Here is a 56691-nt window from a genome sequence, read left to right as displayed (position 1 = left end):
AATGCAAAGACTGAAATTTCTTCTGCCCCCTTCATGCAAATCTATGTATTGGGTTAGCCAAAAAGTCTCTTTGGTTTTTCCCATAAAGTCTTATGGAAAAAAACAGAATGAACTTTTTGGCCAACCCTATTATAATGACATAGGGCCGGGATTCTGTATTTTTAACAGGCAAACTAGGTGATTTTAATGCAGGTAGTTCAGAATCCAGCCTTTGACACCTCATTAAAAGAAGCATTTCTAGAAAGACTTTCTCTTTTATACTCCCTGGTGTGTGTGAGTCCAGAGCCTCTTCAGAGAGTAAACCTATCTTGTGCCAGAATCCAGAGGTGGCCTATATCTGGTGTCTCCAATTCCTGGTCCTTTTCAAATTCTTCACTTCACCTGTTCCCCACGTCCATTCACTGGATCCCTCTGCCTCTGCCTGGTTTTTAGCATCTTTCTTATTTCTCGCCAGTTGGATACTGTGATTCTTCTCTGGTCCAGTATATGACTGCCTTACCCAGTATAGTTAGTGTGCCTTACACACAACCTGCTTCTTCCACTGGCTGTCTTTGAATGTTAATCACCCTGCCTCTTTCTCTTGCTTTAAATATCTGCCCGAACTCCCCTTTCTGAAAGACTTCCCTCACTGGACTCCACCCTGTTCCATCAGTGCACTAAAAATAGGTCTTTGAATGCGCTGCACTTCTCTTTGTACACAATCCTCCCTTGATCCATCCCTTACTGTTTGTGACTTGGCTCAGCTATCACCTCAGGAAGCCTTCAGTGCCCTGCTAGTCAGAGCTCTGCAGTCCCTAATCCCTCCCATAACACCATGGACTCTTCTTCCTTGTCACAGGAAGAGTCCAGGCACCCCATTGTAATGGCCCATTTATTGGTCAATCTTCTCCAGTGTGCGCCCTCCTAGAGGACTAGGATCATCTCTGTATCCCCCACACCTCACAGGGCCTGGCATTTAGCAGGTCCCCAATAGTTGTGAAATGAATATGTGATTAGATTAAAATAGAAAGCCATCAGACATAGAATCAAAGCTCCGTGCTTCTGTGTTTTATGTGTTCTCGTTTCTTTGTGTATATATTGCACAATACCTGGCACATGGTGGTGCAAAGCAAATACTTGTTTTATTAAGTTATTGTTACAAAAACTGAAGACAGGAAATAAAGTGAACCCACTTGGGGAAAACCCCTAAATAAGAAATTGATAGGCTTATTCGATTTTAAATGTTTTCAGGCCCCTAAAATAATTTTCATTCTGTCAAGGATCTCTTACCACTTTCCTACTCTTTCAGAAATCTCTCACATCTTAGGAAAGAACTGAAACACCTCTTAAATCTGCCTTTAAAGCTGATTCAGAAAGAGCACATGAAGTTTATGGAAAATCAAAGCAGTAAAGCTTTTCCTTTGTCTCTTATTGGTTTCCATCCATTTTTCCCCCTAATCACCAAACTCTGGCTTCCAGGATCAATAGCAGTTCAAGAACCAATGTACTCATGAACTCAGATATGCAAGAAATATTTTTCCTGAATTCACTTTTGATTTTGAGTCTGCATACTGCAGGAATAATAAAAACCTAGCCTCAGTAAAGCTGGGGTTTGCACCTTCCCCCTTTCTCCCAGGTTTGCATATAAATTCCAGGGAAGCTTATGTAATACCACAATGTTAGTGTCTGTGCTGACATATGCTTAGATGTGCTGTAAGTTCCCTGGTCTGCAGGCATCAGTCCACACAGTGTGCTTCCAACCTGTCACTTGTTTCTATCAACATGGCGCCTTTGAGCTAGTCTTTCTGCACTAACACCTCAGACACAAGCAAATCATTCTGCTGCTACTGCAGTATGCTGGAGCCTGGGGACCTCTGGAAGATGCTTAGACCTATTTATCTAAAGCAGAAGGTGTCAAAGTGGCAGCCCATAGTCACTCACACCTATATGCATGCTTTTTTTTAACATAATTGTATCAGTTACCTATCACTGCTTAACAAAACACCCCAAAACTTTACTGGCATAAAATATGTCAATCTATTTGCTCACAATTCTGTGTGTCCACAATTTGGGCTGGGTTTAGCTGGTGGTTCCCCTGCTGGTCTCACTTAGGATCACATATGTGTCTGCAGTTATCTGGCAGCCACATTGCTTCATTCACACATCTGGTAACTAGTGCTGGCTGTTGAGTGCCTGGACAACTCAACAAAGGCAACATGGTATAAAATTCTTTAAGAATCTTATTTCCTTATGCCTGTATCTCTCTAATAAGAGACCCAAAGGTTATTTTATCCAGATGGTATCTCATTCTCTTTGTCCAGATGGTATCTCACTCTCAAGGAGGCTAGCCTGCATGGTGGTCTCAAGTAGCAAGAAATGGGAAAATCCTAAAGCACAAGCATTTTTTAAACCTCTGCCTGTGTTGTGTTTGCTATTAGCCAAAGTAAGATTCAAGGAGATAAGTTAAAGACTCCATCTCATGTTGGGAGGAGCAGCAAAGTCACATTGCAAAGGAGCATGTATGCAAGGATGAAAGGAAATTGTGGGCATTTTTTACAATCTGTTACAGTGACTTCATTCATTCATTCATCCATTCACTTATGTAAGTTGCCAGTGTTTAAAAATTGGAACTTCATTTATATATCTTTAAAACTTACTTAGCCTACCTTACCCATTTACATGTTCTGCCTGGTCTGCTGCACTTGAGTTACAATAATAAAGCCTAGTTTACAAGATTGTTTTTGTGCAATTAAATGAGGTAATGTCTGTGGGAAAATCTGGCATGACAAGCACTCAATATATGGTTTCTTCCTTCCTGAATGCCATTAGCATGAAGTTGATACCTGACCATGGCTAAGGAGAGTAGCCAAGATGAAGGACAAGGGAGTCATGGAAAAGTGGCTGGAAAATAACCCTTAGGTCTCTTGTTAGAGGGATACAAGCATAAGGAAATAATATTCTTAAGGAATTTATAAGAACACTAAATATATTTGAGAAATTAAGTTGAACAACAGTAAACATCTAAATTGGCTTTAACTGGAGTGCTTCACTCTGAACTGTTCACCCAGCTCATCCCTGGGAGGCAACTGTGGAGAGCTGTCCAGACCCAGTCCATGTTTCGGGCAGCTATGTGAAAACACCTGTGTCAGGGCACAGCTTGTTTCCTCACTGCTCTCAGAGAGCGAACACTCCGCCGTGTTCCTTCCTGGCCTGCGTCAGGACTGAGTGGAGAAACCTTTGCCTCACACACCAAGCACTAACTGCCACAGTTCCTCTCATAGCTTTAAATTCTCTGCCTTTAGTGATGACCCTCCTTCCTTTACCTGAAACAAATAATTGATCAACCTTTATCTCGGGTGAAGAGGAGACAGGCCTCTGCAAACTCTTTAGAAACAGCCCAGGTTTAATAAAAACCAAAGGCAGTTATGAAAGCAGTTTGGGAACAAGCATGCTGGACTTTCTCCCTAGCGTAGCCCAGTTAGGAAATGCCTGTGATTGAGTTGAGTGACCTGCTGACCAGTGAGCACAGTGAAGAAGTGGAATAACATCCAGAGGGTGGTATGCAGGAGAAGCAGAAGCATCTGGGCCTGGGTTTCCTGAAATCATCACACCTGCAGCAGAAGGAAAATGACTGAGTTGAAGGTAAGAAACTATCTGGCCAGTTTGCTGTGGTTTCTTCAGCCACAATTCATGGAAGCTGCTGAAAATTCCAGAGAGTCAGAGTTAGCACTAACTTAGAGAGGCCCTGGTTCAAGCTACTGTGTTCAAGGCTTTGCCATAAGCATGGCTGGGGCTGGGGGATGACAAAGAAAATGGATGACAGTCTAATTGTCCATCTCTTGTCTTGTTCAGTTCATAGATTGTCTTGGGAATCTGTAGACCTTATAAAGGCTCTACTCCACTATGGACAGACACTTTTCTCCCTGTGACTGTTTGCCAGTCCCTACTCTACACCCTCCTGTCACTGCAGTTTCCTGGACAGGCTCCAGCCCACCAGTTAGATATGTTTAATCTCTTCAGTTATTTTGAGGCTCACAATCAGCCCTTGACCAGCGGAAGTCCTAGCACCTCCTCTAGGAAATAATTCCTTATTATTTAATCTGCAATTGAAAAATATGTATGGGATTCTCCAGGCAAGAATACTGGCAAGGGTAGCCATTCCCTTTTCCAGAGAATTTTCCCAACCCAGGGATCAAACCCAGGTCTCCCACACTGCAAGCAGGTTCTTTAGCACCTAAGTCATCAGGGAAACTCTTCCTGAGCTCAGTCTTAAGAGAGAAGTTGAAACTGAATAACTTAGAAGGGATGGGGGCTAGAAGAAATAGTGAGTGCAAAGGCACAGCACACACAGCCCTGCATGTTCTGAGATCCAAGAGTCAAATTAGAGTTGCTCCAGAGACAACCAAAGATGAGATACCAGGATGTGGTCAGTTGTATGTGTTTGGAACTTAGGGGAGAGGGGAGAGCTAGGATATGTGATTGTGTGTGTGTGTTAGTCACTCAGTCATGTCTAACTATTTGCGACCCCATGGGCTGCAGCCCGCCATGCCCTTCTGTCCATAGAATTTTCCAAGCAAGAATACTGGAGTGGGTTTCCATTTCCTTCTCCAGGGGATCTTCCCAACCCAGGGATTGAACTCTTGTCTCCTGCATTGCAGTCAAATTCTTTATCATCTGAGCTACCAGGGAAGCCCAGGAGACAAGATACAGTAGGTCATCATATCAATGATGGTAGCTGAAGCCTTAGAAGAGGGGGAGTACATAAAAACTTTATTTCCTGATGAAAATCCTATAGGAAGTTCAGCAGGGTGAAAACATCCTTACCATTTATAAATAAATTATATATAAAATCTTATCCTGCCGAAATTTTTAAGAAACTTAATATGCACAGCACCAGTACACCAACGTAAATTGCATGCTGGTCTTTGTTCTCAGTTTCAAAGGCATTCTTCCCAGCCTGCTGTCTAATCTCTGCAAGGAAAGGTTAGCTCTAGAGATCACAGATCCAAACACAGAAAGCCAGATTGTATCATTCTAATCAATACACATTTTAAGTTAAAAAAAATTCCTGCTTTTATTTATTCCTTGTAATGGATATGCCAACCCAAAGCCTCAAATGAAATCACATTTACATAAAAACAGCACAAATGGGGGAAGAAAATTCAAAGGATATAATAATAAAATTTAATTTTAAATGAACCTCACTATGTTCTAAAGTTGTTTCACTTCTACAAGTCTTGATTTCCTCATTTCTATAAGAAGAGATGTTTAACAAGCAGACTTTGGGCCCCAGGACTAAATATTTTGATTTACTAGGTTTGGGTCTGTATTTAACAAGCTTTGGAGGTGATTCTAATGGTTAATTGAAGATGGGACCCCTGCTCTACATAATTATTGTATCACTTTCCTGTTTCTGTTGTAATAAATTCCCACAAATTTAATGGCTTAAAATGACTAAATTTATTTTCTTCTGGAAAATAAATTCTGGAGGTCAGAAGTCTAAAATCCGTTTCCACGGATTAAAGTCAAAGTGTTGGCTGGTTCCTTTTGATGACTCAAGGGAAGAATCCATTTCCCTGCATTTCCAGCTTCTAGAAATTTCTTGATTCATAGTCCCTTTCTTCACCTTCAAAGTGCATCATTCTGATTTCTGTTTCCATCATCATATCACCTTTTCCTCTTCTGTCGTCAAATCCTCTTTTACCACCCTCTTTTATGAATATATATGATTATATTTAAGTGAAGTGAAAAGTCACTCAGTCGTGTCCGACTCTTTTCGACCCTATGGACTATACAATCCATGGAATTCTCTAGGCCAGAATACTGGCGTGGGTAGCCTTTCCTTTCTCCAGGCCATCTTCCAAACCCAGGGATCAAACCTAGGTCTCCCGTATTGCAGGCAGATTCTTTACCAGCTGAGCCACAGGGAAGCCCAAGAATACTGGAGAGGGTAGCCTCTCCCTTATCCAGCAGGTCTTCCTGACCCAGGAATCAAATCGGGGTCTTCTGCATTGCAGGCGGATTCTTTACCAACTGAGCTATTAGGGAAGCCCTGCTTGCATTTAGGGCACACCCAAATAATCCAGGACATTTCCCCATCTCAAGATTCTTAATCACATTTGCCAAGTCTCTTTTGCTATATAAGGCAACACTCACAAATTCAAGGGATTAAGACATAGATATATTTGGGGAGCCACTCACTCTTCAGCCTAATCCACTTGAAATAATTAAACTCTTCAGTTTAATCCACTTGAAATAATCGGCAAGTTCACCTAGCAATCTATAACCTATGTTCCCAACAAGGTTAACTAAAAATACTGGACCCTTTACAAAGGAGGAAAAGGTAGCTATAGTTCCATCTCTGCCCTGACTTCTCTCACTTTTCCTCATGCCCTGTAAAAGGAGGTGAGGTACACCATCTGCTCATCCCATCAGGGTGTTATCCAGAATCAGAGTCAGGCGAGAGCACCTCATAAAACTACTCTGACAAGTAAATCATATCCTGGGGACCAAGTGAGAATTAGAAATCTACACTAGGGAACTGCCAAGGAACTGACGCTACTGAAATTACATGGAGTTCAGTCATTTGTTCTTTAGAAAGGATGTGGAAAGGATGTGTATAATTCTCTTGGAAGGAAACAAAATCATATTTTTATGTTGGATAAAATTATTCAGAATCCAGATTGAAGAAAGCATATAAATACACACACTTAACGTCAGATTTAATTATTTATTTATTTGTATACGATGTATTTGTATAGTCACTGAATCAGCTGGAATTGAAAGCTTGGATTTTCACAGCCAATAGGAGCAGAGTTCAGATTCTGTCCTTGATCTCAAAGCCTTGGGAAAGCAGCTACAGAACACTGCTTCCTCCATTCTGATACATTCAGCAGTGAGGCACAAGGTATTTAAAGCTCTAACAAACTCATCTGTAATTTTTCTCCCAGGAGATTAGGAAAACCAACTGGTCTGAGAATGACTCAGCAGTTTCCACTCTCCTCTTCAGCCAATGCACTGCAGCTAAGAGTGGGAAACCAATTCAGAACTCACACCTCTCTCCAAGCTGGGTGGCTCCCTTCCCAACCACCAGCTGTTCTTTGTACTTTCTTTTCTATTTTTTAAAGCAGTCTGAAGCAAATGCTTTAAAACTACACATAGTAAGTCTGTTTTCCTCTGTTTCCAATGTACAAATAACCCTGGACTCTGCTCTGAGGCCAGCAGTTGCAAAGAATGAAGCAAGTTAATGAGTAAACCTACGCACTCCTGCCAGAGACCTCGGCTGTTGCACTCAGACCTGCCTGCCTCCCTTTGCAGAAGCAGCTCAGCAGTGGAGCACAGTGAAGGCACTGTGGCACCCTGTGGCTTCAGTCAAGACCGGTCTAAAATTCCATTCCACAGAGCTGAAGATAATCTGGGGTCATTACCATTTCTCAGCAGCTCAGATTCAATCCTCTTGATGGTGAGCACGAGGTTCATTTAGAGAGAAGAAAATTGTATTCAGCGGAGAGTCATAATGTTGGATGGTCTCTGCCATTTCCCCAAAGAAATCATTCCAAACTACATGCCACTGCTGTTAACCAATCTGTGTGTAATATAACTCGCTGTTTTTAGTGCTGATAGATTTTCAAATATAAAAAAATACTGTGTCTGGAGGCAAAAAGGAATAATTTCAGTTCCATTGCTTTCTAGGTTCTAACATTTCACATTTGCTATTCCTTCCAAGTACGGGCAGCTGTTGCCCTGCTCGGTGCTCACACTTGCAGGTGAATTCCATCAAGCTCCTTCTGCATGCTGCTGAGAACTCTGGAGGGCTTATCCTCCACCCACTTACATCCTTCTTATATCTCTTAGAGACTGTGCTCAGATGGTGGTATTTCACTCATTGAGTGAGGCTGCACTTTCATTTTCATGGGCTAAAACTAAGTACATTTAAGAAAAAACTATGGGAAAAAAACAGCCGTTTTTGATGTTTAAGTTAAAGAAAAGGGTTTGGGGGATTGGTCCTAACCCTACTTGGGCTTCCCAGGCGGCCCTACTGGTAAAGAACCTGCCTGCAAATGCAGGATAAGCAACAGATGTGGGTTCAATCCCTGGGTCGGGAAGATCCCCTGGAGGAGGGCATGGCTACCCATTCCAGTATCCTTGCCTGGAGAATTCCATGAACAGGGGAGCCTGGCAGGCTGCCGTCCATGGGGTCACAAAGAGTTGGACTTGACTGAAGCAACTTGGCACACGCATGCGCACTCACATGCGCACACACACACACACACAACCCTACTTAGAGCAGGATACATACTCTTGCGTTGGCATAGGCTTCAAAGGAAAACTAAAACAATAGGTATCTATTGAGTACCTTCTATAAATAAGGCACAAAGCATATATAGAGGTAAACAAGATGCCATAGTTCCAGCCTTTATGGAGCTTATAAACTAGCAGAAAAGCCCGAGAGTGAACAAGAACTCACAGGTGTGTTAAGCGTTGTCAGAATCAGTTTCAGGGGACCTGCACACTTTGTTGAGAAACTGTCTTTTCCTCTCTCTGAACATAAAGTAAACAGATGGCAGTCAGAATGCACTCCTTTGTGCCACTGAGGACAGATTCCGGTCTGACCCTTCTCCTGAAGGCCACCCATATCTTCCTATTTTGTTTTCCTGTATCCACATAGATGCAAACATATATACAAGTGCTCCATATGTGAGCCAGATGATATAGGCTTTTGCCTGCAGCCAGGTTGATTGGACAGCTTTTTCTCAAGGGTTTTGCTGTCAGATTGGATCCACACATCTCCTTGTAGCTGCTTGTTTCAGTGTATGGAGGGGGAGTGGAGCACCAACCTCAGGGAGGTTTCTATCTAGGCAAGCAAGATCTTACTAACCTGGAGTTGAGCCTGAGCCATCTCCCCTCTCAGAAACTCCCCGATGGACCCAGAATTAAAGAACCTGTTCTTCAGTTCAGTTCAGTCGCTCAGTCATGTCCGACTCTTTGCAACCCCATGAATCGCAGCATGCCAGGCCTCCCTGTCCATCACCATCTCCCAGAGTTCACTCAGACTCACGTCCATCAAGTCAGTGATGCCATCCAGCCATCTCATCCTCTGTTGTCCCCTTCTCCTCCTGCCCCCAATCCCTCCCAGCATCAGAGTCTTTTCCAATGAGTCAACCCTTCGCATGAGGTGGCCAAAGTACTGGAGTTTCAGCTTTAGCATCATTCCTTCCAAAGAAATCCCAGGGCTGATCTCCTTCAGAATGGACTGGTTGGATGTCCTTGCAGTCCAAGGGACTCTCAAGAGTCTTCTCCAACACCACAGGTCAAAAGCATCAATTCTTTGGCGCTCAGCCTTCTTCACAGTCCAACTCTCACATCCATACATGACCATAGGAAAAACCATAGTCCTGACTAGACGGACCTTTGTTGGCAAAGTAATGTCTCTGCTTTTGAATATGCTATCTAGGTTGGTCATAACGTTCCTTCCAAAGAGTAAGTGTCTTTTAATTTCATGGGTGCAGTCATCATCTGCAGTGATTTTGGAGCCCCCCAAAATAAAGTCTGACACTGTTTCCACTGTTTCCCCATCTATTTCCCATGAAGTGATGGGACTGGATGCCATGATCTGGGACAATTAAGAACAAGCCCATAAATCAATTAAGTAAGTACAGCTAGGGGTGGTGAGTCTATGCAATATCCAGCACTCTTCTCCCAATCAATTGTGGGTCTTTGAAATTCACACAGGGAAATTATGTCCTAAATGGGTCACATGCTAAGACATAGTAAAGATATGATGTATAGAACATGATAAAAACATGTCCATATAGAAATTTCTTACCTTCGTAGACTGTCAAATAGCAGAATACTCTTTAAGTCCCATTAATGGTGGCCTTTGTGTCTTGTCACATGCAGTACATTTCTGGATTCGGGAATGAGTGTGCCTCAGAGGACCCTCGCTGCCCAGGTGCCCTACCAGAAGGACAGGTATGAGTAAATAAAATATTAATTAGAGAACTCTGAATTAAGGGAATGTATGACCAGCCTTCAGGTCAAGTGCCTCTTCCCACCATGGCTATTGTATTAGCCTGTGAACTGTCTAAAAGTTTTACAGATTGTTAAGACAATTGGGATACTGAACAGCAATAATACAAAAGTTAAAGTTGGATGATGGTTACCTATGGCAAAACACTTACCCCCAAGATAAGTAAGACTAACTGTAGGGCTTTCAGGAGGATCCCCCAGGTTCAGGGTTAGGGGACTTTCTTATACTTCTTTGAACCACATAAGATATGACAATGAGGAGAAAATAATCAGCCCTTGTTTTAAAATGTGTGCACAAAGATGTTAACACTAGTATTTGTTACAATAAAAACTATGGCAAACAAAAATTTTTCAAAAAAATTTGAAGACTATTTCATTGCATAAAAAACGCTCATGATATACTGTTTCCTCTTTTTTAATGTGCTATTATTAATAAGACTACACATATCATAGGATCCCCATTTTGGAGGGTAAGAATAGAAAGAAATATACTCATACGTCAGCATTGGGATGTTTCTGAAGGGTGAGATAGGTTATAATTTATAAATTTTATACAATAAGTTACCTAAAACATTATTACAAGAAAGATATATAGGTTGAAGATGGTCATGTGCAGTAAGTGACCCAGAGCATCCCCATCCAAGCCAGAATTCCCCCCACTGAGTTGTTTCATGGGAAGGTGGGATATCTTTCTGATGGAGTGATGTCATTTATTGCCTCCTTTGTTTTAGAATAATCCTCAAGTTTGCCCCTACAATCTATATGCTGAGCAGCTCTCAGGATCAGCTTTCACTTGTCCACGGAGCACCAATAAAAGAAGGTATGGGAACTATAACTAGTATTTAATTCTGCCTCCTATACCTAGGCCACAACCTCCCAGGGCTGCCCAAAATCCTGCTTCTTATAGGCTGTGCCTTGGATCATTGTCAGGGAAAGATGCATCTCATCTCCAGCTAGAATCAAGTGACTGTTGGAAGAAGTGGAGACAACAGCTGCATAGAGCCTAGAAAACAGATATGTCTAGTTACATTTGCAAACTGTTGCTTGTACTCAGAAAAAAATGTTCCTAATAGTCTGGCCTTCCCCTAGGAATTGTCCAATTTTGTTTTACTTTTTTTTTTTTAATACTGATTAACTCAAAGTTACAGAAGATTCAGTGCAATATCTTCCTCAGCTGACTAGAAGTATTATGTTCTTTGGATGAAAATATTGGATAATCCAAGCATGGATTAGATGAAAGGTTATGTATTATGGCCCCTTGTGGTTTGAATTAATAAGGTTTTTTCTCCTTGGAATTTGCCTTTGCTGGAAACCAGCACATTCATTAGCACAATGTGTCATGTTCCCATGTCCTACAAGCCAGGTCAGTGAACACACTCCCTCGGTTAACTCCTATGATGCAGATAAGATGCAGTATATATTGTGATTTGGGGAGGCAGTTAAGTGTTGTGACTTAAACAAGTAGTGTCCAATTGCAAGAATTTCAGACCAGATGAAGGTATCCCCAAAGAGGGCTGCTACTTATATTGGAGGTTAGGGATGGAGGGTAGGCAGTCTTGTACTGCTTAGTGGAAGATGATTGGGTTTATCTCCAGAGAGTCTTCCTGAGAAGTAAATGAGACAGTGAGTACAAGAGCATCATGGACCACACATATGATAGATTGTTCCCCTTACCGGTTAATCATGCCCACACTGCAGTCAGGCCTCCTGAGTTTAAATCCTGGCTCCTTCTCTTTCCAGCTGTGTGACCTCGGGCATGTCATCTACCCTCTTAGAGCCTTCTGGTTTTCCATTTGTAGAAAACATAATAATAGTATTTATTTCATAGTCTTGAAGAGGATTAAAGGAAAGAATGTATGCAAAGTCCTTAGCACATTGCCAGGTACCTGGTGAGTGCTCAATTAACATTAATTACCATAATCATCATTATTGCCACAATAGTAGAGTGTCTGCCTTTAATACATGGTATCCCTAAACGGCTGTCAGAAAATTGAGTGGCAGGTGCTGTTATCACATCGATATCAATATTGCTTCTCTCTCACTAGATTTGCACATGAAGAGGGGAAGAGATAGTTTCCCATACTTGTCAAATCAGGATTTATTCTGTCACTATTTAATCATCTCTCTCTCTCTGCAAGCCCAGATAGCCAAGGTAAGGTAAGCACACAGACAATTCTTGTCCATTCTAATTTATGACAGCCTGGCCTCTGTGGCTATGTTCTTGACTTTATGACCCATTCACTAACGGAACACCTGGACTCTGAATTCTGCTGCCTGCCCCCATTATTCAGCAATATCTTCAGCCAGCAGGAGTAGAGCTCTATTCCAGGAGGCTGAAAAGGAGCTGTTGGCATTTCATTAAGATGCTGGCACCATTCCCTGAATCAGAATTAAATCTCTGTCCAGGGCAATGTAGTGCTGCCCGGGGGAGTTTTACCAACTCGGCTGAAAAACAAAGGACACTAGGCATGGTTCACCCATCTGTCTAGAACTCTTCAAAGGTATCCACAAGTTTTCTGAAAATGCTCAAAATCCCCAGGGGGAAGATGGAGCCAACCCCATCCGTAAGTGAGAAAGCCTGGTATTCCTACATTTAGTCAACAACAGAGTTCAGGGCCCCTCACCCCCACCCAAAAACTGTCAGAGAGTATATCTATCAGGGGTTGGTTTTTATGATTAGTTAGCTGATCCTTTTGGTCCTGAGAAGGTCAAAGCCAGGACAGAGAATGTGGAAAATCTGGACCATCATAACAATGTAGATGATAGGGGTAGACAGATAAACAATTCAACACACATCTAATAAGTGAGCACCTACTCTACCAGGCATTCTTGGTACATAAACTCTGAATCCTGACAACAATCCTAGGAGATAAGGATGAGGAACATAAAGTCAAAAAACTTGCCCAGGATCTCACAGTTGGTTCTAAGACACACAAACGTGTTCTCAATTTTGTATACTACTAGATGCTAGCGAGGCATAGTTATTAATAATTTATGGTCTGAAGTCCAATGTCTGAGATCACTTCACCTAGAGCTCGAGGAAACAGAAGAAAACTGAACAAATCTAGCTTGATCTCCTGAATGACTCAGTTTCAGGCCAGGCCAACTCCACCTCCTGAAGTAGACTGTCCTGGGGCTTAAAGGGCCAGAACCTGTTCAAGCAGGTCTAATCTTCCATTGCCCCAGGTGGTATTCCTTTTCCTGCTGTACTCTGTCAGGGTAACAGCCTCTGAGAGGACTTGGGTCCCTCTTAGTGAGTTTCAGTGTCCCTCTCGACTTCTGGATGGTTCTCCTCCTGGGGTCCTTCAGGGCTCCTTCATTAAAATCACCTCTTACTGAAACAAGGCTATGTATGTGTGTTGGTCGCTCAGTCCTATCCGACTCTTTGCGACCCCATGGTCACAGTCTCCTCTGTCTGCTCACAATCTGCTCGCCAGTCTCCTCTGTCCATAGAATGAATTCTCCAGGCAAGAATACTGGAGTGAGTTGCCATTCCCTTCTCTAGGAGATCTTCCCAACCCAGGGATCAAACCCAGTCTCCCGAATTATAGATGGATTCCTTACTCTCTGAGTCACCAGAGAAGCTTGAAACAAAGTTACAAATGTGCTATAGGAAAATATGGATAGTTTTATAATTTTAGAGTACAGTTGTGTTAATTTCCTAAATCTCTTACAAATTAGCATAAAAAAGACAACCCAATACAAAAACGGTAAAGAACTTGGGCAAGTAATTCACAGAAAAATTACAAGGCGCCCATAAACATATAGATTCTCAACCTTACTCATAAATAAAGGTAATTCAAAATAAAAATTAGATAGCATTTTTCACCTAAGGTCAAAATTATTCATAATACTGCATATTTGTAAAGATGTGGGTTATCAGCCACTTTCATACATTATTGTTGTGAGACTAAAATGGTACAGCAATTTGGCAATTTTGCTTATTATGCATTGGAAACATCTGAAAGAATACACAAGAAAATTGTTAAACAGTTCTAATTAGCCTCTGAGAACTGGCGCTGGAGAAATTAGAGGAGAAAGTCTTTTACCTTTTGGGACTTTTTAAATTGCTTGAATTATTTTTAGCACTGGCATGAATTAATTTTACAATTTTAAGTAAGAAAATTGATTAATATTTCAAAAATGACAAAGAAACCACCTGTATTGTCTCAAACTGTGTGGGCTTCATTTTCCTCACTTACTAGAGCCAGAGCAAAGATTAGGATCCAATGACATATATAAGCTAATGTTTTCCTGTGGGTCTGCCTGCACAGATATCCCTCAAGGTACTTCCCCTTCCTTTATAGTTGTCATTGGGAAAGCCAATTCTTTCTTTGCCAGCATGGAAATAACCGAGGGCTAGAGCCTCCAACTCTCCATTTGATGGGTAGGGTTGAAAGGTGAGAAGAGGCAGGGCTATGGGCAACAGTGGCTATTAAGAAGTGATGCTGTGTCATTGCATCTCACATTAAAGCCCACAGATCATTGTGGACTTGAGTGTCTTCCTGATGGTACTTCCTGAGACAGTCTGGGCATCACCCATAACATCACCCTAAGTTTTGTGTGTCCTTGTTTCCTCCCCACAGCTGGCTGTATAGGATTCTACCTTCAGTTTCTCACAAGCCTTTTGAGTTCATTGACCAAGGCCACATCACTCACAACTGGGACGAAGTTGATCCTGATCCTAACCAGGTAACCTGGTCCTACGAGTTGGAGAGAAGCGTGTATCCAAAGCCTTAAATATAAACATTTAAGCCTAACCTGGGTCTTTGAGAAATTAGATAGATTTTTAAAATAAGTGCTACAGTGTATCTGTTCCTTTGCCCAAACTTGGGTAGGAATTTTGGAAGTGATTGGCTGTGCCTGTGCACGTGTGTGTGTGTATAAGGTTTCATTTTTCTAGCTGCAGGAGTGCCCAGTAAATTAATGGAAATTATATAGGTTGGTGAAAATACATCTACACATCTGTAGACTGGTTGATTTTCACCTAAACTGTCACCTGCAAACCTCAGTTCCTTGTCTGAAAGTTTCCTTCTTTTGGTCTAGTGACAAATGGGCTTTCCCTCTGCATATTGTTTATGTACTCTGCTTTCAGTAACAAGAGACACCCAGGGCTATAATAGACTGAGCTCTTTTTTTTTACCTTCTGAGCACCCGAGTGTATTCTCTTTGCCCCTGAGTTGAGGTACATGTTACCAATAACAAAAGGATAAGGCAGAAAGGAAAACAGACCTAGGTTTGCCTCCCTGGCCTTCTCCTTAACCCGCTGTCTTTGAGCGGTCAAGTCACTGTTCATTCTCTGAGAATCTGCTTGATTTCTCAACGGATTATATCTCAAATTCTCCAATTTCTCCTTTAGAGTTACAATGCTCATACTCATTTGTTTTAGATTAATAAATAGACCCAATGGCTTAATAACAGGACCCCATTATATTAGAAAAAAACAAAAACAAAGGATGGATACCTATACTTCTAAAGGGTTCATGGTCAGGACAGAAATTAAGCATTTATTGGATATTTGTTTTGGAAAGTTGAGAAGGTAATTGAACCACAGTAAATTTTCTAATTCTTTTCTTATTCAACAAAGAGAATCCCGAATTAAGTTTCTGATAGTTCTCTCAAGTGGAGCCAAATCTCATATTATACAAAGGAGCAAGGTGGCTGTTAAATCAGCAAGTTAAACAAGTTCAAACCAAACCATCTCTGAAAAATCCCTTAACTCCCCATAAAGTATAAGATATGTGGTTTTGTGTGTGCTACTCTCTATGGTAATTCTTATGTACATTAAATTTGAGAACCATTGAGCTAAATTTGAAAACCATTGAGCATTAATTAAAAGAAGGATTGCAGGCAAAATCTGTAGGCAGATACTTGGGAATTAAATCATGGGACCCTTAAGATAACTATCACCCTGGTATATGGGGTGAAGAGGGGAGTTCCACTGTGCCTGCTGCTAATATCATTCACACAGTTATCTAAGACTTGATAATCTTAGATGTGATTGTGTGGGCAACAGTGGAGACATACTTATGTCATTTTTTGGGGGTGGAGGGTGAAGTTTTAAACCTAATCTTTAAGGAAAATGTGAGTGTGATGTGTAATATGCTCAGTAATATCCTTTTATTATACCGTATTTTTATCTCTATGACTACTATGATACATTTTATTTGACATGAGTGCAACCCTTCATAATGATTATTTGGAGGTATAAGTGGCTTTTCTATGGAAGCTAACCTCATTCTGATAGAATTTTTCTGATTTTGTCTTATTTTAAGAGTAATATGTATTTATAAAAACTTAAATGATATAGAAATTAGCAAAGTAGAAAATGGAAGTCTCCCACCATAGGTGAGAGTCAAGTACATCAGTTGTGCATGTTAATTCATTATTTCATAAGTAGTTGGCGCACACACGTTCTGAGAGAGAAGTTTGAGGAAACTGCAGTTTTAAAATTTAATTCAAGTACAGTTGATTTATAATGTCTTAGTTTCTATTGTACAGCAAAGTGATTTATTTATAGATATAGAATCTTTTTCATATTCTTTTCCATTATGTTTCTTATAGGATATTGAGTATAGTCCCTGTACTATACAGTGGGACCTTGCTGTTTATCTATTTTATATGTAGTGGTGTGTATCTGCTAATGAGGAAGCTGCATTTAAAAGCCTGAGTTAATCCAGAGGCATCCAAATAGATGCATCAAAAGTTTCTGCTTGTTTCTAGTAGATCCTCAGTACACACTTGTTTCTTCCTCCCCTTCCCCATTTCCTTGCTTTGCATTTCTCCTCGAACTTGTTACCTTCCTCCTGTTCTGAATTTCTTTAAACACTTGCACCATAGTGCATTTCTCCAAATGCATTTCTTCTCCAATATTTCTCCTGCTCATTTTTGACTCTGTGCTCACACAAATGGGGACAGATGTGCCCCAGAACTCAATTGTACTTCAGGTTGGACACCAGTTCCATCAACGTGGTGGTTTATCCTCCTCCGACTCTGTAATCTACACCCTGATTCACACCCTGGCTGTTCTTGAAAAATTTATCCTTTTGTCTTTTTGTTTACACCTTCTTGACAAGTTAATATCTCTTTCCAATTTTATGCTTCGTTAATTAACCACACCAATCTGCATTCATCACTCCTCCTACCCCCCACAACCTCTTCCAAATATGTACTCCAGACTCTCACCGAGAAAGTCTGAGAAAATTATTTTTAGGTATCCATCTGACAGTCTTCTCAGCTGAAACCTGTACAATAGGTATGTCTTCACCTGTCACAGACCCAATCCAATGCTTCATCAGCTTCACCAACTCCCTGTATTAGTCATCTCTGAGTATTTGAAGACATGACAGTTACTTAATGTTTCCTCCAAGGGAGCATTTTGGGATAAGCTATCATCATCGTCATCTGTGATTTTCTCCCAGGAAGATTGGAAATGATGTCCTCCAAGCCTTCATTTTCTTTTAGTGTATATTTAATTAATCACCTAAGAATTAATGCAAACTTTGACTATATTTAGATTCAGCTGTGGACATAAGTCCAAACCATTAATATCTCACATAAGAAATATACCTAATTTTGTGCATCATGCACATTCCTCTAACTTCTGGAATCCCAGAATTTAACAAACAAATATACATCCAATTTAACTGTGAGTTTACAGATTTCAATTAGCATTCCTGAATCAGCATTCCTCTTTACCAGTCAGAGTCCTTTAAAGTTTATCTTTGTTATCCCTATAGCCCTAACCCTACTGTGTTGACTGTTGGAAAATCAGACTATTGACCCAGTTAAGCCTAAACTGAGGAAATTACCTATTAGACCTCAACCAGTATTATTTGGACCAAGTGAGAAATACTTCAAAGATAGTAAAAGATCACATCATAAAACTCCCTCTGCCTCCAGGACACACAAATTATCCTGTTTCAAAACAATACATCCTTACAGAGTGTTTGATGTCTAAGTTGTCATTCTTTAGGTTTCACTATTCTAAAAACCCCCTCCCACCAAAAATGTCTTGGATTTCCTGCCTCTTCAAGCTTTTGCCTGTCATTCCTATTCATAGTGACTCCTTTAGAAAGTAATCTAAGCCCACTTTATCCCCTCGATTCACTCCTAACCCTTTGCGATACAACCTGCCCAGATCACTCTATTGAAAGTACGAATACGTGTACTTTCTTTAAACAACAATAATCGCCCCTTACTATTATGTCATGTTCTATTCAAAACTTACATAAAAGTGTCAGTGCCTAATAATCGCACTAATGCAGAGTTAACTACTTCCAATGTTTTGGTTTCTTTCTTTCCAGTCTTCTTATTTGCACATGTATGTAAATAAATAGGATCTGGGGTCTCATGCAGCCAGAGACCAAAAGTAATAAAAAATAATCCTAATCTTCATTTGCTTCTCCTGAAAACACTAAAGAGCATCCAGTATATGACCCACAGCAACAGTTTTTAAAATCCTCTTTCCCCAGTTTTCCCTGGACTCCAACCCTCCACTTCCCCGAGCTCTTACCTTTCCCAAGCAACTCAGGCCTGGACCACAAGTACCTGGCTTGCCTCTGCCTCCCCCTACCTTGTGCCACTAGAAAATGTCAGAGAGTAGGTCCTCATCCACTTTTCACAGCACATGCACACGCACGCACGCACAAAACATTGATTTACATGGTAAGACTGAAGTTCAAGGATTGAGGGAATGGGAATGAGCAAAGCAGAATTTTCTGTAGGGAGCAGGTAAGGGACAGAAAAGAGGCTATAAATACTCTTAAATTAATGATGTTTTTAAAAAAGTATATGATGTTGTCTTTCTCTGTCTAACTTAACTTAGTAGAGATTATTATACTAATTAAATGTGTAATCTAAACTGTAATACAAATGAACTTATTTACAAAACAGAAACAGGGAATTCTCTGGTGGTCCAGTGGTTAGGACTCCATGCTTTCACTGCCAAGGTTCAGGTTTGATCCCTGGTCAAGGAACTAAGATCCTGGAAAACATGATCACGGCCAAAAAACAGACTCACAGACTTAGCAAACAAGCGGGATGGGGAATAAGTTAGGAATTTGAGATTAACAGATACAAATTACTATATATAAAATACATAAATAATAAGGTCATACTGTAGAGCACAGAAGGGCTTCCCTGGTGGCTCAGTGGTAAAGAATCTGCCTGCAATGCAAGGGACACAGGTTCAATTTCTGGGTTGGGAAGATCCCCTGGAGGAGAGTATGGCAACCCACTCCAGTATTCTTGCCTGGAGAATCCCATGGACAGAGGAGCCTGACAGGCTACAGTCCATGGGGTCTCATAGTCGGACAGGACTTAGTAACTTAGCACGCACATGCAGTCATGCTCTAATACAATTTTACATTCTGTTTTTTTTAATGGAAACATCATATTTTATGCTTTGCCCCATGTCTTTTCAAACTCTTTGAGTGTAGATGGTTTTTCATGTGGCATAATTACCCAGTACATGTTTACAAGATAATTCCTTTATTTTCTGGTATTTAGATTGTTTCCATTTTTATTATTATAAATCATCCCTGGCTAAACACAACCCTTTTCTCCTCAATATCCCCAAACCTGGAGTAGTTGACTTGCCTCTTTTCTTCCTGGATCTCTGTCCTTTCCTGTGTTCTATGACATCATGTAAACCTGCAACAGAAGCCATCTCCAATGTCCTGAAATACTTTCTTGTCTCTGCCTTGTCTCCATCACCCTCTTAGGAGAGAGAGAAGTACTTACTCTCCTGCTGCTCCTTTCCTCTTCCTTCTTGTCTTTCTTATCTTCTTTTCTTCTCTTTCTTATCACCCACATTGGCCCCTTCCCTCTTTATTCGTTTGCTAGGGCTGCCTTTACAAAGTACCACCGACTGGGTGGCTTAACCAATAAAGATTTGTTTTCTCACAGCCGTGGAGGCAAGATATCTGAGATCAAGGTGTCGGCAGCTGGGTTTCTTCTGAGGCCTCTCGATTGGCTTGTAGTTGGCTACCTTCTTCCTCTGTCTTCATGTCGTCTTCCTTCTGAACATCTCTGTGTTTGAACTTCTCTTCTTATAAGGACACAGTAGTTTGGTCAGGGGTCACCCCAACAACCTCATTTTAACTTATTCACTTCCGTAAAGACCCTATCTCCAAATGTGGTTATATTCTAAGGTAGTAGGGGTTTGGACTCATACATAGGAACTTTGAGGAGAAGACAGTTCAACCCAATTCGCCCTGTGCTTCCTCCATTTTTTTTTTCCAATTATCAGTTAGTGATTCCCACTTTATTGGACTCTCTTTGCCTTAGAGGCAAATGGTTACTTGCTATTGATAAGAAATACCCAGCTTTGGTGAACTAAGAGGAGGAATTCCTTGAGCAGCAGAGGGTTTTTTTTAGCCCACTTCATTTCCCACCTATCCCCCAAATTCCCCACAAATATACATCTCTGCAGGCAGAAATCTAACTTCACCCAACATAATTCCAACCCAAAACTTGGTGTAACTTGTAGGCCATATTTCAGGAAGTCCATCCCAATAGTCGTATTTGGAAGCCATTCTGCCTTCACTGTGGAACCTCATTTACACTCTATGATCTACTTTATCTCCCTCTCACTATCTTCCACATCTCCCATATTTTACTTTTTAAAATCTAACAAATATCATTCATTGCTATGACATTAACTATTACATCTCTACAATATGTTTACAAATCTCTCCCCCAACTCCAAACCCCATATGGGACACTGCCATGAGTATGTCCCGCCTCAATAGGATCCATACTGAGGACATCATAGTCTCAGCCAGACTTTCCTTTCTCTCAGGCTTTCTAGATCTGTTAATGACACAACCGCTCTTTCACACTCAACCAGCAATTACACCACCACCACCCACTGAGCAGCAAGTCCTTGGAGTCATCATGAAAATTTCTTTCTCCTGTTACATTGAATTATGTGCCATGTCTATAAGATGATGATTCTCATCTACATAAAAGTTACCAAGGCGACTTGTTGAAGACATAGATTCCCCAGACTCCCCCATCCCAGAGATTCTAATTCAGTAGGTCTGGACATAGATTCCCCAGACTCCCCCATCCCAGAGATTCTAATTCAGTAAGTCTGGGATGATACACAGGATTCTCTCCAGATGATTTCCATTCAGATTGGCTCTAGACCACAGTTTAAGAAACATTGCCGTAGAATTTGCCCCCAAGATGTCTTTGGTATCTATACTCTCCTTTCTTTTCTTAACACCACCTGATTTGGACTTCACTTCCTCTTACCTGGCTGTTATAAGGGCCTCCTAACTGATCCATGTGTCTTCCCATCCCACCCTTTCCTACACCTTACTGCCAGACTCAGCTTACTAAATTATTACTCAGAAATCTTTAAATCCTGCTGTTACCTCTCTCTCACTGCCCAGCCAATCAAATGCAGACTCCCAAGACAAGTGGTTCACTATTATACCTTTCAAACACTTCACTCTTCCATGTCCTCTACCTATCAGCCAACCTGGAACCGTCACCAACCTAGGACAATAGTCTAAATTTTCCTGCCTGGGTGCTTTATGCTTTTTCATCTACCTAGAATTTTCTCTACTTCCCTCACAAGTATCCACCCATCCAAATCTCACCCATAATTTAAAACTCCCTTGTGGTACAGCTGGTAAAGAACCTGCCTGCAATGCAGGAGACCTGGGTTCAATCCCTGGGTTGGGAAGATCCCCTGGAGAAGGGAAAGGCTACCCACTCCAGTATTCTGGCCTGGAGAAGTCCATGGACGGTATAGTCTATGGGGTCGCAAACAGCTGGACACGACTGAGCAACTTTCACTTTCACTTTCATCTTAAATACTACTTTCTTCACTGAACTCTTCCAATATTTTTCTCAGAGTATTTGAGAGTAGGAGCTATGTCTCCCTCATTTTCTTACAACCTGCAGTACCCAGCATATGCCTTCTTCCAGACAGTAGAATCACAAGTATTTGTTGAAGAAACTCTCTGATAGCTCTAATCCCATCCTCCTATAAATAGACTAGATTGCATTTCTCTAAATGCATTCACTGATGTTTGCCAACACCGCAGTGCACATTGCCCTGTTCAACCCTTTTAGGCAGCATGCTGGCTCTTTTTACAGTACATCTCCATCAACTTGCACTTAATTCCTTGGAAAAGACGTTGGAGCTATCTGCAAACCATACTATTCTGTTGTGTGTGTCTTTTATTGTTCATGTGTAAGAATGTTAAATATGCCCTGCACCAGGAATTATTCCTGAGGGAACATTCCTGTTTATATTTCTCTTCCAAAATCATTTCCAGTTACCCATTTCCTTGTTTTCCTATCATAACGTGCCCATATTGCAGGGTCTTCTCTTTGCCCAAGGGCAGAGACTGTCATGGTACCTAGCATAAAACCTGGCATGTGGAGAGGGACAATAAATCATTTGAATAAGTGAATATATAGGGATTGGAATGCTGACCTTGAAGCATTCCAATATATAGTACCTAGCATAAAACCTGGCATGTGGAGAGGGACAATAAATCATTTGAATAAGTGAATATATAGGGAAGGAATGCTGACCTTGAAGGACCTTAGCAGGATTTGGGTCCCAGGAGTTAGATTAGGTCAAGGCAACTCAGTCCTGGAGGAGCAGTAGATAAGGGCCCAGATTAGAAGACTAAGTACAAGGCCATTAAAAGGAGCCAAAACCTGGGTTCAGGGGCCATGGAGATCATGAATGGTTTTGGAAGCAGATCAAGACAGGCTGAGATTAAAGGGCTCAGGATTTAGATTACTAAAGGAGGCTGAGAGATTTTTAGCATCAGTTTTAGTAAAGAAGATTTAACTGCTCTAAACCATTAGTTTTATCACTATAAAGTAGAGATAATAACTACAGGAGCCCTAGAAGGTTGTTGTGAGAATTAAATGTCATCTGACAACTATTTGTTGAGTGACTACTATGTTCCTTGCTCTATGCTGGGTGCTAAGTAAGGGATATAATGCCCTTAGCTTTACACTCAAGGGCAAGGTCAAGTATCCAGGTTTCTGTCCATGAAAAAATGTCATCTAAATATGATGCTAGCACATCTTTTTTGTCTTCTCATAAAAGACTTTTAAAAGTCTAAACAATTAATTAAAAAAAAAAAAAGAAGTCTAAACAAAGTGATTTGAATCCTCTTTACCCATGATCTTACTAATTACCTCTAAGAACTCCAATGAGTCACTCAAAGCCTGATTTTTCACCACATAAATTATGCTGCCATTTCCCTCAAATTCTAGGTTTTCCGAAGAATTTAATGAGCCAGTGTTCTATTTTATCTCCCTCCCCCATCTTTCCTAGTCTGAGCTGAAACTCTCTGTAGTGAATTACCCTGAGCCTCACCTAGCCATAGCTGTTGCTAACAATTGTTTGTCCATTGTGATCACAACTGCATCTACAAGTTACTTCCAAATTCTTGGATAGATATTACCAACTTCTAACAATATGTTTACCTCTAATCCACCAATGTTGTTGAGAGTATCCAACTCATACAATTTAGTTGAGTCCAGCACAACTTTGGAGGGACTCTCAGTGAAGCAAAGAAACCAACTGTGGGAGGTGATACTCAGATCATCCAGTACACCTCCCAATCTTCTGACTTTAGAAATACTGAGCCCAATTCTCTAGTTTCATTTACATCCCTGAGCACAAACTTCAAATCCTGATCATTAAATGTTACCACAGATTCTCTTTCTCCTTTGATAAATTGAAAGAATTTTTACTTCTAACTTTAGTCTCTGTTGAAGATGCTTTTCAAGTTATTTTTGACCACTTCACTTAAACTAAGCAGAACTTTATTTTCCAGTAGAATTTGCAGAACACAGTTGCAAAATACATAAAGTATTGATAGCAGAAAAAGGAAAAATAGATTAAATCCATGATTATAGTGGGAAACATCAACACTTCTCTCTCAAGAGTTGATAGAACAACTGAACAGAAAATCAGAAAGGATATAGAAAAACTATGGGGTTTCAGATGTATAAAGAATTGACTTATATTTTAGAAACAATCTTAGGACTTTTAAAAATAATTTTCAATTTACTAGCTATTGCCTGAATGTTATTGGACTTCCAAAAGTCTCACAAATTTGCTTTAATCTTGTTCTTTGAGATATTAGCAATGTTCTCAGTGTCTTATATTTACTCATTCATTCTATCATTCAGGACAAATATATTAATATCCGCGAGAGTCAAGATATTGTATTGGATGCTTCAATGGATTTCATTGTCTTTGAAATGTTAATAATTGCATTCCATAGAGGGGGGCTCTTTAGCAATAATATATAGTATGAATAAAATAAACTGTTAAAAATTTATAGATTTAAATTAGTTAGTAAGAATGAAATGACTTTCCAGAAGTCACAGAATAAATAGGAACAGAGGGAGCAACAGAACCCGTGTCTCCTGGGTCAGCCCAGTGCACAGTGCCCTTGGGCTGGCCTTGGATTGAGTTTCTGCTCCACAGCGTGTAGTTAGTCTGAACATCTGCGTTTAGCAGGAGATGTTCCTACTCTCTACTCCAGGGCCTCTTCCTGTTTATCCTCTCCTCAAATTTACCTCCCCACATTCAACATGATATTGCACCAAAACTCTTGCCTGAAGAAGACCCAAAGCTGGCTTCTTCTTCTGGGTTTTGGGTTTATCAGAACCCCCTTGGGATCTTTATTATTGTTTGTGATATGCCAAGTATAGTAAATCCTTTCCATTGGGAAATCTAGAATGATGACTTGTCTTAGAGTCAGGATTCTAGATTGTATGATCTTCCAGACAGTCTTCCTGGGTTACAAACTCCATGCTGCTACTGAAGAGGGAGCGGCACATAACGGTTCGTGGTAGACGAAAACCTCCCTCAAGAAGCCAGCGGCGCTTAGCTTTGGCCCTGGCTGATGTCAGGGGAATATCCTCCTATGTCCATGGTGCTCAACCAGGGAAAGTTTGTCCCCCAGTGACGTCTGACGATGTCTGGAGACATCTGGGGCTCTTCCAACTGTGGGAATGCTATTGGCATTCAGTGAGCAGAGGTCAGGGATGCTGGCAGACATCCTACAGTGCACAGGACAGCCCCCACAACAAAGAATTATCTGACACATAATGCCAATAGTGCCTGAGAGGAGAAACCCTTTCCTAGATTCTTGCTCTCAGGTCCCGCAGCTCCTCCATGAAATATCATCTTTAGTGGAATTAAGCCTTTTCCTTCTTTCTGAAGCATGATTTCAATGTTTTTCAAATCAACGTCTTACATTCTTTTAAGGCTGCCGTCTATGGGGTCGCACAGAATCAGACACGACTGAAGCAACTTAGCAGCAGCAGCAGAATGTGACAATCCTGCTTTGCCTTTAAGAAATAAAGGTTGCTGTCTGACTGTGTGCATCGGAGAGGCAGGATCATCCCAGACCCGCCTTTTCCACTCTGTTTCCTCCCGCACCCGGCTGCCTCTCTGGACTACTGAATGAGCTGAACCCCACGACCTCCTGGCGGCCCAGCCTGGCTTGCCTTGACCAGGCACTGCAGCCAGTGGAGCCGGCCCTTGGGGGGCAGGTCCCTCCCTGAGATGTCCTGAGGCTGCTGGGGCTATCAGCTGCCAACTTGTCTGGGTCAGGCCTGCTGCCAAGTTGATTAATAAGTGCTGGGCTGATACTTCTAGTAGAGCTCAGACCTGCTGATTTTATTTCCCACTTGCTTAGATCATTTCATTATTAAATTAAAGGTTGTTGTGATTTAAACTGAACTGTCAGGCAGCCTGGGGACGAGCACAGGGTTTGGTAAAGAAACTGAACCTGGTACTGCACTTACTAAAGGCAATCTCAATTTTTTCTTTCTCTCAAAGAAATAATTCAAAACTCCAAGGGCTGGAATTAAGAACTAGAACCTTCCCCTGCTGTGTCAGGAGCCCACATAGTGAGGCTGCCACGCCAGGAAAGGGAGCTGATTATAAATAGCACAAAGAGCAGCATCAGTCAAAACTCACTGATGTGCCTGAGCAAAATGTTAAAAGAAATAGCTTCTGAAATAGGAAGCAAAGATTTTTTTTATATTTTTGTAATTTAAAATGCTAAGGAATGAAGACAGTATGTATACATATAGGTTAAACATTCTCACACACACACACTCTTACACACACACACACCCACCCTGCATACCCACACAGAACCCAACTGAGCCCCTTTAAGGAAATGATGGATAATTATTAAATTGAAAATAGCAAAATCACAAGTCGTCAGAGCCTCATAGAGGGAGCAGCTGTCCTTTTTATGTGATTTATTTAGAAAGTCTGTGGTTTCCCCTTTTGAAATAACTTTCCTGTATGCGTGTGTGGTGTTTTTTTGTGTTTTTTGTTTTTTTTTTTTTTTTTTTTCCAGCTGCGATGGAAACCATTTGAGATTCCAAAAGCCTCTCAGAAGAAAGTGGACTTCGTGAATGTAAGTCAATACTACCCACGCCTGCCCACCACTCTCTTCTCTCCCATGGTGGGCGATACAGCCACTTTCAGGCTGGATGCCAAGCAGAAGCAGCCTTGGAGGCAGGCAGCAGACAGAGCACCACCTGCCTCCGCCTTCCAGGCTGGCCAAGGGATGTCTCACTTACCAGCACCATATGGCCCCTGACACCAAAGGGCACTCGTGAGCTATTTACAACATCTCCAAACAGCCAGTGGAAATCGAGCATTTACTGACTTCAGGTTTCTTTGTTCTTGCCTAGAACAGGGGTTCTAAGCCTTTTTGTTCCAGGGACTCCTTTGATAGTCTGGAAGCCTGTGTTTTTAAATGCATAAAATAAATTACATAAAATTACAAAGTAGCCAATTATATTGAAATATAATGATAAACTATTCAAATAACAAATTTGGCTTGCTTTAGAGTAATATATATGCTGCCTTTTTATTTTTTTTTTTATTTTTTTTTTAACCAATCTTATTTTTATTTATTTTTTTTTCTCAGACAGATTTTTTTTTTAATAGAATGTTTTTTTCTTTTGATGTTAATCATTTTTTATTTTTATTTTATGCTGCCTTTTTAATGCACTAAATCACAAGATCTATGAAAAGATCTAATAACTATGGTTATTAAATGTATGAGCATAAATGATATTTTGAGATATCTGAAACGACTATACTGTTACAGGCACTTCTAAAACCACTAGGGTTTGTTGCTTACATTCATTCACATCAATTCAAGGAAATGATAAATTTCAGTCAAAAGTTAGAGAAATATATATATCATTTTTTTTTTTCTCATCCAAGGTCATGAACTCTCCAAAATGGATCCCTAGATTAGAATAGCATCAACTCAGGGTGGCAACTTTGGTTAGCACAATGATGATTAAAAGTTCTGATTGGTAGTTACAGGTGCTGGGATTATTGGAACATCTCTGCTCAGAGAAAGCATATGTAGGGGAAAGGCCAGGAGCTATAAGAAGGTGGGGCTCAAAGAAGCCGGGGGAGGGTTCTGCAGACCACCCTCAGTCCATGGCTTACTTAGAGAAGAGTCCAGGTACCCAGCCTTAGGCCAAACTGTTTGTATCCTATCAAATTCTTTATCCATATTAAATGCTCCAAGCCATGTGCAAGGCTCATCAAAATAGGCCCCAAACTTGCAAAATGAGTTAAAATACCAAAAGAAATCCCTCACCCTGGGTGAACTATGGATATCTGGAGAGCAGAGCTCCCTCCTTTCAGAAAGGCCCGTAAGGTCTTTGGGACTGTGGGTTATTAGCAGAGAGGATTACAGTTAGTCAGAATACTTTCCTGTATCCTGTTCTGGAAATATTAGGGCCTATTTGTAAGCAGACAGCTGCCCACTTAGTGATGTGTTATCTGAGGATCATTCATTGGGCCCTAATGCTGCACCCTTCCTCCCCAAGCTTCCTAGATGCCTGATTTTACCTCCAAAGGAAACTCTTCTTCAGGCACTACACTGATAAAATGTCAAGTAATGAACTGATGTTCTCTAAGGTCAATTTTGATGGAGCCATTAAGTCAATCCAGATCTAGGGCCATGCCTAGAAATGAGGGTGGGCCACCATCTACAAAACATAAGTCAGTCAATTCCAGGCTCCCCATAGGAAGCCTGGTCCCAAAGGGAAGACCCTAGTAGAACTTGCCTCTGATTCTCAGGGACCTAGGGGAGGGCTGGCTGCATTCACCTTTCCCTCTTGTGCGGGTCTCTCCCAGGGCCTGCACACCTTGTGTGGAGCTGGAGACATCAGGTCCAACAATGGGCTTGCTATCCACATTTTCCTCTGTAACACCTCCATGGGGAATAGGTAAGTGGCTCAGACCTACAGCAGGTCAGCCCCCTTCCCTAAGAGCTGCTGCCCAGAGGGTGAAGGCTGGGTGGTTGTTTTTGTTACTGCTTTTTTCTTTTAACCCCAGAGCAATCTTAATATACATTTAAAAATAATGACAATAAATGAGCATTTCTATCTTGACTGACTCCTGTGACATAAATAGGAATGTCCTGTGCGTGTGTGCTAAGTTGCTTCAGTAGTGTCTGACTCTTTGCCACTCCATGGACTGTAGCCCGCCAGGCTCTTCTGTCCATGGGATTCTTCCAGGCAAGAATATTGGAGTGGGTTGCCATTTCCTCCTCCAGGGGATCTTCCCAACCCAGGGATGGAAACTGTGTCTCTTTCACTGGCAGGGGTGGGGGTGTGGGCTGGTGGGTTCTGTACCACTAGCACCACCTGGGAAGCCAGAATGTCACATAACAATGCAAGCAGAAAAGGAATAATGGGGCACTGAAAGCTGGAGTAGTCCAAGAAGCATTTAGACTTTAACCAGGTTTGAGTCAGAATGTCCTTAACTTCTAAGGTTCCCCAGGGCTATTCTTGAGTCCAAAGTCATACTACCTGAGCAGTCATTAGGACTACCTGTTGGTGGCAGGTCAAACTGACAGACTAATAACTGTGTAAGCTTAAAGATCCTGAATAGGAGAACTTACATGTTAGGTTTTTTTTTTCAATCAGAAAAACTTATATATAAAAGGTATTTTTCCTGTTTCTTTGGGAAGCAGAGTATCATAACAGTTTTGCCCACTACCTCTGGAACCAGACCACTGTGTTCAAAGCCCAGTCCTTTCTTCCTGGCTGAGCGACCCTGGACAAGTCATTTAACTTCTCTGAGCCATGAATCAGGGCCAAGATCATGGCCCCATGACAAGACACTGCTAAGTTGCTTCAGTCGTGTCCGACTCTGTGCGACCCCATAGACGGCAGCCCACCAGGCTCCCTGTCCCTGGGATTCTCCAGGCAAGAACACTGGAGTGGGCTGCCATTTCCTTCTCCAATGCATGAAAGTGAAAAGTCAAAGTGAAGTTGCTCAGTCGTGTCTGACTCTTAGCGACCCCATGGACTGCAGCCCACCAGGCTCCTTGGTCCATGGGATTTTCCAGGCAAGAGTTCTGGAGTGGGGTGCCAGACACTAGAGATGTTCAATGTGATATGAGGCCCCTCCTCTCCCTCTCTACTTGAGCTATTAAATGCATTAGCCTTTGTTCACTTCCTTTTACTTTCCATCCACCCTCCTGCCTCAGAGCAGCCTTCTGCCTGGAATGTTCTCCTACATCACTCTCATCCCCAAGTCCTTGCCTAGATGATTTCTTCAGATCTCAAGTCAAACATCCCCTCTTCAGGAAAACCTTGGCTGCCGCCTCAGACTAGATCAGGTCCATTATTCTTTCAGTCCCCTGAACTTGACTTTCATGGTGCCATTACAGTTTATGAGATGGTTCTGTAATTGTTGGATTGCAGTCTGACTTCCTACTAGACTCTAAGGCTCCATGAAGGCAGAGATGAGGTCATTTTGCTCATCATTTTATGCCTAGCACTAAGCCTGGCACAGCCTATCTACTGAGCAATAATTTGTGCAGTGAATTAATTTGTCTGGATATTGTTAAAATAGAAAATCATAGGAACTATTCTATATGTTTCAGATGTTTTTACAATTCAGATGGAGACCTCTTGATTGGTAAGTTTTAAAGACTTCAGACCCTTTCATTGGTAATTGATCCCTAGTTATAAGCTGCTTTTTAATTGTATACATATTACTGTCCTTTCAATCTGTCTTATTTAATGTAGTCTACAGACTGGTGTAATGGCAATTGGTGGTCTGGAAAAGATTCCTTGTACTTTCAAGCCCATACCCTATTTCCTGGTCTCCCTGTCTTTACTCATTTCTTCCCTGGCCTTCCTGCCTGTTACCCTCTCAAAAGTCTAGTAGGGATTTCTCTGGTCTCCTGATTCTTTTTTTTTTTCCTGATTCTTTTTTGATGATCTTAGTACTGATATTTTGGAATGAGCATTTTGATGTAAACCTTAGACATGCAAATGCCAGCTTCCTGCTGGAACTATCAGAGATGGGTCTTTTTCCATCCTGTTTCTGCTGCCCTTTCTGGTCAAGCCACAGAACTGTGCAAATACAAGCTCCTTATTTGGCAACCAAACATAAGAAAAAAGCAGAGTCAATTTTTTCATTCATGCTTTTCTAGAAATAGCCAACTTAAGTTGTCAATTCTGACATTTTCCCCCATTAAACTCAATGAAGAACTTTTCATTTGGAATGAAAAAGCAAATGCCGCCCTTAAGCCTTTCACTCTTCATGAAGTGGTTCTTACATGAAAAGAGTTACTCACTGCTGCCTTGTCTTTTATGTTAGTTCCCCAGAAAGGGAAACTTCTCATTTACACCGAGTTTGGCAAGATGCTTGTTCAGCCCAACGAGATCTGCGTCATTCAGGTTGGTGATATGTCCCCCTCTCCTCCCAGCTTCTCCCTAATTTGGGAGCAATCAGATGTTGCAGCTGCTGCTATTTCTATCTCTGAAATTTCTCTATCATGTCTGGGCAATGGGGAGGGAGTTTGAGTTATACAGAAGGCTCCCTGTGTAGAAGGATTAAGCAGGCTTCTGTGCCTACTTTGTTTTAAAATAGCACACAATCACAAAGCAAAGAGCATTGTCAATTCACTTTCCTAAATATTTCTGCACACTCGGGATGATACTCTGGAGGGACAGAAGGCAGTGAAGATGGATTTCTTTAAATTTTGGTGAAATCAGGGCACTGTTATCTCTGAACCCAGTGAGAGTGTAGGCTAGAATTGGTTTGGGTCACATATGTGATTGGAGGTTAAATTTTTTTAACTCATCTTTCAGCTGGTCACCCTCCAACATAGCTCAGCAGACTATAGAATTATTTGTGCATGTGAGGTTGGCTGTAGCTCTCGGGCAGCTTCTTTATAACTATAGGTATGATTGGTGAGAGCACATCAGTGTCTACTTTCTGTTCCAGAGAGGAATGAGGTTCAGCATCGATGTCTTCGAGGAGACTAGAGGCTACATCCTGGAGGTTTATGGAGTCCACTTCGAGTTGCCTGACCTGGGACCAATTGGTAAATCTTCAATGCAAGCTTCTAAGCCTGACTTGAGATATAGGACATGAATAATTGCATGAAAGTTAAACATCCATCTCTCCTCCTTATCTCATTCAAGCTACAGCTTTCCTCTCTAGACAACTCCAGACCAAGTGTAGTTGGGAATTTCAGAACATATTAGAGTCCCCTGAACAATCACAGGCTTCTTATTTCCGGCCTCTAAGTTCAGGGGCTCCAGGAGGTATAGTTGACCCATTTGATGAGATGATAGCTTCATTAATTAGCTGGTCAGTGCACCAGTCCATCAGCTTGTCCCAGTTCCCATGTTGTGCTGAGGGTAATGACCAGAACCACATCAAGGATGGCACAAGCCTCTTCATCACATACATGCATAACAGAGAACAATCCAGCCCAACTCACAATAAATGTTTCTCTAGAATAGTATACAGACCATTGGAGAGCAAGACAATCTGTAATAGATTTCAGGTTATACAGTGTTAACCCTAGAGGATATAAAGTCTGGGTTGCTGTGAGCCAAGTTTCCAGGAACAGATTCATAGCAATCTGAAAGTTGAGGAGAAATAAAGAGACGAGGAGGAGAAGGGGATGACAGAGGCTGAGATGGTTAGATAGCATCACCAACTCAATGGACATGGGTTTGGGTGGACTCTGGGAGTTGGTGATGAACAGGGAGGCCTGGCATGCTGCAATTCATGGGGTCGCAAAGAGTCGGCCACGACTGAGCAACTGAACTGAACTGAAAGAGGAAAGGGACCAGTTTAAGAAAAAGTGTACAAGTGGGAATGGATTTTGTGGATAGAAGAGAGATCATTTTCTTGTCAGTGGCTTGTGTGTAGACAATAAAGTGGGAAAAACCATAATAATGGCAGGGGCTATGTGGCTATGGAAAGGGGAAATGGACTGAAAGAAAGTCTATGAATGTCACATTCCTACTGAGCATCTTCTACAAAATCTACATACTTAAGAGTCCAAAAGTGTGCCTCACTCAGTGCTGTGAAGGAGCTAGAAACCACAGCCTCCATGAGGCAAATGAAAACCTTCCAAAGTGAACCAAGGTCCCCCACCCCCGATTCTTCTGGCAAGCTGGAGGCAAAGAGAGCAGGATCTGAGAAGTGGAGGTGGTAGGAGGGAATGTTCTCAAACCATCTCTCGAGTGACAGGAGTGGTTGGGGAAATCGGCCCTTGGTTTCATCTTTGGCATGTTTGCTGAAGGTGGTGGCCACACCTCCCAGCTCTTCCCTTTCCTTGTCAACAGATTTTTTAAGAGCAAAACAGGGACAGGCCAGCATGTGCCTTCTGGTCAGTCCCCTGGGGGATCCAGATAGTCAGAGGAAGGTGGGAGGCAGCCGAGAGGCAGCTGGAGCCGCGGTGGGCCGTCTGTCATCCTGCTCTCCATCCGCTCTTCCCACTTTGGTCTGGTTTCCTGCTGCTCCACAGCCAGCAGAGCCTCCAGGTGCCATGCCACATGCACCCTCTGGAAAATATATATAATTGACTAACCAGCTGAGGGCCTATTTTTTTTTAACCCCAGGAACTAGAAATGATAAAACACTCCCTAGGTCTCTCCTCTCAGAGTTAAATTATGTTTTTGCACTTAGATTTTTCATTTCTGATCTTCTGATTTATTTTCTTTCTCTGGAGGGAACACTCACAAAGCAAAGGTGAGCAGGCAGGTCTCCCTCAGTGGCAGACAGATTTGTCAGGCTGCAGAGCAGTGTTGCAGACGTGGACTGATTCTGAGTCCTGTCTAAGGAGCAGAGGCGTGCCTGAGGCTACGGTGTGTAACCTTTTCCTTCTCAAGGACTGTCGATGAGTTCTAGAGTTGTCAGAGTTTTATTAGGAAAAAAGCTCTAGTATTCTATCATATCTTCCCTTTTCCTCTTTTCTACTCTCTTCCTCTCTTCCCCTCCAGTCCCCTATAGTGGTAAGGTAATGCATGGAAAATGTTTATAAACCATATTCACTCTACAACTTTAGGAGGTAATGCTGGTGATATTTTCAGGATTTCTTTTTTCTGACCAAATTTCTTGGGTCCTCCTTAAAAGGTACCAGACTGTGATTCCAATGAGTCTTTCAACAAGGATAGCAAATTGTGGAGTGGATTTTGACATGGAAGAAAGCCCTTTCTCTTTGTGAAACAGTGGCATCTTTCCTGTGTGATTTCAGAAGTATCTAAAAGACTTTTGGATCATTATATTCTAGGAGCCAATGGCTTGGCCAATCCTCGTGATTTCCTGATACCTGTTGCCTGGTATGAAGATCGCCAAGTGCCAGGTGGTTACACTGTGATTAATAAATACCAGGGCAAGCTATTTGCTGCCAGACAGGTAAAGTAAGTGGCTTGACAGGCAGGGGAAGGAATGAATAATTATTAAGCACCTTCTGATTGCCAGGGCTTGTGTTAAGTATTTATATACATTATTTCATCTTTACTATATCACTAAGATACTACAATAAGGTACTATTTGCCCTGTTTGTAGTCATGAAAACAGTCCAGGTAGTGATAACTTACCAAATGTCACAGTAAATGACAGAATCAGCATTCAAACCCATATCTTTCTGACTCCAAAGGTCATGCTGTTTCTATTCATCAAGCAATAAAAAAACCCCACAATACCTAGGTCTCTATAACTGGTGGGGGAACATAATAAACAGGGAGGGAGGTATGGCCGGAAAAGGAAAATTAATTAATAGCAGTTCATCTAAGACTTATATTTATCAATAGTCACCATATTTCAAATACAAGCAATGACTGATAGAAAACAAGCAAAACTCAGTTAATTAGTTTGACTTGGTTGATAGCACCAGACTGGTAAACTCAGGAGATAAGCAAAGGCATTATCTATAGCCATACCACCCGGAACATGACCAATTTCAATTGATAAACAAAGGCATAGATAATAATAATTTTAAAATAATAATATAATAAGTAATATACATTATTACTTAATATACTGGATATATAATGTAGTAGAATAAAGTAACCATATAATAAAAATAATCCAAAGATCTATTCTATTTACCATTATTCATTTGATTTTTTTTGCCCATTTAACTTATTGCTTATATGTTGCTAAGGCATGTTATTTTCTTTGGACAGCAACTCGAAGGTATGCTAACCAGCAGAGGCCAATGAGTTTGGCATTTAAAATTAACTTCTGAGGGTTAATTGCCATCCTCATTGATTCATAGTCACCCTCGTATTCTCTGGATTGGATTTCTTAAAATGTAATTCAGAGACTATTTGCATCAGAAATTCTCAGGGTGGCTTGTTTAAAATGCACATACTTAGATACTACTCCAGCCTGGCATAAATGATAACCTCTGGAAATTCAGTGTGGAAATCACATTCATTTAAAGCATATTCCCTGTATTGTATACGATATACATTTGACAGAGAAGCACCATTATAGAGGTGGCCAGCAACTCCATGGATTTCCACTTTCTAAGTGAACTCTATGAAGGTTGTTCTCCCTTGTGTGCCGTGATCTGTGCCCTGGGAGACTGACTTCCATGGACTGTATCACCTGGACTCGCTAGCCTAACTACCTTCCTATAACAGAACAGTGATCCTCTCTTAGGGCAGACCAAGAAGCATCACCTTAGGATTGCTCTGAAATCTCAAGTCCTTGGGGCTGGAACTCTTAGAGAACTCCTCACCATCCTCACTCACCAACCCAGGAACTAAATCTACCAGATGCTCCTCTGAGAGGTAGTTACCTGGAGAGCAGTTGCAGCCAGTGCCTGCCCTCGGCACTGGAAACCCAGACGGTGGCCCAGATTGTCAGAGAATTGCTGGCATCCACAGATTCTCACCATTGCATTAATATTGTTGAAAAGGCACTACTTGGCTGTGCTTCTGCTGCACATGTGATCAGAGGCAGCTGTAGCTTAGGTACTGAAGAATAGGGTCAGTGGCTTAGGGAGGACAGTTTGAGAGAAAGTGAAGCAACCATAGGATGATTCAGGGTGATATTTCTCCCAAATGATGGTATTGTTAAGTTATGCAAACAGAATCAAATCAAGAAAGAGGCAGTAATGTCAAGTACAAACTGAGGAATCATAGCTATAAAAGCATTATGTGCTAAAATCACCCTTTCCTGCTTTTTCTTTTTGTTGATCAGGATGTCTCCCCATTCAACGTTGTGGCTTGGCATGGGAATTACACCCCCTACAAGTACAACTTGGAGAACTTTATGGTCATCAATTCAGTGGCCTTTGACCATGCAGTAAGTCTGGCTCATGGAGGAACCCTGGGGAGAGGGTACCTTTAGGTTGGAGAGGTCCATAGTAGACACCCGCTGTTCACAGACTCAACTTTTCCAGTGTTGCCTTGGAAGCCCGAGACTTAGGTCATTTGTCATTGTGTTGACAGGAATTCGAATCATCTGCTGCAAGGCTTCAGTGAAGGAGTAAACAACCTACCAGAGGGAGATCCAGACTAGACACTCAGCATTCACCCTGCTACACAGCTCAGTTCTCTACAGGGTGTTCACAGTAACTTTCCTTCCTGGCTAAGAACATGATTTCTTCCTAGACAGTGTATCCCAGTAAGAAAACCAACTGCTAATGTCATTGATGGAGTATTGAGAAAGGAAAATTCCTGAATTTGGAAATTTCTCTGTCCTGCTCATAAATACCAAAGGTCTGCCTGCCCACTTCAGAGCTTCCACTCCTGGCTCTTTTTAGCTGAGATGGGACTGACAGCTCTCTTCCGAAGTTACTCGTAACATTCAGTGCTTGAATTTAAACCAAAGAAATTCTAGAGTATGAACTCGGTCATATTTTTTACTCAATCAGGGACTGCAAATAGGTCCCCAGTCTACAGTGCAGACTCCCAAGGACCCACTTCCTTGATAAAGTGCTAGTTCTGAGATCCTGGGGGAAAGTTCACTTTGCATAATAGATTAACTTAGCCCACAATCTGGAGGGGCAATTAGAGCAGAAGTCAAAGAACCAAAGACAGAACGATTACTCTAAGCCAGTTCAGCTTACCTCTCGGAACTCAAAACTACCTTTCTGAAGAGCAGCAACTCGATAAAACCAAGAGACAAAAAAATGAGGCATCATGCCCAAAGCAGCAAAAAAAGGATCCTGAGACACTGAAAGAGCTTTTTTTGAGCCTCACTGCTTTTTAACAGTTTCAGATCATTTCTCATGACAGATGAAGAAGTATTCATTCTTGCAGCATTAAGGGTTTCTTGATTTGCATTTACACAGACAGTCTCCTTTGTACTGCGGCTATAGTCATTTTCCCAAAATTCAGACCCGATCTTTCTAACACTACATTAGAAACCTTTGCAGGTTCCCTGTGGTTTAGGATTAAGTCTGAGCTTTGAAGCGTGGTGTCCTATGCTCTTCACCATCTGGCCCTGGACTTATTTCCCAGGACCACCTCTGCCCCTCTCCCTCCTGCCAATGCCCTCTGAGCTTTAGCTTTCTTGCTTCTTAACAAAATCTCTGTGCATTTTGATGTCTTTCCTGTTTTCTATGCTTAAAATGCCTTTTTGCCTTTTCCTTCCTTTCCTTCCCTTCCCTTTCTTTTTTCCTACCTTCCTCCTTCCCTCCCTTCCTTATTCCCTCTCTTTTTCTTTCTTTCTGCATTCATTCTTCAGGACCTACCTCAAATATCACCTCCTTTGTGAAGCCTTCCCTGATCTTTTCAGGAAGAGATAAGCACTCTGTACCCCTTTGGCTGTCTATTTACAAAGATAGATTGCTCTTGGCACCTTGCTGTGATTCTTCAGACACTTGTTTCGTTACTCCTTCTGTCCCTGTCACACACACTTGCCACCACCACCAGGGGTGCTGAAGGGCCAGGAATAGAGTTCAGTCATCTTTGAATCCCCAACCCTCACATGACATCAGAAAGCAGACCTGATCACACTGATTGCCATTAAATTTGAATCTCAATCTTTCCACCGAAAGAGTCTAATATTCTTTACAAATCATAATATTGTCCCCCAACCTATTCCCTTCTACACTACCACCTCCCAGATGAGTGACGTATTAATATTTTAGGCCTGAGAGTCAAACAAGGGTAAAAAAGCCATGAGGATACCGTCTGGAATCTCAGTGATTGCTCCAAAGAGATGTGCATCCTACATCTATCTCAACACTCAGATATTATTTTATTTCTATTTCCACCTCACTCTGAACATCCCTTCTGCCAAGAGGTCCCTGCAGCACATGCCAGCTCCAGTCACTCTGACCTGAGGTTGAGATGCAGGCACTGCCAGTTCTCAGACCCACAGGGTAGTACTTACATGAAATGGGGGCTCAGCAGGGTGAAAAAGCTGCTCAGAATCCCCTTAGCTGCTGTTAATTCCTTTTGCTTCAAGCACAGCAAGAGGGGAAAGTCAGATGAGTGATTACTGCACCTCTATGACAAGCCCAGACTTCATAGCCTGGCCTGCAGTTTGATCAGAAATTACAGTGTCACTTGAAAACCCCTTCAGCATGGGGGATGTATGTCATTGTTGGTCACCTCCCCTTTCATCATGTCTTCAGGCTCTCCTTGTCCTTCCTTTCTCAGGACCCATCCATTTTCACGGTATTGACTGCTAAGTCTGTACGCCCTGGAGTGGCCATCGCTGATTTTGTCATCTTCCCACCTCGATGGGGGGTTGCTGATAAGACCTTCAGGCCTCCTTATTACCACAGTAAGTCATTTGCCAAGTTACATTTGGGAAAAAAAGAAAGAGAGAGAGACAGCCGAGTGGTCAACATGACCCCTGGGGAACACTGCTAGAGGTATTTCTAGAGGCAGGATGTCCTGCCCTGGCTGCAGTTCAGAATCCTGCCTCCCAAGGCCCAGTGCTGCTCCCTAGACTGTTAGCTTCTTAAACATCACAACTTGTGATGTTTGGCATCAAGTTGGCAGTGGCATGTTGACTCTGAGGAGAAAACCCTGTGTAATGCTTAGAGCCCAGTTCCTCTGGCCCCGAAGAGAGGCATAAAGGCTGGTAAAGCTTGAAGCAAGACATTTCTTTACATTTCAGGTGTAAAGGGAGGAGGATCTGTGGGCTGTTGTTGCTTAGTTAGTTGTTTGGGGAAAGTTCATTATCTAAGTCTGGCTCAGGGCCAATAAAGTGTGCCTTCTCCAATGGTTTTGAAAGGGAAAAGCAGATTGCAGTCCACACCAGGGGACGGATCCTATTCTAGAAGCAGTTTCTGCAAAGCAGTTGTTGTCTAGAACAGAACTTATCAAATCTATTATTTTAATTTTATTAATATTATTTTTATTTGGTGAAAAGTGAAAGTGTTAGTTGCTCAGTCATGTCTGACTCTTTGCAACCCTGTGGACTGTAGCCAACCAAGCTCTTCTGTCCATGGAATTCTCCAGGCAAGAACCCTGGGATGGGTAGCCATTCCATTCTTCAGGGGATCTTCCTGACCCAGGGATTGAACCCAGGTCTCCTGCATTACAGGCAGATTCTTTACTGGCTGAGCCATCAGGGAAGTTAAAGATTATTGACCCTTTCTTTATGACTCTGTAATAAGTTCTTCAAAAATATTAACAGATTTAATTCTCCTAACTGTTGTGAGAGATAGGTATCATTATCCTTTCTTTTTTTTTTTTTTTTTTTTTAAAAGAAGATGCAACTGAGCTGTGAAGGATCAAGGCCTCACAGCTAGTTAAGTGGTGGAGTCAGTGAAGTACAGGTGAAGTACTGGACATGAAGACAGTCTGATGCCAGAGCAGACAGTCATGGGCATTAATGGATGTCCCTAGCACAGTGCCCAGTGCATGATATGCATCCAATAAATATTTATTTAGCAAATGAATACATCACCAAGAATGAATAAGGTAACTCATGGTGTACTTAATGAAGGTGGCATTTTTAATTGTGCAATAGCTAGCTATAAATTCAACCTAAATGTCAATGCACAATTCTCCTTTCTGGAGATTGCACTTTTGTACACAGAGTTCTGGAAAGACTCTGAGGTGCATTTCAGCTGTAACATTCTTTTTAAAAAACAAAAAAGCCCCTTTCTTTAGTTAACCTCAGCACTTTCTGTCTCTCTGAGGCTTTTCTCTATGTGTGCCCAGGTGCCAGGGCTTTGACTAAAATGAGCATTGTAGGTGTTTGCAGAGGGTGGAGGACAAAGGCCTTCAGAATAGAAGAAGGTCACTTCATGGTCAAATGTCAGCATTGCCTTTTTCAGGTGACATCAGCTGAAAAGGATGCAATTGGTTTAACGCTTCAAAGACACCAGATACTTTGTGAATAGAGATGTAACAAATTTTGTCCTTTCTGAGAAATATCACAGCCATCAAAGCCCATCACATGTCCTAACTGTTCTCCTCCTAGAAGTTAGTCCCCTAGAGGACCTGTTGTCAAGGCGAGAGGCTTGGTCTGGATTATAGCCTGACCCTCACATACTAATCCTTGGTACTTCCCTATTTCACATAGTTCTGTATGGAGGGGGCTGTATGTGCCAGAGGCACTGGTTTTCAAGTTTTAACATATGTCAGTGTCACCTGGAGAGTTACAATATAGATTCCTTGGACCCACCCTCAGAATATCCAGTGTAGGGCCTGAGAATCTGTAGGTTGTTTTGTTTTTTTCCTAATTGGAGTATAATTGCTTTCCCATGTTGTGTTAGTTTCTACTGTACAATGAAGTGAATCAGCTACATGTATCCATCTATCCTCTCCCTCTTGGACCTCCCTCCATGAGAATTTGCATTTGTAAAAAATTCCTGAGTGATGTTAATGCAGCTGTTCCAGGAACCACACTTTGAGAGCATTCAGTTCAGTTCAGTTCAGTTGCTCAGTCGTGTCCGACTCTTTGCGACCCCATGAATCACAGCACGCCAGGCCTCCCTGTCCATCACCAACTCCCGGAGTTCACTCAAACTCACGTCCATCGAGTCAGTGATGCCATCCAGCCATCTCATCCTCTGTTGTCCCCTTCTCCTCCTGCCCCCAATCCCTCCCAGCATCAGAGTCTTTTCCAATGAGTCAACTCTTCGCATGAGGTGGCCAAAGTACTGGAGTTTCAGCTTCAGCATCCATCCTTCCAGTGAATATTCAGGGCTGATCTCCTTCAGAATGGACTGGTTGGATCTCCTTGCAGTCCAAGGGACTCTCAAGAGTCTTCTCCAACACCGCAGTTCAAAAGCATCAATTCTTCGGCGCTCAGCTTTCTTCACAGTCCAACTCTCACATCCATACATGACCATTGGAAAAACCATAGCCTTGACTAGATGGACCTTTGTTGGCAAAGTAATGTCTCTGCTTTTCAATATGCTATCTAGGTTGGTCATAACTTTCCTTCCAAGGAGTAAGCGTCTTTTAATTTCATGGCTGCAATCACCATCTGCAGTGATTTTGGAGCCCAAAAAAATAAAGTCTGACACTTGAGAGCATTAGGGGATATAAAAATCACTTATTAGTAGAATGCCTTTTAAAAAAATTCCCACTATCAGAGAGTTGAATTAGTTGGCGTTGAGGTGGAACCTCAGAATCTGCATTTTGAACTAGCGAGTCAGGGGTTCTGATGCTGGAGCTTTACAGACCACGCACTGAGATATGCGCGTGGCCTGGGGCTTGTCTTCCCCATCCAGGTTCCCTACTCTGCTACAGCGCTCAACCCACTGAGTGACTTTAGTTTGTAATTCAGGCTGCCTGAAACAAGTGACCTCATGAAATACCTCTTATAACTTCTTTTTTATAAAGAACTCTGAAATAAATTTGGCTCGGGAGAGACAGATTTCAGAAAGGCTTGATTGCCCTGAGTTAGTTGGAAAAGCCACAGAACCCTGAGTTAGAAATTATTTTTTACGAGAGACATTAAAAATAATGCTTTAGCAATAATCAAAATCTTTGCTACTTTGATGTGACTTTACAGAAGTGGAGAATGATTTCTGTAGAAATATTGCCTCCAGTCATCTTAATGCACCTTAGTCAACTGGATTCAGCATTAATCAAAAAGGCAAGGTCTACCTTCCCACTGTCCTTTGAAATATAGAAAATGATGTAGAAATGTCATCACCAACTCACTGCTACCTAAATTCATATTCAGATCAAAGCTGAATTCAGTCTTGCTCTCTTCTTAAAATTAAGCCTTGAAGGTGACCCTGAGGACACATACTAGATGGAGGAGTATGCCAGAATATTTAAGTCATGAGCAGAAGTGCTTTTAAAATGTAGACTATATGCTTACAGGTACTTTTCCCCCTCTATTTCTGCTTCATGGAGAAACAAATAGTGCTATAATCTGGGTCTTGCATTTTCTGCAGGGGCCTGCAGCAACATTTTGGGTTCTGGGCAAAATGGGTATGACTGTTTGGGCAGTTCCACAAAGAAGAGATGGGGACAACAGAGGATGAGATGGTTGGATGGCATCACCGACTCGATGGACATGAGTGTGAGCAAGCTCCAGGAGTTGGTGATAGACAGGGAAGCCTGGCGTGCTGCAGTCCATGGGGTCGCAAAGAGTCAGACATGACTGAACGACTGAACTGACTGACAAGTATTTTGGCACTTGGCTATATTCACATGTAGGAAAGAAGAGTGGAGTACTTATCATGTCAAATGTTTAGCTTTGCAAGGTTTGCCAGTGCCATCCATATCTCTCTACTCTGCCTATGATTTGCAGTGTCAGCACTCTCACAGGACTGACTATGATTATGAGGAACATTAAAGAGGCTGCTTCTTACTCATTTCTATCACAGTACTTAGCACAGTGTCCATATATGCTGGTTAGATGGATAGGCAGATGAATAGGGAGGGGAATGGACAGATGAATGGATGGATGTATAGATGGGTAGATGTTTTCAAGGTGTTGTATTTCTTTAATTCTTGCTCTAAATAAAAAGCTTTGTTTAAACAGAAATGTGAGATAGAAAGAGTGGGAACATGGTGATTTTTGTCAAATTTTGTTGATTCCAGGAGGTACAACTAGGACCAATATACTCAACTTACATGAAAGCAAATTTCCAGTTGACTTGGGAGAACTTTCTAATACCCAGAGTCTTCAGTAATAGGATAGGTTCCTTTGTTGAGTAGAGCACTTCAATTCACAGGAGGCATGCAGGTAATTTGTCAGGAATGATATACAGGGTATTTCTGTATTGAGTAGAAGTAGGGAATCCCTTCGGCTTTCCTCGTGGCTCAGATGGTAAAGAATCTGCCTGCAATGCAGGAGATCTGAGTTTGATCCCTGGTTGGGAAGATCCCCTGGAGAAGGGAATGGCTACTCGCTCCAGTATTCTTGCCTGGAGAATTCCATGGACAGAGGAGCCTGGCAGGCTACAGTCCATGCGGTCACAAAGAGTTGAATATGAATGAGCGACTAACACTTTCACTTTTTTTTCAGGGATCCCTTGCAGTATTAAGATTTTCAGGTTCTATGAAGAGAATGTCAATGGAAAAAGAATTAATCTAAGGAAGCATTTTGGAAAATGAAAGAATAAGATGGTATTATATTCAGATACAGAAGATATTTGTTAGAATATATAGTATTTATGGATTAGATGTATAGATAATAAGATTTTTTTCACACAAATTATTATTTGATAATGGACTCCAGGTCCAGGTTTCTTTCCTTATATCACATTTCCATCAACACATATACACACAAACACACACACAGCTTTAATTTTCTAATTTGTAACCAGAAATATGGTGATGCCCTGTGCTCCTGTGAGGCTATTTGGGAAGGAATTCAGATCTGGGAAAGTGGATAATTTTTATATGGAGCTTGTAAGCCTAGATGATGGAGTACATTCACTCTTTATCACGATTTACATGTTAGTTATTATTAATATTCTTGTTTGGGCCCTACTTTTCTTTAGATCTAGCATAATTTCGTTCAGGCAGTGGAACCTAAGACCTCTGTTAATCTACATAGCCATGGAGTAGAGCTTTGCATACCAAGAATTCCACACTAATGTTTTGTGGTTGTTTTCCTGTCTATCTATGTTCTTTATTATTTCTATGAAATTTTATGATTCTCCTCTCTTCTTGACATTCTGTGGAAATAATGTTTGAGAAGTCTAGGTGTTTGGGGTCCTTGCCTTGGATAATAAAAATACTGTTTCAATCTTCCCAGGGAACTGCATGAGTGAATTCATGGGACTCATCAAAGGTCACTATGAGGCAAAGCAAGGTGGATTCCTGCCAGGGGGAGGCAGCCTGCACAGCCCAATGACTCCCCATGGGCCTGATGCCAACTGCTTTGAGAAGGCCAGCAAAGCCAAGCTGGCACCTGAGAGGATTGCTGATGGCACCATGGTAAGCAAGTTAGATATGAGGCTCTGCTGGCCTCTGGGATCCCCAAACTTGTTGCGAAGAATGGCTATTTTTTATTTCTCCAAAGTCACAGAGAAGTCTGGAGAGGAGAGTGTCTGTATGTATGTTCCCACCTGTGTATGCACATACCCTTTTGTGTATACTAGATGCCTGGTGTGTTAGGGTAAAAAGAGCTTTGTACTTGGAGTCAGGTCTAGGTTTGAATTCCAGCTCTTGTTTCCTGTGTGACCTTGAGGAATTTACGTAACTTCTCTGTGCTTCGTTTTCTCCATCTGTAGAAAAAGTAGGGCATCCAGTGCAGCTGGTGTGATTTAACCCTGCTGACTGCGCCACACTGTGCAGACAAAAGGGGGACATTATTAATACTGTGTCAGGAGTCTTCCCTTATCTGTATGTGGCCCTGTATATGTATATTATATACATATATATATATAATATATATATATGTTCTGTCTCAGAGTCATCTCCTGCTTTTTGAAGTCATCCTCCAGGACGACAGCAGCAGGGTTTGCAGGATGTAACTTATAGCTGGTTTCTCAAGCCCAGGAGGGTCAGGCAGCCTTTGCCTGACTATAGTCAGGGCTTGTGAGCAGCAGTTCTCTCATTTTCTTTTGCTCTCCTTTGTAAAGGGATGAAACTGATGGGATTTAAAAGCTATTTTGTATTCCTCCTGTGTCACGCTGTAAACATTGAAACTGAACACAATTGCAGTTGGCTGCAGTACTTGATTTCATTTTATTTTTGCATTCTTGGAGATAGAGTTTATGAACCACAAGGAGTAATTTTATGCGACATCATATGCAAACTTGCTTTACATTTTTAAACCAATGCCTTCAGTGTTACCTGACTTTAAAATCAATAGCACAGACTGGCCTGACTCCATGCCCAGCTTGCAAACTACCTAAGCAGAGAGCTTATCTGCCCCTCTACCCAACGCAACGCAGATTGCTTTCAGTCCCAACTCAAGGACCAGAGCCCATGAAGCTTATCTTCAGGGGCAGGGTGTGAGTCCCATCTGCCAGACCTCAGCTCCATTTCCCCTTGCAAGGGCCTCTGCAGTTTCTGTAGAACACTTTCATCTCTGTGCGAGAGCTCTATGAGATACTCATCATCTTAAGCTACTACCTCCGAAAGTTCCTGGGGGTACACAGGCTATCCCATAGTTACCACTTAGCAACCTTGAATGCCCAACCTGGCTTTGGATAATGTTACCAGGGAGCAGTGTTCTGCAACAGTGAAGCACAGGACAAGGCTGTTTTTATGAGGAACAAGACTTTGGGTCTCCCTCCCCATTTCCCATTATGTAATTTGGATCCAGGCTCATCCATATGCCTTATCCTTATACTACTTTGGAATAAATTAACTTTATAATACTGCCTTCATAGCTCAGCTGGGATGGGGCTTTGTTAGTCCAGTCAGACAGGAAGTCTCCTAAGAAGCCGTTAGCAAAGAGACAACAATAATTATGTCCATAATAATGATCTTTATATCTGAATAGTGCTTTATAACATGCCCAACACCTCACATCAAGCTTGTCATGTGAAGTCAAGCAGGGTCCATCATCTGTATCATTTTAGACAAAAAGAAGTTAATACATATTAGAATGTATGCCAGACGTTAACAGGGGTTCTCTGAGTTGTGGCACAAAGAGAATTTTTATCTTCCTTTTGTCCATCTATATTTTTAGAGTTTCCAACAATATAAGTACATAAGAATTTTAGGTTTTTGTTTTTTTTAAAGCCATAATTGGTCAGAAAATCAGCAGTAGGTGAAGCTGGAATGTCAAGGATGCACAGGGCACTTGCATATTCTTTCCGTTGCAGACAAAACCTGCCTGAACATAGAAGGACACCCACCATTCAGAACCTTCTTGGACAGGGCTTTTAAAAGTGTGACAGCCATTCCCACTCCCTTCTTCCTGCCTCCTCAGTCACTCTTTTCCTTCTTTTCCCTTCCCTAGCCTATTTCTTTTCAGAGTCCTCTAAAAGAAAGGCTCAAATCCCAAATCTGCAACTTCTCATTACTACCACTTTAGACAGTCACTTCCCAGCTCTGAACCCCAGTTTCCTCACATATTAAATGGGAATTATGTTCTCCCTCACATGGACATAGCCACCATAATGGCCCCTGAAAAGAATAATCCCAGGACTCTCCCACCTTTGCCCTTGGATCTAGCAAATTTAGCTCCATGGTGCTACAAGAACAATGTGATGCTTATGTGCCCAACTCCAGTTTAGTAAGAATAAAACTTGAGTGTCAGAGAAGCTGAGGGTTTCACACAAGCTATTACCCACTTGTAAGTAGTAGGACCAGAGTCAGAACCCAAGGCTTGAGTATTTTCTCCTTACCATGCAAGCACACGTGATTTATTACTCAAAGAGTCTACCTACCCATATCTTCTCTCTTCACATCTAGTAAAATGTGTTTTATTACCCACCTCACTTCCTCTTTCTTGTCTCCATCCGCATTCCCTACAGGCATTTATGTTTGAGTCTTCTCTAAATATGGCCGTCACCAAGTGGGGGCTGAAGACCTCTAATTGTCTGGATGAGAACTACTACAAATGCTGGGAACCTCTCAAGAGCCACTTCACCCCCAATTCCAAGAACCCTGCAGAAACTAACTGATACCGGAGCATGATGCCATAGTTGAGAATGGATTTGTGTGATTTCCTTCAGAATCTCATGCCCTTTGGTGGTATTCGGGGAGGGGGGTTGGTTAAAATGGGAACTCAGTTTCTCATAGTCAAGGAACTTAAACATTTTTAAAAATGTATTAAGTTCTGTCAGCTTAATTACTCAATAAATACTTGCTGGTGTTCTGTGAAATTGACAATTGATAATAATCAGACATTGATGAGGCAGACCCGGGTGACCGGGAATGGGAGTCCACGAGATTGGACCAGGTGATTAGGTTCTCCTGGAGTGAGAAGACAGGCAAAAGAACAGAAAGGAATGGGAAGTGGTGTTTGTCACTACTTTGTAGTTTGGACACATTTCCCTCACTTTGTTGCCATAGTAGCAGTTTTGATATCCTACCAAATTTTTATTTAACACTGTGAAATGAGAGTCAGCTATGTATCGGGGCCTAAGAACTAGGGTTGCCAGATAAAATAAGATATCCAGTTAAATGTGAGTTTTGGATAAATCACAAATAATTTTTAGTATACATCCTGTGCATTACTTGGGTATACCTATACTAAAAATTATTTGTAGTTTATCTGAAATTCAAGTTTAACTGATATGCCTCTTTTTTTTTTTTTTTTTTGCCTCATTGCACAGCATGGGATCTCAGTTCCCTGACCAGGAATCAAACCCTCGCCTCCTGCACTAGAAAGACAGAGTCTTAACCACTGGACCCCTAAGGAAGTCCCACACCTGTGTTTTTATTTACTAAATTTGTCAATCCTATGAGGATATGGAGGTCAAGAGATAAGCATGGTCATTGCCCTTACAGAGATTATAGACAGGGAGACAAAATACACAAACAAAATAATTGCAAATTGAGAAACATGCAAAGAAGAAAACAAATAGGAACTGAGATGGGAATGACGGGTGGGATGGGGACATCTTTCTTTAGGTCTTTGATGAAGTGACATTTAGCCAGACCTAAAGGATAGGACACCTAGGGCTTCCCTGGTGGCTCAGACAGTAAAGAATCCACCTGCAATGTGGGAGACCTGGGTTTGATCCCTGGGTCAGGAAGATCCCCTGGAGAAGGGAATGGCTACCCACTTCAGTATTCTTCCCTGGAGAATCCCATGTTGCAAAGAGTCGGACAGGACTTAGCAGCTAAGCATGATATACAGGTGCTTTGGGAACTGGGAAAGGATAGGAAGGAGCAAGTCATAGGAAAGGTAGGGTTGCTCTGGAGTAGGGTGGGGAAAAGGACATTCCAAGAAGAAGCCTTGTGAATTTAAGGAACTGAAAGGAGAGTGAGTGTGGGGAGCCCAGGACCAGGACATTGCAATAGTCCGGGCAAAAGACTCCATTGTCCTGGACTAACGAAGTGGCGGCAGGGACCTAGTGGATAAATCCGTGAAAGCTTTGGACTAGACCTGAAAGAACTCGCTAGTGGACTGGATGTAAGGGGTGTGGAAAAGAGGAGTTGCAGATGGGGTGGGACTACTGTGGGTTTCTGGCAGTGGCATTTCTTGGTCTCAAATGGTGAGCTATCTTAGTAGCTGATGTACCTTCCCAATGTTCTATACCATATTAAGACGTCTTTATTAAAAATTAAACATTGTAAACTAGTAAGACAGTTAATATTTTTAAATAATTTTTTTTTTAATTTTTATTTATTTGCCCAGTATATGGGATCTTAGTTCTCTGGCCAGAGATTGAACCCACGCCCCCTGCATTGGAAGTGTGACGTCTTACCACTGGACCACCAGGGAAGTCCCTAGATAAATTTCTAAATTGACCACTACAGCAGGTTGCCAGTGACTCACCTAGACCCCATCAATGATCACCATCCTGTGTTGGCCAGCTGCTTCCAGTTGCCAGCAACACACTCACAATATTGCCTGAGGCCCAAAGCAGAACAAAAGTTCTGAGGAGTGAATGGCCCTGGACACAGTCCTCAACCACCAGAGTGGAAATTAGTGGATAAATCCGCTAGTTCTCTCGTTCCATACCTCTGAGGCTTGTGTTCAGCTGGGGTTCCTGGCAACTTTCAGAATGATTAAGCTTCACTGCCCAAAGTGGCAACTTCTGAAAACATATCCATTAGTAGCTTCCTTCCCTCTTACCTACCCACTCCCCTGTAGTGCTTGCTGGAATCTTCTCTCAAATAACCCCAAACCAGACAACCACTAAATGTTCCCAAATTCCAGCGTTTACATAATGAGCTCACTCAAGCAATGGCTCAGCAGTAAATAAAGTGAAAGTGAAAGTGAGGTCGCTCAGTTGTATCCGACTCTTTGCGACCCCATGGACTGTAGCCTACCATGCTCCTCCCGCCATGGGATTTTCCAGGCAAGAGTACTGGAGTAGGTTGCCATTTCCTTCTCCAGGGGATCAAACCTGGGTCTTCCTCATTGCAGGCAGACGCTTTACCATCTGAGCCACCAGGGAAGTCCTCAGCAGTAAATAATCCGCCTGCAATGCAGGAGATGAAGGAGACTTGGATTAGATCCCTGAATTGGGAAGATCCCCTGGAGAAGGAAATGGCAACCCATTCTAGTGTTCTTGCCTGAAGAATTCCATGGACAGAGGAGCCTGGCAGGATACAGTCCATGGGATCATGAGTCAGACACGACTTAGCAACCCAACAACAACCCTCCTCTTATACACAAACCTAGACTCTCACTGATTTCGGTTCACTCTGTTATCAGTGTGCTGGCAAAACCTTCCTAGAGCTAAAGAAACATTCTGGGTTTACATCCATTTAGCATCTGAGCCCGTGTACTTTATCTCCCTGTTGCTGGCAGCAACTTGTCAGCAGGAGACAATATTTCACCCAGGCCAGGCTGTTCACGCTAATTAAAAAAAAGATACAGCTTCCTTCTGTTGTGCTTCAGATCAGCTAGAAAGATCTGTATCATTTCCTTAATTCTCTACTCTTAAAGATATGTTTCTCTATTATTCTCCCAAGAAATAAGCCATCTGTTTGCTTAGAAATTTAAAAGTCTTTTTAAAAAGAAAAAAAAAAAAAGGCACCCTGATTAGGTTTCCTCCAATGACTGGAGTTTTCTGCTAGGTATCCTTGGCATCTTTATATATTTTCCTGTTAGAATGCCCCAGAAGTCACCCCGCCCCCCACCCCCCACCCCCTTTTTTTTTTCTTTTTGGGAGACTTCTCACAGCCCAGCCTATTGGCAGCGGCTCTAGACAATGGTTCACAATAAGGGTGATTTTGTATCCCTCACCCAAGACCTCTGTCAAAGCCTAGAGACATTTTTTGTCGTCACAACAGGGGAGGGTGTTATCGGCATCTGTTAGGTAAAGGTTAGAGAAGTTGGCAAACCTTCTACAATGCACAGGACAGAGAATTATCTGGTACTGAATGTCAGTAGTGTCAAGGGTGAGAAGCCTTCCGGTGGTTTTCATCTTCGCCTGTACATTGGAGCTCCTGGTAGCTTCAGAGACTCCAGGTGCCCGGGGTGTATCTCAGATCAATTAGAAATGCTGGGGGTGGAATCCAAATGAGAATTTTCTTGAAATCCCTCAGGTAATTGCAATGCGCTGGCAAGGCAGAGGGCCACTGTTCTATTAATAGAAACTACCTTAAAATCAGTATCCAAAACATTCTGTTTGCAATCTTTGAATTCTGGTCCAAATCTGGGCCTCTTGGGTCTACAGAAAGGAGGTGAGAAAAGCTCCCAATGTTTCAGTAAACACACATTGAAATGGGATAGGATGGGGTGTGTAACGAGAAGCTACCCAGGAGGAGAGGCCACAATCAGGCAGTGGTGGGAAGGGCCACTGCCTGCCTCCAGAAAGCACGCCCTTTGTTGACCAGATGGGGCACAGAGAGAGATGGAGGAGGAGAGGGAAGGTAGGAAACCTAAAGCCTAGATGTAAACTGTAAGTTAAAAATTAATGTGCAGTTTCTGTGTTGTAATTTTCTAGAGTGATGCAAGAGTTATCACTTCTGAGTTTGAAGGAAGTTCTGCCCTTCCAGAAAGATATTTTACTGCTAAAATGGGGAAAAAAAAAAAAAAAAAGGCTTGAGAGCTGACATTTAAATTTCTTTGTTACATTTAGTAAACAGCTAGGCTTCAATTTGATAGAATCAACTTTATATAACTGTGTGACAATCTGAAGTATATCTAAAATTCATCCTTTTGTGAGTCAGTGTGGTACCTAATTAAGAGGGCAGATGCTGAAACCAGACAGCCTGGATTCAAATCCAGGCACAACCACTTGTTAGCTATGTGATCCTGAATGAGTTATTAACCTTTCTGGCTTCTGTTTCCTCAGCTGTAAAATGTGGATAAAGATAATACTTACTTCATGAGGAATTCTGACTCTGGAATCCAGATGGTACTTATAGCTGAATGAGTTTGAGCAAGTGACTTAACCTGTGCCTCACTTTCCTCCTCTGAAACAAGGAAATGATTTGTTTCACAAGAATTTGGTGGGGGTTTAAATGAGACCATGGGCTTCCCTGGGGGTTCAGTAGTAAAGAATCTGCCTGCCAATGCAGGAGTTGAGAGTTCTATCCCTGGGTCAGTAAGATCCCCTGGAGAAGGAAATGGCAACCCACTCTAGAAATCTTGCCTGGGAAATACCATGTATAGAGAAGCCTGGTGGGCTACAGTCCGTGGGGTCTCAAAAGAACTGGACACGACTCTGACTAAAATAACACAAAATGAGACCGTGTGTTGAAAGCACTCACACTGCTTTTGGCCCCTACTGAACACGGGCAGATCTAGATATTATTGTTGTTATTGTTGCTATTGTGAGTCACTGAATACTTATTAGTCTCTGCCTCAGAGAGGCTATTGTGGGGCCTACTATAGGATATACTGGAAAGAGTAAGCCAAGGTCCTTGTCCGTAAATAACTAGCTTTTAGCTGAGGAGGAAGGCATGCACTCTCCTAATGCAATAAGTAACAGAAGCCCAAAGTGCAGAACATTTAGAAGTACATATTGCCTTTTTCCATCATCTTTTAGGTCTGAAGAAAACCATATTGAGTTTCAATTTAAGATCTCAACAGTGCATATTAATAGCTCAATTAAAGTGAAAGCTAAGACAGAATCTAAAGTGCCTTTGATATAAGTAGTTCGCCTATGACTAACTATAGAGCTTTTCCTGGAGGAGTCTTGCCTAACCATGTGGGCCTTTGGACTGTAATTAGCCTACTCTAGTTTTTTTTTTTAATCTAAAATTATATCAGAAGCTTTGACACAACCCACTATAGCACTATAACAGTGATACCTCACAAAATAACCAAGTGTGTGCAATTCTAAATTCTATATAGTCGCTGGAAGAGAAATTTAGCAAATGGGGCAGTTTTGCTCATTCATGAGCATTTAGTGTCCTTATTTTGGATTTTATAAATAAAATTAAAATCTGAACAATTATATTTTATAATAAATAAAAGGACATGGTATCAATTAACAGTGCATTCAATTGTAAATGAAAATCTAACATTAGTTTAACAACTAAGACTTTATCTCATAAAAGAAGTCTGGGGTTGGCAGGTCAGGACAAGGACAATCATAACACGAAGTTAGCTGGGAGCCAAGTTCATTCTGGTTTTCTGCTCTGCTATTCCTGAATATTTCATTTCATCCCCAAAGAAAGGCAATGCCAAAGAATGTTCAAACTATAGCACAATTGCACTCATTTCACACGCTAGCAAAGTAATGCTCAAAATTCTCTAAGCCAGGCTTCAACAGTATGTGAACCGTGAACTTCCGGATGTTCAAGCTGGATTTAGAAAAGGCAGATGAACCAGAGATCAAATTGCCAACATCCACCGGATCATCGAGAAAGCAAGAGAGTTCCAGAAAAACATCTACTTCTGTTTTATTGACTATGTTAAGACTTTGACTCTGTGGATCACAACAAACTGTGGAAAACTCTTAAAGAGATGGGATTACCAGACCACCTTACCTGCCTCCTGAGATATCTGTATGCAGGTCAAGAAGCAATAGTTAGAACTGGACATGGAACAACAGGCTGGTTCCAAATCGAACAGTGGTGCTGGAGAAGACTCCTGAGAGTCCCTTGGACTGCAAGGAGATCAAACCAGTCAATCCTAAAGGAAATAAGTCCTGCATATTTATTGGAAGGACTGATGCTGAAGCTCGAATACTTTGGCCACCTAATGCAAAGAACTGGGTCATTGGAAAAGACCCTGATGCTGGGAAAGATTGAAGGCAGGAAGAGAAGGAAACAACAGAGGATGAGATGGTTGGAAGGCATCACCGACTCAATGGACATGAGGCAACAAGCTCCAGGAGTTGGTGATGGAGAGGGAGGCCTGGTGTGCTGCAGTCCATGGGGTCACATAGAGTCGGACACAACTGAGAGATTGAACTGAACTAAACTGAACTGATTCTTGGATATGTCTTATCTTCACCTCACTTCCATGTTCTAGGTCAGAGGAAGGGAGGAAAGCAAAAGGGTAAAGGAACAGAAGGATTTCTCTTTGGGAAATGTATTTTATTGAGGAAAGAAAGCCCTCCCTAGTAGATTTCTCTTAGGTTCAGAACTGGGTTACACATCTACCTTGGACCAATCCAGATTCATTCCCTGGAGTGGGATCATGCCCACTTTCTCTGAGAACCAGCCTCGTAAATAAACCAGGGTTCTATTAGAAGAAAAGGAAGGAGAGTGAGTGTTGATGAGTAAGAGCTGATGCCTGCCATGGATACCTTTTTATGGGAATTCAGCAAGAATAACATGAGAGGTATTGGTTTTGAATCAGGTATTTTCATGTTCAAGCTCCAAGAAGAGATAAATCTTCTAATACTTGCTTTACACAGAAAATGCTCCAAATATCTGCCTGATTTCTCTCCAAATACATCCTTATTAAAGGTACAGAGATTTCCCATTACCCTCTACCTTCAGTTATGCATAGCCCACCCCATTATCAACATCCCCCACCAGAGTGGTATGGTTGTTATAACTGATGAACTTACATTGACACATCATCACCAAAAGCCCATAGTTTACTTTAGGGTTCACTCTTGGCATTGTACAGTCTGTGGGTTTGAACAATGCATAATGACATACATCCATCTTTATAGTGTCCTACAGAGTAGTTTCACTACCTTAAATGCTTTGCCTATTCTTCCTTCCGTTAGTTGCTTCCAGATTGTGACCATTATGAATTAAGCATCTATAAACATCCATATGCAGGTTTCTGAGTAGGCCTAAGTTTTCAACTCTTTGTGCTAATGACAAGGAGTATGGTTGCTGGATCACATGGTAAAAGTATGTTTAATTTTGTAGGAAACTAACAAACTGATGAACTGCTGAAGTGACTGTATCATTTCTCATTCCCATCAGTAATGAACAAGTTTTTTAAGCAGGGTTCTTGAAGAATTGGACAAGTTGTTGTTCCTATCCAAACGTTTCCTATAGAGTTAGGCTGTGAGACTAGCAGATCTTTAACAGTCCTTCCAGCTCTAACATTCTACCTGTGAATGTGCTAGAAACCCTAAGAAAGTGCACATGGGGGTCCCTGCTCTTGAAGGCACCATCTATTAATCCCTCCAGGCTGGACTGGGTGTCCTTGCTCAGTATTGGGCTTCTCATAACATCTATCTTTATCCCTTTCAAACAATGGTTAAAAATTGCCCTCTGAAGTCAAGTTGCCCAGATTTCAGTTCTGTCTTAGTCCTTATTAGCTAAAGGACTTGAGTAAATTGTTTAACCTCTCAAAATCTCATGATGATGAGATTTAAGGTATCGTTTTAGTGATTATTTTTAAGGTATGTTGGGAGATATGTAAAGCCCTTACTTTATCTTAGTGCCTGGAACACAAGTAAAAGTTTAATGTTGGCTGCTATAATTGTTCTCCATTGTGAGTTCCTCCAAGAAGAAGCTGTATCTTTATACTAGTATCCTCAGTGCTTAGTAAATGACTGCGGCTCAATAAGTATTGATATATGATCAATGCAGAGGGGACTTGATGGTGAGTGTCCTACTAGAATTTAACAGGACACAGGCTCCTCCATCCACACCTCCAGGAAACCAACCATATCTAGAACCTGAAGACCAACAGCAGCTCCTTCTCCTTGTGTTCTGTCATTTGTCTCTCCTCCTAAAGTCCCTGATGGGACCAAGCTGCTTCTGGACCACCCCTGCAGAGCATGATTTTGGAGCAGAAGCTGCCCATACAGCTTCTAGACATGGCACTGGGGTTACTGAAACACTCCATCTCCATCTACCTTCATCCAAGCTACTCCATATAAAATACCACTCTGATACTGTCTCCAAGGCAATGGCACCCCACTCCAGTAGTCTTGCCTGGAAAATCCCATGGATGGAGGAGCCTGGTGGGCTACAGTCCATGGGGTCGCTAAGAGTCAGACATGACTGAGCGACTTCACTTTCACTTTTCACTTTCATGCATTGGAAAAGGAAATGGCAACCCACTCCAGTGTTCTTGCCTGGAGAATCCCAGGGATGGGGGAGCCTGGTGGGCTGCCGTCTATGGGGTCGCACAGAGTTGGACACGACTGATGTGACTTAGTAGCAGCAGCAGCCACCTCACATAAAGAATAAAACCCTCTTTAGAAAACTTTGATTCATGTGAAACATATAAAATAAGTAGAAAAAAGTGTTTAATGGTGCAAATGTAGTTTCATAAGAAGTCCCATCTCCCACCTTTTCCTCCTACCCACAATTGTCTATCAGATTGCAGTCCTTGAGTCCCTCCTGTGTTGATTTCTGGAGCAGCCTTAGCCAAGTTGCCTCTTCCCCTACCCCTAAGATTTTTCCAGAGCCTAATTATTAAATACAAGGAATGATTTAAATGTGATTGGTGGTAAAGAATTGACGCTACAATGATAAGGTGATAACTCCTTGTGATTATAGGAGAAATAAATTTGAACTCTAGTGCAAGTTTGCTCAAGAAATCTCATGTTGCACCAGCCATCTGTCTCCAGGGGTATCCAGAGATCAAATGTCAGACTTTCAGCTTGACTTTAATCTTATAAATCCTGAAACTTGGCCATAAGATCGCTGAGTCTTCTAGGGATGATGGTCTCCAGGTGAATGAAACTGCTTGGTGTCCCTCCAGGCCACAGTGGGTATCAGCAGAAGGGGTCATCTCTAGCTCAGCTAGAGAAATGGCAGTAAACAAGGCAGCCAAAGAGGGAATTGTTGGGTATATTACAATCCTAGTGATAGGGACAAATGGGTCCTATAACAGAAACATCATAAAACCCTATTTGTCCACACAAAGGTAGAAAGTGGCAATGAAAGCTTTGGAAATTCAGAATCATTGAATGTATTTGTAGGATTATATTTTTACTAATTTTAAAATGCTGTTCATATTTTTAAATCACATTTGATTAAGACAGATTCCTTTTTTTTTAATTTTACAATATTGTGATGGTTTCTGCCATACATCAGCAAGAATCAGCCATAGGTATCCATATGTCCCCTCCCTCTTAAACCTTCTTCCCACCTCCCTCTCCATTCCACCCCTCTAAGTCATCACAGGGCACCAGCTTTGGGTTCTCTGTGTTGTACAGCAAATTTCCACTGGCTATCTATTTTGCATATTATATAAAGTGAAGTAAATCAGAAAGACAGATTCTTGTTCAGAACTCTAATCTCTTCAAATACCCCATTAATGATCCTGAAGAATGTAGAGATAATCAATACCCTGTATTTTCCCCAAAGTTATGAGAAGACTGTGTGCCAGGAATGAGAAAGAAGAAAAATAAATCAGAGGCTGAACCCAATGGGATTTTGATCAAAGCACAAATAATCTTTTTCTTCAGGAAGGATGCATAATAAAGGGTAAAAAAAAACATAGTACTTAAACAAACCAGGCTGTTAGAGAAGCAATATTGTTCCAGAGAGAAGGGATGTCATACACGGATAAGGAGTTATTAAGAAAACTGGCTCCTCATGCATGACCATAAAGGGGAACTAATAGAGATAATATATTTAGAATCTCATAAAGCTTTCGACAGGTTCACATCTAAGTGAGTCATCCTGGGATTGGGAATGGGCTGCTTTATTCTGCACTGAGAACCTTCTCAAACACTGAAAACAATTTCTGGCCTAAAGTCTTATAACAGCCTGGTACTGGTCATCCTCCAGCCTCTGTTACCCCAAGATGAGTTCCTCCAGGATCCAGAATGATCTTTCAGGGGTGCAAATTCAATAAGCTTACTCCTGCTTAACACCTTCAAAGGCTTCCACTGCTTTAGAACTGCTTTAGAGCTGAACATGCTACATGTTTCTTTTTCAGTCTCCCTTGCAGCTAGAACTCACCCACATAACCTAAGCTCAGCCACTCCCATGCCCTGGATTCAGGAGCAAGTGATGGGAAAATACAGTGGCCTTGAGGAACTCTTTCCAGTGGCTGTATTTGTAACACAC

The 56691-nt window shown here is 41.8% G+C and overlaps 1 protein-coding gene and 1 long non-coding RNA gene across 3 annotated transcripts; one reads left to right on the top strand and one right to left on the bottom strand.

Annotated features, from left to right (window-relative positions):
* Positions 1–3053: 3053 nt before the first annotated feature.
* Positions 3054–46489, top strand: HGD (homogentisate 1,2-dioxygenase). 2 transcript variants are annotated; one of them, XM_055568310.1, is made up of 14 exons: positions 3055–3621; positions 9880–9951; positions 10740–10828; positions 14595–14700; positions 26385–26444; positions 28196–28287; positions 29955–29989; positions 30677–30756; positions 31307–31406; positions 33612–33736; positions 35534–35638; positions 37945–38071; positions 43472–43653; positions 46149–46489. In XM_055568310.1, the coding sequence occupies exons 1-14, from the start codon at positions 3607–3609 to the stop codon at positions 46296–46298; spliced, it is 1338 nt and encodes a 445-aa protein (XP_055424285.1). In that variant the 5' UTR covers positions 3055–3606; the 3' UTR covers positions 46299–46489. The 2 variants fall into 2 exon arrangements, with proteins under 2 accessions (XP_055424286.1, XP_055424285.1); XM_055568311.1 differs by lacking the exons at positions 26385–26444; positions 28196–28287 and having other exon boundaries at positions 3054–3621.
* Positions 4793–11784, bottom strand: LOC129643581 (uncharacterized). Its single transcript, XR_008710393.1, has 3 exons — positions 11683–11784; positions 9806–9936; positions 4793–4950 (listed from the first exon to the last, which is right to left on the bottom strand). It is a non-coding gene; the product is annotated as an uncharacterized LOC129643581 (long non-coding RNA).
* Positions 46490–56691: the final 10202 nt, after the last annotated feature.

Source organism: Bubalus kerabau, chromosome 2, assembly GCF_029407905.1.
Source record: "Bubalus kerabau isolate K-KA32 ecotype Philippines breed swamp buffalo chromosome 2, PCC_UOA_SB_1v2, whole genome shotgun sequence".
Lineage (NCBI taxonomy): Eukaryota > Metazoa > Chordata > Mammalia > Artiodactyla > Bovidae > Bubalus > Bubalus kerabau.
Note: the sequence above shows the minus strand (reverse complement) of the source record. Positions and strands in the feature narration are given on the sequence as shown.

Coding starts and splice junctions, on each gene's coding strand:
- HGD (XM_055568310.1), top strand. Junction 10,829..14,594: donor CGGAGCACCAATAAAAGAAG/GTATGGGAACTA, acceptor TCCTCCCCACAG/CTGGCTGTATAGGATTCTAC. Junction 28,288..29,954: donor AACACCTCCATGGGGAATAG/GTAAGTGGCTCA, acceptor TATATGTTTCAG/ATGTTTTTACAATTCAGATG.